The sequence below is a fragment of the Pinus tabuliformis genome, chromosome 7, assembly GCF_031772625.1.
Source record: "Pinus tabuliformis cultivar Carrire ecotype Pingquan chromosome 7, CPIR1, whole genome shotgun sequence".
Taxonomy (NCBI): Eukaryota; Viridiplantae; Streptophyta; class Pinopsida; order Pinales; family Pinaceae; genus Pinus; species Pinus tabuliformis.
The window spans coordinates 519,382,876-519,454,964 of record NC_142293.1 but is presented as its reverse complement, the minus strand read 5'-3'; the positions used below and the strand labels follow the sequence as shown (position 1 = coordinate 519,454,964).

The window sequence follows — 72,089 nt, the reverse complement described above, 5'->3', positions numbered from 1 at the left end:
TTCCGGGCTGATTTGTATTTGGTTGTACCCGCTAAACCCATCCAGGAAAGAGAAGAACTTCTTTCCTGCCAGTCCATCCAACACTTGATCTATGAAAGGTAGAGGGAAATGGTCTTTCTTGGTAGCTTTGTTCAGTTCTCGGTAGTCCACACAGATTCTCCATTTCCCATTTTTCTTGGGAACCAACACTAGAGGGGACACCCATTCACTATCTGAGATGGGGTAGATGAATCCGGCATCCAACAGTTTTTGCAACTCTTCCTTGACAATGTCCTTAAGGGCTGGATTCATTCTCCTCTGAGGTTGCCTAACCGGTTTACAATCCTCTTTGATGTATATATGATGGGTACAGACCGAAGGATGGACTCCTTTCATTTCCTTATAGCTCCAACCAAAAGCATCTAGGTGGTTGGCCAACAGACTACACAGCTCCTTTTCCTGGGAAGGAGATAGGGAGGAGCTGATCTTCAATGCTTTCTCAGGGCCGAACTCCACATTCTTGACTCTGGGCGTAACAGGGTTGGTTGTACAAAGATCCACTAGGGTGCTAGCTTGGGCATCCTCCACCAATTTCTCTAAGGGTAGTGCACTGGAAGGTGGATTCTGGATCAAGGTCTTGATCAAGTCATCCTCGGTTGGGGGGTCTCTTCTAGTGGTATCTAAGGTGCACAGAGGTGCTGAGTACACCTCGTCTTCCTCTCCTTCTTCCAACCAGAGTGGTAAGTCATGCTCTAAGGAGGGTTGGGCAGGAGGGTATAGGACTAGCTGCTTGGACATGGGACCATTTTTGATGGTCATGTTTCCTGCACGACAACTTATGTAAGCATCTGCAGTAGCTAACCAAGGCCTTCCCAAAATGAGAGGATATCCAGTAAGCTTGGCCTTTGGTTGCAGAACCAAGAAGTCTGCAGGGTATTCCCAAGAGTCAATGGAGACCAAGACATCCTCCACAATCCCTTCGGGAGTCACGGTGGAGCAATCTGCTAATTGCAGTACTGTCGAGGTCTTCCTCAAGGAACCCTGAAGATTGAGTTTAAGCATGGTATCCCTGGTCATCACATTAATGGCGGCCCCCAGATCAATCAAGGTGTGAGGTATAATGGTGCCATTGATGTGAACATCTACTACAGGACTTCCAGGATCTAGGTACTTTGGGCAGATGACTTGTCCTAGCATAAGGTCAGACAGTTGTCCTATGACATTGATAGTTGAAGCATCTTTCTTCCGTCTGCCTGGATGTTTGAAACACTTCTCCTTAACCAGTTTGTTGTATATTGGCACATCCTTGATGGCTTGGAGAAGTGGTATTTTTACACACAACTGCTTGAGCTCACCCAGAAGCTCATCTTCCTCTGGGTTAGGTTGTGTGGTGGCTGTTAGTCTCTCAGGAAAGGGTGGAATAGCCTTTGGTTCACTTTCCTGTTTATCTTCCTCATCCTCTGGGGGAGGAGGTTGGTGATCTGGTAGAGTCTTTCCAGATCGAAGATTGATCTCCTGGATCTCCACAGCATAGGTAGGGCATGAGGTTTCCCCAGTTTATACCTGCTGGGCCTGTCTATTGTTGGGGTTCGGGTTCAGTTGAGCAGGCATTTGAGGTTGCCTTGGAGGAGCAGGAGGTAATGGTTGAGGTTGAACTGGTGGTGGAGGCAAAATGGCAGGAGGAGTGTTGTATTGGGGCCTCCACCCCGGCTGAGGTGCATTCCATTGAGGCTGTGGCTGGGCATGTGAGTGATATGAATGAGAAGTAGGTTGAGTGGGGTACTGAGGTGGATAAGACCATGGAGGAGGCATGGACCATGAAGGATGAGCAGGGGGGCCCCAGGAAGGCATAGAAGTCGATTGGTTGGGGCTGTAATAGGCTTGAGATGCCCCTTGCATCCCCTGCTGATAAGGTCTAGATCCATGTGGCCTCCTTTGGTTGAGGTAATAGAGAGGCTCTGTGGGAGCTTCTGTCCCTTGGTACATGGCTTTAAACCCAAGTAAGGTTGGACACTGATTTGTGGGATGGTCCTCCTCACAAACAAAACACACTTCAACAGAATGCAATGGACATTCGTTCTTAGGGTGTCTCCTTGTGCACCTAGGGCAGAAGACCGTCAAGGCTCTCTCAGCTTCTTCTTTCTTTTGCTGAATCCTGAATGTGTCAAGCTGAATGGCAATGGTCTGTCTCACCTCACTCTTAAGATCTTCTAATTGATTTGCAAGCTCATGTTTGGAGAAAGGGACACTAGTTGAGAGGTGGTTTCCTCTACCTCGTTTCCGAGCTGCCCTGGAGTGGTTTCTAAACACAGTCTTGATGTCCTCATAAGGCAGTTGGCAAATGTCCCCCCCAGCTAACATGTGAAGGGTATCTAAGAGGTCTTCAGGGACTCCTCGGAGTAGGACCAACTTGAGGGATTCAGGGTCAAGTGTGCACCTGGCCCGCTTATAGCTTAGTTGGAACCTCTCTTCATAATCCTCTAAGGACTCATCATTTCCCATGGACATCCGAAAGATTTCCCCCTTTGTTTCCTTGGACCTACAGTAATCCCGGTACTTGGTGTTGAAAGCTTGCTGCATCTGAGCCCAAGTGGTGATACTATTCCCAGGTAAGCCCATGAACCAGCGTAGTGCTGCATCCTTAAGGGTGGAAGGGAAAAGTTTCAACTTTTGCTCATCTTCAGTATAGTCATAGGTTCTACAAAGGACAGCAAACTCAAACAGGAAGGTATCTGGATCTTCAGTGGTCAGCCCATGGAAGTGAGGTAAAGCGGAGGGGCTAATGTTCTTCATTTTCATCTCTCCATTGGTCTCTCGGATGGGGAAGGCACCTTCTATTCTTTCATCTTCTCTTCTATTATCAGCCATAGCTTCAAATGGAGTGGTCTCTAACTCTTCTTCTACTATAGGATCTTTGGATATCTCAGGATGTTCACCTATAGGTTCTTCTGGTTCACTATCACCAAAGAAGAGAGAAGGGCGACTCAGTGATGTGGTGGGGGTGTTTGGTAGGAATTTGTCTGATCTATCTCGGTTCCTACGAGGCATGAAATGGAAAAGACCTTCTTTTTCTTTTGATTGTTTTTGCTTTTTTTCTTTTGGTACCTGCAAAACTGAGACAGATTGATCTACAACTAACTATGAAAGATGCAAAATTAAACTGAAAGCAGGAAAGAACTAATCTACTTTGCTCAACTGAAATTGCAAGAATGGAAATGCTAGTCTACGCTTGCAGAAAGGAAATGCTATTCTATGAAAGCAGGAAATGCTAATCTATGAAAGCAGGAAATGCTAATCTATGCTACTTTTGCAGAATGGAAATGAAATAAATTACTTAGCAGAAGGTAAGAGTAAGAAAGTAGAAGAAAAGCAACAATTACTAATACTCTGACGCTTCCCCGGCAACGGCGCCAAAAAGATGGTGGGCTCCAGTATTGTAGCAATAATGCTACAACTCCTGGAGCTCCCTATCTCTAATTTTATCAACCCGGTAGTTCGTACAAACTTGGAAGCGACGGTGCTGTATGCACAAGTACTAGCTCTTGTCGCAACTGTCACTTGGTCAGCTGGCACAAGTCCGCTAGGGCTCAAGCCAACTTCTATAGGCTCTCAGAAGAAACTTTATGAGTGATGGACGAAAGCTATCTTGAAGGAAGCTAACCTACTTTGCAAAAAGGAAATGGAAAGCCAACAAAGCATAGAAACCCTAATAAACCCTAATTTAACTAGCTTGACCCTTACAATGCAAAAACGTGGATGAAACTTCTACCAATGATGCTATTACATGCAGTGAGTTGAAATACATGAATCTAAGCTACTTGCATCTGAAAAGACATGTTTTTGTATTTTTTCATTAAGTGGTTGGATTTATTGTGATGATGCTTTTGATTAGGGTTTGATTGTGTAGGAGCGGTTCAAGTGGAAGGAAAGTATGGGCAAGGTCAGGATGGATAGGGGAGGTCCCAGAGGGTCTCTAGCATCGATCCCCAGAAGTCTACCACGTTCGGATGCTCAGCAACCGAGTTTGCAGACTTCTACAGGAAGTCTGCAGGGGATCCTACAGGAAACTCAGAGGTTTCTACAGGAAGTCTGTGCAATTCTACAGGATGGTTGGCCGTGGAAGTTTTGGGAGGTGGTGAAGTGTTGGAGTGGTGTGGGAGGATAGGTGAGATGGAGATGGAGCTAGTGATGGCTCAGGAGCAGAAGAATCAGAGGGAGGAAGAGTGCATGCAGTGGGTTGATGGTTGGAAGGATGGGATCAACGAAAGTTTAAGTAGATGGAGCTAAGTGAATAATGGATGAGTTGGAGGGTAAATGAGCTTGACAGAGGTCGAATGGGTGACTTGAGGAGAGATCAAGAAGAAGAAGAAGAAAGTGGAATGATATGGAGCAGCGTAAATGAAACAAATACACCAAAACGAGGACTCATTAACCTATGATAACTGTGCCATGAAACCTATGAACAGCAATGGAAAACCAAGAAATGAAACTCGTGCGTGGAAGTGAAATGTAGAAGTATGGTTCTATGTCAAAAGTGCATGGATGGATCTTCAAACGAAAGTGTCTATGTTGCAGCTTGCATGGAAGTGAGAAGAACTGCGTTTCTTTTTGGTGGTTCGTTATGGACTACACCCCAATCCCTAACAGAGATGGCAGTGAGCCTTAACAACCTTTTTCAGGAGCTCCAATAGATTATATCTATCCTCTTCTAACCTAAGCAACTGGAAACAAATTCACCATAAACTAATCCTATCTAAGCTCATGAAAAAGACTAAATTAACACACTGTAAATTCGAATTGCATGGTAAAGTAAAAAAACTCAAAGTGCTGCAACGAAATGCAACAACATCACAACACCAAAGAGATCTATTGCTCTCAGGTTGGGCCCTAGCCTGAGAGCTATAGCTCCCTTAGAAAACTCAGAATGAGATCAAAATCTGCCTTCTTTATTCATAATCTGATGTCATGCCAAAACTGGCTTACAAAAGGAACAAACACCGCGCTGTAGCTCGTACTTCCAAATTACAAGAGCAATGCAAAAGTTCAAAAAGCTCCTCTCCAAGGCTACGGCCTCAGTATTTATGCAAAATGATCATCCAACAGGTGTCCTTGATTTGAGGAGCTCGGCTGTCCAACTGAAGTTTAAACTGCTGATCCTGTAGGACAGTCATAACTGTTGTTCCTGTAGAACAGTTATAACTGTTGTTCCTGTAGAACAGTTGGCTGCCTCTAAGCTCGGTGGGGAGATGGATTGGAGCTCGGAGCTATGGTGGGAATCACGAGGAAGGTCCCCAAGACTGTGGACATCCTCTCCTAAAAACCAGCAGTGCCACCTCACTGTCTCCTTGTCTCCTTTCACGTGGTCTTTTCTCCCTTTTAATGCCAAAAACCTGAAAGCATCATGCATTAGTCACGTAGATAAAATGTCTACCCTTCTTCCTACAAACAACACGAATAAACTAAGAAATGCATGCATAAGCAATAAAAATTGAATGGTTTGAGCGAAGCAAGTAGGCCAAATGAGCCCAAATTATACCAAAAATTGGGGCTCATCACCAATCCCTGCTAAGAATTAAGCCATAGAATTCAGGGATATTAGCTACTAGAATGTCAATAACCTGACATACCTTCGGGTTAGACGACAATCTTATGGTCACTTGATTAAGTTCACCAATCACTTCGACTTGAGATCGATCAAGCTGAACTATGCGCACTGCGGATTTTTGCGGTTGAACATTCAACTTGGCACATATTGATCTGGGTAAAATTTTTGATGAAGCACCATAATCTACCAAACAATTGTGCACGTTTTTGTTGAAAATTTCATAAGTGAGAAGAAAAGGGGGAGTGTGAGACCTTGATCTTCCTCCAATCAAGGCGATGTCATTTGGGTCAACCTTATTGATCGTGTTGGTTGGAGGTCTTCCCGTGTTGTGGGAAGCTACAGCTGTAGGCAAAGATGTAGTAGGCACGGCATGTAATTCTTTCATCATTATTTTCTGTTGATGTTTCAATTTGCTCAACTCATAAAGAGTGATATTAGCCCTAGTCTTTTTCATGTCATCAATAATGTTGTACTCCATTTCATCCGACACAATCAGTGTTCTTGATGGAGGTGTTTGATCTGATTGGACTGGGCTAGATTGAGTCGCTTTAGTGGTTGTTTTCTTTGTTGCGACTTTATCTTTTGCTGCAGGGCTTGCGCCCTTCTGCTTAGGGGTAGTTTGGGGAGGATCAAGTTGATTTTTGCTTCGTGTGCTAACCGGAAACGCTTCTTGATCTTCTTCTTGCGGGAGGATGAAATCCCACATTCCTTGTAGTTCCACAACTTCTTCGTCATCAATCTTCCCTTCAGTGGTATTCTCTTCTTCTTCTTCTTCTTCGGATTCGACGTTTGAGATAGCGTTGGGCGGTTTCACCTCCATTGAAGGATTTCTTTTAAAAGCTCTGTAGGGCTTTCTCGAAGAAGTTTCTGCTACTTGTTTTTTTATGTCAATCATCTCATTGGACATGGTTTTTAACACTTTTTGTAATCCTTCCAAATCGAAAGGATCTTTCGATTATTTCTTCTTGGGGTCTTCCTTGTAGGAGACTTTCTTAGATTTGCGTTCCTCTATCGCAGATCTTTTTTCCAGGGCTACTACGCGTTTCTCTACTGCTATCGCCTCTGTCAAGTTTTCAACTAAGGTTGTCTTATTTGCCCTATCCACGAAGATTTCCAAGTTTGATGGTAAGGCCATAATATACCATTCACATCTCACTTCTTCGCTGGGCTGGGAAGCAGCAAGAATTTTGTTGAGGATTTTATTGAACCGTAAATTAAAATCTTTGATGGGTTCTCTAGCCTCGGCTTTAAGATTGGATAGGTCATTGATTAACGTCGCCGTTGATCTGTCATCACCAAATTTGGTAAGGAATTGACTTTGAAAAATGTCCCAACTTGTGATAGACCCGGAAGGTAATGAAAAGTACCATGACCTAGCTGTCCCTTGCATTGTGTAGGGAAAAAGCCGGACGACAGCATCCTCGTTGGTAACTCTGTTGAGATTAACAGAAAGCATGAAATTATTAATATGCTCTTCAGCTAGCATGCCTGCTTCTAGATTGAATTTGGGTAGCCATTTCTCAGGATGGGCCGGTATTGGGCTCAGGGGTGGAGGCATTAAAACTGCCCCAGGATTGTTCCATGGAGACTGGGCCATCGTTGAGCTGCTAGTAAATGAAAGTGCAGAGGATGATCCCTGATGCTAGGAAGATGAAGATATTATGATCTTTGATGATTGAAGAGGAGGGGTTGTGGAAGATGGATGAGTGGTTTGGAATGAAGATGTGGGTGGCTGACTTCGCGGTGAGGGAGTTGAAATGGACGATGTAGAGGAAAGAGTCTCACTGTCAGACTCTGGTGGTGTTTTCCTTTCTCTTTTCCTGGTGGGGAGAGGGAATTCAGTTGGCTGGATGCCAAATTTTTCACTCTTTAATCTGGTCAGGGGATGAGCAGGATTGTACTGCGAAGTCACGCTACTTTGAGATTTATCAGACCTCTGAGTAAAAATAGAAAATCCCTGGAGTTTGCGAATCAAAGTTTGAACTTCAGGGGGTTCAATGATAAATTGGTCTAAAATATTAGGGTATGTAGCAGCGGTTGATACTCGAGCGACTTCTAACTCTGGATTTAAACATACTGGGGAAGTCGGGGGAGTTGATGAGGGCGATTTACTCTCAGAATGGTATTTAGATTTTGATTTAGGTGCCATTCATAGTTCGAGCCCTCCTTCTAGCGCCAAATATGTTGAAGCCCCGAAAATTGGGTCGACAACAAGGGGGATACCCACCCGGTCCAGACCTTGGTTGGCAGCTCCTTACCCGTTTGGTATAGCGGGTCCGACTGGGGATAATGGGACCCGTTTCCCAATCTAAGGGTGTGTGTGTGTGTAGAGTTGGATGATGTTGATCTAGGAGTATTTTAATCTAATTTAATTCAAACTTCTAAACTAACTCTATGCTATTGTAATCTAATAAAAAACAACACATCTAATCTACGCTAACCCGGGGTGTATTTCTTCTATTATGCGATCTAAAGAGATTTCGAACAATAACTGGTAATAAAGATCATTCAGCTATCATAAGAATAGAAATCAATTAAGATAAACCATTCTGCATAAAAAGTTAAGCAAAACAATTGTGAACAACATATCGCATAATAAGTTATTCATATATCAAGCACAAATAAATGACTCCACCGTACAAAAGTGCCAAATGGTAACCCACACATTCATGCATTAACATATAAACAACTGAAAACTGCATATCACTTTAAGAATATAAGCAGAAACTGGTCAAGAGATAAAAGTACCATTTATGACTGGTTCCACTCATAAGCTTCAAGCAATAACGATTTATCTCTATTTGTTCTAACATCTACTAAGAGTAAAAAAGTGCAACATCAGTAGCAGACATTAAATGCAAACATTGATAAATCTCGATCCATCCATTCACCAAAAACCCCCTCCGAGGGTGCAAAAGTGCATGTTCTGAGGACAAGTTTTTTGACAAATTTCCGGACCCTTCTCCAAATGCCTGAGAAGGGTTTAAATACTGCTAAGTAATTAATCTTAATTACATAAATTTAGGACACGGTTTCAAATGACCGCCCTTCTACTAAAGCAAATTTATTTCTAAAAATTGAATCTAATTTCTAACCGTTTCTGTATTTGCTCCTTAGTGCCATAAGCAATGCAACATTTGCCTAGGAAGAGTCGGCTGGTTGTCTTCTCCTTTCGTTTGAGTTACGAAAATAGAAATAACAAGAGCTGGCACCGCTTTCTGACAAACTGGAAGATATTTTCCTCTGGCTTGGTGTATTCACTGTGTGTATACTTGGTAATAACCCAAATTTCTCTCAAATTGATTGTGTTGTTGCTATTTCGGTTTCCAGCCTTGCGAATGACTGAATAAGTTAGGGACTTTGCTCTCTGAACAATTTTCTGTATTGAAAACTGCTTCCGTTCTTTGTTCCAGGCTTTTCTGGTGCGTTTTCCCTCTTTAGTGTTTTTCTTTTTTCTTTACCCAGTCTAAGCTTCAGGATCTTTTGTAAACATGCTGCTTTTGTGCGCCTTTGACTCTGAGTTTTGGATGGCCTATTGACATCAGTATCTGTTGAGTGATACTCTGGAATCCGCGGTCCTGCTGCATGCGGCATTCGTTTGCGAAGGCATCTCCTCTCTGTTCTCCGAGTATTGACGCTTTCCCCTTTTCCTTAGATGTTTCCTGCACATTGCTTTATGTTAGTTGCTGTCTTACAGTTTACGCAAAGGAAAAGAGTAATGACGAAAAGATTGATATGAAAGCTTTAAGCTCTAATGAATGCATAATCATGACACTCATAATGAACTGACTCTTCGAAAAACACAACACAATCCTTCTTGGATACTTTGGCGTACAATCATTAATTTCTTTTAAGGCGCGCACCCAATTTTGGTCTACAGACAGCTTTCCTTGAACACTGTGTCGAGGAAATTTTGCGATGAGTGATTTCTGCGACTCACATCGCAGTGTCGAGGATTGCGTCATCAAGATGTGTCATCGCAGGAATTGATGATCGCAAATCGCAGATCGCAATATCGCAGATCGCACTTATCGCAGATTGCACTTTAATCATCCAATCATTGTGTGCTGCTTACGCGATGTTACGATATGCGACGTTTCATATCGGCCGTCGGCGATTCCTTAAGTTTTTCATTTAAGAGCGCTTCACAATATAAGAGATGCGATGAATTTCGCGTCGCTTCTTCGCAGATTATTATGCGCATAAGAAAACGTCTTACTCTCTTCTCGCGATGCGGTACAGCTTTAGGGAGTTAAAACACAAAATTTTTGATAAAATGTTTTTTTTTTTTTGGATTTTTTGTTAAGGGTCCCCATTTGCTTGATGTTATTGCTAATACCAATCAAAGAGGGGGGTTGTTGGTGACCACAACACTCCCACATCTACCCAAGTAATTGGACAACTAGGGTACACATGTGACGTGAGGCTACTATGATCTGATTCAACCTCCTAGGTCACCTTAAGGAAGTGGAACCAATAAAACACAATAAAACTGACCATCCACATATCCTACAGAACCCCCAAGAGCCGCCCCACCTTTCTAGGTGACCAACCCGTGAGGAAACTCAATAGTTTAAGGACCTAGAGCCCCATTGTCTCCCTTGCCAAGCCCTCCAAGCAAACGAGGGTCCCAGTCAATCACATAAGCATGACTAAGTGCGACTGTAGCCTTTTTTTTCCAATGCTATGCGAACAACTGCCAGATTTAAGGCTAAATTCCAGGGCTAGGACCCAGTCACTGCCCATAACTTCATAGAATTCACAAAAATGAAAAGAAACATAGAGACAATGATGCCAATGCAAATTATTAAACAAGGTCTTGATTGGACCCCTACTAGCCATGACAAGCATTTCGTCAAACACGTCACAATTGTGCATTCTATAGGTTTAAACAACATATATGAGCATAGGGGTCTTATAGTTATCTAAGAATCGATAAGAATCATTGGTGCCTTATCACATTAGCTACATTATCATCTATTAGGTCATATACTCATTTCTCATTCATTTAAAAATCAAAACATGATTTCAACCATACATTGACAATGTCATAAAACATATTCATAACCAGCATATAAACAATAGAAATAATGAGGATACAACATCCATATATGCCACAAATGAACCAATACATTTACACACAAAATACCAAGGAAAGGAACTCTTATTGATGAATGAAAAAGCCAACCTGGTATGAGACTACCATCCACCTAACCGTAGATTGGTTAAGCCAAGTCTCTCTTCAGCCAATCACCCTCGTGTCATATTCCAAGCATGAATGTGGGACTCAAACCAAAAGAACCAACCATGGGTTCTCAAGGATAAACTGCCTCACCCTCATCAATAGAATCAGGCTTTACCATAATCCTCACTGGATCATCAGGCCATAAACAAGCATGGATGCCACCAGATTTCTCCACCTACATCGTGAAGAATTTTCGTATATCCTAGACTCTAGGCTTTACCACAACCCATAATCCGATCCAGGGGTCACCATGCCATAATAGAGACACCACCCTCCAAGCTTTACCATATATCCTCACATTCACCAGTAATAATTCCTAGGCCTGATCAAAGGCAACCAACTCTAGGCTTTACCGTATATCCTTCCATTCACTGGTCAAGGATTCCTATGCCCACCGAGGCACACAATACTTGAATTTACCACAACCCACAGTCAAGTTCAAGGGTCACTAAGCTAATGGATTTATGACAATCCATAGTATGGTTCAGGGATCACTAAGCCATGTGTTCTTTTATTCATATCCTCCTCACTCAGCTTCGAATCCATGCGACAAGCTAGCTCAACCAAGACATGAGAACCCCCTCTTGCCATGGTTATTTGGAAATGGCAAGATAAGGTTGAACAACACTATCACACCTGGCAAAACCCATGCCCATGAAAAAAGGAGAACTAAGAACACACATGCATAACCATGCATTCCAAATCTAGCAAGGAAATCACACATGCAAATTGATACCTACAATTAAACCTATTGTAGCTGCTTGATCTTTCTCTTCCTTGCTTGTTCTTTGCTTCCTCTTTGCCTTCTTTGTATTTCTTGATCCAATGCTAAAGAGCTCCAAGAAAGTTCTAACTATCCAAAAGTGCGTGAGACAAATAATAGAGAGAGCTCGAAAACTGCACTGAAAAAAAAGGTTACACTGACGAAAGGTACCAACTGATCCTTGTAAGCCTTTTTATTAATGTGGCCTCAATTTTCTTCATTTTCCATTATTTTCCTTCATTTTCCTCCTCACATGCAACCTGTGACCTTTCACCTTCCTGTTGTAGCGACTACAACCACCCTCCAAAATTTTGCCTTAGCTTGTTTTGGAGCCTCCCAACCAACCTTCACAGCAGCTTGCCTTGCTTCGTCAAGTCCTCAAGCTTCAGTATCTTTCTTTCTCAAAGGCAGCCTGTCGATCATAGTTTGATCTTTCCCTTTCACAGGATGCTCATCTAGACTTGGACCAGCTGCAGGCTGAGTAGCTTCCTAGTGAAATTTACGCATTTTTGGAGGGAAACCAACAGTTCCCTCTAAGAATTGAGAAATTCCTTCTGACAGTCTATTATTGGGCTCTAGGATTGTGCAATTCTATCCGCCCTCCCAGAAGGCATTGCGCAAATTTTCCCATCAACAGGCAATTCAGCACAAGATTTGTGCAAATCTGGCCAACAGTCAATTGCTGGGCCCAGAAATTGCACAATCCCCTTTGGGCAGTCAGCACAACTGACAGTCAGAAATGCGCATTTTTCTTCAGCAGTCAAGCAGTCACATGCATGTGTAGCTGAGTTGACCGATTCCCTCCGGCATCGAGAAAAACAGACTTGCATGCATAGGCTGCTTCTCCCAAGTCAGCATGCAAAGGCATCCCTTGTTTCAGGGATCTATGTTTAGCAGTTGGAGGTTACATGCAAGGATCAATTCAGAAACCCCCCCTCCAAGTGTCGCTTCCCCTAGATTTCTGGCATGCGTGTCATAACCTCGATGTTATCAAAACTCATCAATTAGATGTTGCAGAGCTCATTCCTCACATCAACCTTGTAGCTCTGACATCCCACATCACATCTAGGAGTAGTTGACACATTCAGCTTAGCTGTTTTGGGGTTAGCCCGCTTCCCATGCCTTGTGCTACATTTCTGTCGCTTTTTGTGTTTTCGCTTGTGGGAGTGTTGTTTTCTTGATTTCTTCGAATGCCTGTTGTCATTTACATATATTTTAGCTTGTTCTAGTGCTATTTCATTTTTCATTGCTATCTCACTGTCGTCGCATGCATGAAAATATTTTGCACGGACATTTGCCCAACCGTCGAACGACCTCACCCACATGCATGTTGATCTGTTTTCTCAATCCTCCATTCATGTTTTGCATGCACTATTTATCACTTCTTCTATCACTTAGTGTCGCCATGCATTTCATCGACTTAACTTGCTTTCAGTTGCCCATTGGCGAGTCGCGCCAACCTTGGCCTGGTCTTTTCCTTCACCAAGGTTGCATTGCGCAATCTGGAGAAGGAAGTCTCACCTTCCTCTCCATATTTGCACATTTTGGCCCAACAATGACCTCTTGGACTAAATTGCGCATTTCTGGAGGTCAATGGCTGCTTGGCCCAAAATTTGTGCAAATTTGTCCCTGGGCCAACAGTCTTTCCCAACTGGAATCGCACATTTCTCAACCCCAGTAGCTCGGACTGTGCCTTGTGCAGTTCTGGTAGTCGGTCTCCCGACCTCCCGGCCGAAATTGCGCAACCTTCACGATCATTCACCCAGGGTTGTTGCAGGTCAGTTCTCACTTTCATTTTGGTTTTCAACTGACAAATTTCTTGCTATGAGTGTTTCCATGTCTCCAGGTATCACAGGTGTTCATCTGCCTCTCAACAGTACAGGTACAATGGTTTCCAAGAGAGTAGAGATGAAGACACCATTCAGAGCACACTTGGGGATGCAGTTGATCAAGTGTCCATGGGCTTACCTACTCACGAAGACATCAAGTTGTTCATGGACAAGGACATCAAGAAACAAAATCACAATGAGCAACATCATGAACAATAGCTGAGGGAAACATACCAAATGCAACGAACACAACGGATGCAAGAGGAAGGTTGTTGACAACATAAAGGAGGAGCAAAGTTGCAAGATCAAGTAGATCCATTGATAATGAAAGCAACTTTGGAGACTCAGACTATGAAGTGATGGTGCAACATGAAGATTGCACCATCATGTTTTTTGCAAACCATGTTTTTTGGTATTCTTCTCTAATGGTCAAATTACATTAAAAAAATAAAAATAAAAATAAAAATTAATAATTTTAATAAAATTGAGATAAAATAGTAAATTTATGGATGGAGATTTTTGGGCTCCAAATTTTCGCAACCAATGGTTTTTCCCATGATATTCTTCTCTAATGGTCAAATTACATTATTTTTTTTAATTACAAAAAAATTAAAATAATTATAATTAAAATAAAAGTCAAATTACATTAAAAATAAAAATAAAAAAATTACAAAACAAAATAAAATTAATAATTAAAATTAAAATAAAATTGAGATAAAATAGTAAATTTATGGATGAAGGTTTTTGGGCTCTAGGTTTTCACAACCCATGGTTTTGCCCATGGTATTTTTCTCTAATGTAGCATATTTAAAGATATTATTTGCTAATGTGAGACATTCATTGCAATAAAAGTTTTTAGCTAGATTAAATAAATCCTAATTTCAACAACAAATAACATAATGCTAAGCAATTTTCATATCTGATTTCGCAAAGAAAACCACTCAATAAATACACACTACACGAAGACTTTATAGCTTTGCGAATGCATGTCTTCCAGGTAAAATTTGTGGAAAACAACCTTGCTCACTTTGTTACATAACCTTCAAAGATAATATTTTTCCAGGTTGTTTCATATGCCATTCATTTTATTTTAATGTTTGAAATTTTACTCTTCAATGTGTACAAAAATGCGGGCACAAAATAAAAATAAAAATTAGTGCATGCATTGTTTTTTTTTACAAGAACGGTTATAGGATTTCATTAACTGTTGGCTAAATGCCACACATTCGGTTACAAAACGAGGAGCAATTTTCAACATGCCTTTCTACCAAGAGGGAAATGGCGCCTGCTCTTATCAGCTTCCTCTTTTTACAATTGTTAAAATGCACTTTTGCTGCTAATTGTCCAAGCTGAAAGATACAAACGAACTGATGTAGAAGAAAGCATAAAACATGACACTTTAAGGGATTAGTGCCCACAGAATTTTCTTATCTTTGAGAATAGTTCCAGCCTCTAATTGTACTGCCTTGTTTGCCTCAATGTCTGTTGCTTTATTATTTGTTCTCAATACATGAAAATAATTTAGATGTAGGGACTTTGACATGCTTTTGATCCTTGTAATTAACCTTGCTAGCTGCAGATCCGCTGGGTTGGATTTGGTCGCGACTGCTCTTATGATTACTTGGGAGTCTCCAAAGACATTTTCCTCCCAGATTCCCAGCTCTTTGAGGAAGTTTACCCCTTGAAAGAGGGCCAATGCCTCGGCTTGTATGCTAGAGGAATGGACTAATCCCCAAGCGAAATTGTGCGGAGGTGTGTTGTCTGGCTTGATGATCTGTCCTCCAGCTCCAGCCTTTCCAAGATTCTCTTTTGCTACCCCATCAAAGAAGAGGGAGGGAAGTGGTTGATTGGACAGCCATTCCTGAAAATCTTCTTCATTTTTCCTAATTTGCCAGTCTTCGAGAATTGGAGGAGAACTTCTTGGTTTTTGAAAATTAAACTTGAGGACAGCTCCCAAATCTCTGTCTTGCTGGCTTAGATTTGAGTCGTCTCCTTTGTCTTCCAGCCACTCGGTTAGCTGGCTTTTCACTGAGTTGGCAACTATTCTGTGGTCCTGATTCTTGCTCCGGAATATCCTCCTGTTTCTTTCCAACCAAACTTGCCAACTGATGAATTTTGGCAGTGCACTCCACGCTGTCCTAATTGTTTTGTTTTTTGGGTGTGTGCCTAGATATCTGGCCATCCAACCCGCGAACAAATCTTGAACAGAAGTAGGAAAGATGAACTTATAATTCCAAGAATCCAGCAGCTCCTGCCAAATAGAGATTGTGAATTTTCACTCAATCATGAGGTGGATGGTAGTTTCTGAGTTTTCCTTGCAAAGCATGCATCTAGAAGGCCCATTGATTCCTCTTTTCTGAAGTCTGCCATTAGTGAGGATTTTTTGATGATAGAGAAGCCAATAGAAATAGTCTACTTTAGGAATTGAGGGGAATTTCCATATACCTACCCAAGGGGCATGATTGGGAAGCACGTGGGGACATTCAAGGAACTTAGAGTATCCCTGAGAGACTGTGTATCCTGCCCAGTTTTTTCCCCAGCCTCTCACGTCCTACCTGCGCGCATGGATGGGGCCAGCCCATGCAAGAAATTTCTGAGCGATGCCAACTCAGGCTGCAAGGTGATGGGCACAGGGAGCTGTTTCCAACCTACCTAGTCATTCTCCTTCCACGTCAAGAGGTTCCACAGGGTGTGGACATTTTCTTCGGACATCCAGTTCTTTAATTCAGTAAAGTCTCTCAATTCTTCCAGCGGAGGTCGATCCAGAATTCTGTCACTCCACAACTAAATTCGTTTGCCATTTCCAAGAATCCAGTAAGAGTAATTTTTTATCATCGGACCAATTCTGTTAATGAACATGCTGAAAGGAGTTCTAAGTTGTTTTTTGGGCTGATCCAAACATCTGAGTCTTGTTCCTCTGAAGTATTTCCTCCACAAAGTGACCTGTGCCCAATTTGGATTAGGTGCAATGATTTTCCAAATTAATTTAGCTCCCATGGCTAGATTTTGAGCTCTGAGATCTTTGAAGTTCAATCCCCCCTCAAAAAATGGTTGGGTGACTATTTCCCAATTGACTAGGGAGAATATCTTATCGTTTTGTTTGCCTCCTTTCCAGAAGAATTGCTTTATTAATTCCTCCATCTTTTTGATGATTCCCATAGGTGCCAGGAGGACATAGAATTTGAAAATCGGAAGACTGCTGAGGACTGCCTTGATGAGCACTACTTTGCCGGCAATGTTGAGCCAGGAGGATCCCCAGGCACGCATTTTTGCTTTGAATTTGTCTAGTTGAGTTGACCAGTCTTTGCTTAATTCCCTCTTGTTGAAGATTGGTAGACCAAGATATCTGAATGAGGACCAAGTAGTGGAGGCTGCAAATCCGAGGCATCTGGCTATGGAGTTTGCAGTTGAAGCAGGGATGTTCCAACAGTATATTTGACATTTGCCCTTGTTTAACACGCTGCCTGAGACCTTACAGTAGTCGTCCAGAACTGCTTTAAATTTCATAGCAGAATGCGGGGAAGCAGCTCCCAACAGTAATGTATCATCGGCAAAGAGGGCATGATTGATGCATTTAACCCCTCTTGCAATGCACAGGCCAACAATGTCTTGTTCTTGCTGCTTTTTATTCAGATAGAAACTGAGGACAGAAGCCTGAATGACAAATAAGAGGGGTGAAAGGGGACACCCCTGCCTCAGTCCTCTAGAGGCTTTGAAGAATTCAGCGGCCCTTCCATTCACCAGAGGGGCAATCCAAGGCTCCGAAATGCAAGCTTTTATCCACTTTATGAGGTTTTGCCCAAACCCCAATTTATGCATTACATAAAAAAAAACCTATGTCTTGTTATGCTCCCATACCAATAGGTGTCATATTTCATGATTGACTGGTTAAAATCCCTAATATGTTCATCCTTTCCCTGTTGTACAGGTTTCCATATTGTGAAAGATCAAAAAATTTAAAAAAAATGTAAAGAGGGTATGCCATAAAAGAAAGATCAAAGGGTAAAAATAATGATGGCCAGGAAAAAGAGAAGAAATGAACCCCAAATAAAAGGATCAGGAAAGTCTGCAAGTCCAAATGCCACTCCTATTTTATGTTCTGTAAATAAAGTTTCATGAGCAGTTTGTTGAACTTCTTGCTGCAGTTGATGAATGGCCAAACAACTTAATCTTGGCCAATTCATGTTTGAATTTCCTGTTTTAGAGATAGAGAATAAAATCTGTCCAAACTGTTCAATCTTGGCAGATAAATAGATAGGTAGAGAAGCAAAGGAGCTCAACTATTAAACCTGAACCCTTGGATGTGATAAGGGTAGATCTAGATAGGATTGCAGTGAAAAGAAAAGAAGAAAATGAGGGTTTGCCAGTCCAAGTGCACCCAAAGAAAAAAGGAGAAAAATGTTAGGTACAGTAGGCTGGGTAGGCAGTTTTGATGTTGCCGAAAGAAACTTGTGATAAGTTTGGTCTTTCAAAATGATTAAATCTTACTTCTATCATAGGTACTATGACAGAAGCATAACTAACTCCCCTCCATCTTTCTCCTAAAAATCACTTACTAATTTCCCCCAAGAGGTATTGAGATCTGCTCAATTTCCCAACTTACTCCATCTCATTTCATAAAAGGCCTAAGTAAAACCTTCTTACTTAGGAAATTGTACAAAATCACTTACAAACCTCTGTTTTCTCCTAAGCCTAAGTTGTTGAACTTTATAACTTAGCGCCTTTTTTTCATAAATTCATATTGACCGTTAACATTATTATATGAATCCCTTATATTCATTCCCCTTCCCGTATTATATATAATAAAAACCCCAAATTTTATTATTCCCGCCCCGGCTAGCTATAGCCATATGTCATTGTTTAATGGAATTATAGGTTTATTCAAAACCTTATAATAACCATCCCCCGCGCATTGTTTTGGAATCAATTAACCCCACGTTAATTGATTAACAAATCACCCCGCCACCAATCATATCAAGCCTGAAAAACATTAAAACGATGATTTAATTACATGGGCCCCCGCGCCGTAACCCTCCGCCAACTCCATTGACCGCCAGCCGTTAGATCTGGGCCCGCTCATCTAATGGCCCACGATCATATCACGAGGCCCTCCGCGATTGAAGTTTACCGCCCGAGGAGCCAACGGTATTGCCGCCGTACCAGGGACATGCGTCGCATCCCCACCGTGCTCGCTGACTCTCCGCCCAAAACCATTTCAGCTCATAAGCGGTGCCGGCCAAAACCGCTTACCGCCCTCCCGCTGGCCCTCGATTGACGTCACGACCACGTCACCATTCTGTACCCTCTGCTATGCGACAAACCATCCCATCCCACTGACATCATCCTTGCAATTAAGCGAAAATCACCTGCCAAACCCAAATTTTGTTAAAATGTCGGGAAAATGTCGTTTTCATTCACTTTCTCTGCGAACTGTTTTCATGCAAGCTACGTCCAGACAACTGCACAAACGTCCAGTTCGCCACCTGGCCAAGAAATTACAGTGTCATGCTCTGCAACTCGTCGATCAACCTCTGAACCGCATTGTTTTCCGCCTAAATACAGGTATTTACCCCGTTTTCCCTTCCCGAACCTGTAATTTCATTTTTCCTCTGTAGATTTTACCTAAAAGAGCCAAATTCAAGCTGCAAACAGTTCACAATGGTGATATAAGGACACCAGAACCACTGTTGTTTTGCCCATTTTCCTACAGAAGCTCGACCTCCAGTTTAAAAATACAAAAACCAAAAATGGAAGCTCCTGTAGCCCTCAATGTGGCTCCCCTCAATGCACCTCATAAAGACTAGGATTGGTTACCCTTGGCTGACAGAGATTTTCAAATTAAAGAGTTATCTGGTGATATGAACCATCTCCATGAATTTTGCCGAATTAGGAATAGTCATTTGAGCAACTCTGATATCCTTGGAATATGGGAATATAATCTCCCCGGGTATTACCTTCCCTCAGTCAATGTGTTCCCAGATATAATTCACCATTGTTGTGCAAACTATGACCCTATCAGTAAAGCAGTTATGACCCCATCACAAACTATTCTCTTCTACATAACTATTGAATCTATCAATGAGATGTTACACTTCCATCCCACTCAGCCCTTTGCTCCCCTTTCCATGGGATTTTTGCTTGAGCAAGGCTCTCAATTGCCTAATTCAGAAATAACCCAGATTGCTCGATTATTCATAAAACCAGATTTCCAGCCCCAAAGCCCACCTCCCTATGTGCATTCCTGGTTTACTGAAACTGGCAGGCTTATTCTTGACATGATATCCTTTATCTTGGGATTCAAAACCAATGAGTTTGGTTATGAGACCATCCTAGTTATGTTGTCAATGTTCACTCCAGGACAACCCCCAGCTGTCAAATATGATTATGCCTCTTTCATTACCAATAAAATCAATGAGCAATTCATAAACCTGGATAGAGAAGGAGTCTTCAAGTACACCTCATTCATATATCACCTTTTGCTATATTATCAGCCAGATAGTTTTTCATTTCCCATCAGGAAATTGGATTCCAAAGGAGAGAGGAGGTCTGTGATCTTTTGGACCTCAGTCATCCATAATGTTTGTGAATCCCCTTACACCTACTGTGAATTCATTGAATTGTTTGTACATCCAACCTCCACTCTATTGATAAGAGCTCCTTGTTGGAGAGGTAAATCCCCTCTACGGATAAAGGCGATCCCTACTAGCCCAGAACGGGTCTAGCAACAATCAGTCAATGCTACTATGCAAGTTCCTAATTGCAATTAAAAGGTAGGCAATGGACACCTACTTGGATTCCAACGCTATAATTTGATGAAGAGATGCCACTCTCGCTCCTTCGCTCTGGCCGGTCACGATCCTCCACGATCTCCGCGGGTAGATACCTGCACACAGGAAGAGAAAGACAAACACAAGCGTGAAATCTAATAAAGGCAATTATACATCAGTCAGAAAGGATGTAATTCACATTAACCATTACAGAGACAAATGAGAATGGAACCATAACAGCAGTCATCTATTATTAATCAATAACAGAGAAAGGTACAACCAAAGTTCTGACGCTGAGTCCTTCTCTAGAGGGTCCAGCCGGCAAGTCTCTTAAGCATTCACCCTTGGAGGTAGATTCTCCCAAGACAAAACTCTCTCTCTCAGACAAGCAACACTCCACAACCTTCCTTAGGCTAACTAGCAATTCCACACTTATCACACCAACTACCTATAGTAGCAGCAATCTGAGCACTATAAACTCCACACAATCCAAACTAAAAACTAGCTGCTCATGGCAATGGTCGAGGCTTAAATAGGAGAAGGAGTCTCCACAAATGGTGGGAGGATAAGCTTATCTCCAAGGAAGGTGGCTCAAATGACGAAACAAACATGCCAGAGAAGGGAGGGCGACATTTACAAGACCAACAACCAGGTCTGGAGTCATCTGGAAGGCCAGCTGTTAGAACAAACTCGCCCAAACTGGATCAGCGCGGGTCCATAACTGCACTGGAGCGCTGACATCGCAGCTGAATAACAAAGAAGGTCATGTCAGCGCGATCAGATATGAATAACAAATGCACTGGATCATGAAATTCGATCAGCGCGGGAAACACGTGTGCTTCCGCGCTGGCAGCGCATTCGATCTGTTATGGAGCGCCCATCAGCGCGGTTATTTTGACAAAAGTCGCGCTGATAGAAAAACTTTGGCAAAGTGGGTCATTTGGCCAGATTAGAGAGCATGATCATGATTAATTTGGTTTCATGACACAGTAGGGAGACTGACAGAGAGACAGTGACAAATTACTGTGTAACAGGCAGGCTTATTCTTTTCATGATATCCTTTATCTTGGGATTCAAAACCAATGAGTTTGGTTATGAGACCATCCTAGTTATGTTGTCAATGTTTACTCCAGGACAACCCCCAGCTGTCAAATATGATTATGCCTCTTTCATTACCAATAAAATCAATGAGCAATTCATAAACCTGGATAGAGAAGGAGTCTTCAAGTACACCTCATTCATATATCACCTTTTGCTATATTATCAGCCAGATAGTTTTTCATTTCCCATCAGGAAATTGGATTCCAAAGGAGAGAGGAGGTATGTGATCTTTTGGACCTCAGTCATCCATAATGTTTGTGAATCCCCTTACACCTACTGTGAATTCATTGAATTTTTTGTACATCCAACCTCCACTCTATTGATAAGAGCTCCTCCTCCTAGGCTCTCTGGTGATATAAAGAAGATTTTACAGCTTTCCAAAAACTACAGAATAGGTGACTGGTACCTCTACCAGAATCACACCGAAATCAGAATATATGGCTGTGAACTGTGCCCTTACAAGCTGCCCAAATATGTGCCCATGAGACTGTTTGCACTGGAGTATTTCAGGCAACTTATTAATGAAGATTTAACCCACTTTTTCAATGTAAAGAAAAAAGCTCAGCTGAGAATAAGAAACCAGTTAGGCCCTTTTATCATCAATAATAGGGACGCGTGGGAAGATGCTGATAAGATGTTAGGGGAAGACCTTAAACTGAAGAAAAGTTTCTGGTGGATGCCATATGACGCAAATAGCTTTATAAGTGACAAAAAAGTGAGAAACATGCTATCAGCTTACATACATCATAGGATCCATAAAATAGAACAATTTGCTAATCAGGATGAGTGGGTAGAGAGTACATTAATAGAAGAAATTACTAAACAAGAAAAAATGGAAAAAGCTATGAAAGATCTTGAAAATACCCTTGACCTGGACTCTTTTGGACAGGTATCTTTCAAGCTGCCTTAGCAAACCGGAGTGGGTACATCCTTTGTTGGAACTTCACAGCAGCCTGTACAAGAAACCAGTGCACCAGTTACAGGGTCTTCTAAGGGCAAGGAAGTGGCAGGCACAGAGCAGCAAGCAATGACTGATCAGCAAGGGCAAATTCCTCTGATCCAAACCAAAGCAACAGAGATTCCTGCATTACAGACTCCTCTAAATGAGGAAAAAGGCAAGAAAAGAGGCAGGGAAGAAGCCACACCTATCAGTGGGCCTGCAGAACAACCAGGGGAAAAAAGGCAAAGGCTCAATCCTCTGTCTGAAGAGGAAATCATTGAAAAAACAATAGAAAGTCTAAGAGGAGAGAGGGTAACTAGCCAACAGACTTCTCCAGTGATAGAAACATCAACTAGCTCACATAGGCAGGAGCTAGAAAGGCAGCATAGTGTGGAAGTTTCATCCACTAGGCCACCAAATAAGCAGACCTCTGACATCAAAAGAACATTCACAGAGATAAAGGCTAGGAATGATCCACTAAGGCTACATATTTATAACCAGTATCTTAAGATGGCCCCAACAAAGCAGCAAAGATTGATGTCTGCATATGACATTAAGGAGGGAAAAATGATCATGAGTTATTTCAAGCCCAAGGTGCAGCAACCACAATCAACAGCGAATTACATCAAGACAAATCTGGAGGTCTTGGCCAAGGACATTCATCCAATAGACCAGATTGAGCTACACAAACAAACTGGAGATATGGTATACTCCACGCTAGTTGATAAAGCTATGTTGGCTCATAAATTGCAAAACTCCTTGAATAATACCTCTGCTCAGTTAGATTTGGAGAAAGCTTCTTCTCTAGCAAAGGAAAACAGGATCAAATCCTCGGAAGATATTATCATTGAATTGGACATGATCCCAAAGATGCCAAAGGCATAAAGGCACTGATGAAAAAGAAAGAAGAGGACATTGTTGCCCTGAGAAAACAGCTCAAAATGCCTCCTTCCATGCATCCACAGACTGTAGATGTTGTACAACAAAAATCTAAAGAGGACATGATGGACCTGCTCATGAGACTGAATGAGAGATTGAGTGAGACAGAGCAGGCATTGGAAAAAGATATACAAGAAAAGCAGGGAGAGTCGGCCTCCCAGCCACCTGAAGTAGCTCCAACAGTCACTACTGCCGCCTCCACACTTATAACAGCATTGCCTCCCACTGTCCAGGCAGCAACAGCAGAGGTCATCACAAGAGCAACATCAGCAGAAGCAGCACCAGGCAGCAGTACAGGTATGAGCACAGAGCAATTAATAAAAGCCATGGAGGAATTGAAACTCCAAGTGTCAGAGCTGAAGCAAGTAAAAGAAAAATTGGCAAAAGTTTAGCAGAATTATGATAAATCCAAGATGAATGTGGCAAAGAAAACAAGGGAGATCAAAACATTGGAGAACAAGGTGAGAGCATTAGAAAAGGATCTCTCTCTGAATAAACCTCTAGCAGAAATCAGAGGAATTTTGTGGACCAACATCACTCAATCCCTTAGTGATGTGTGGAGGTCTATCCAAACCATTTATGAGCAGATTGACTTGATAAGAGTGGCCCAAGTGGAAATTCAAAAAACAAGAGCTTTATTGGGACAGATGCCTGAGCAAGCTAACCGGCTAATACATTTTTTGAACACCAAGACCAGTGAAGAACTGGAAGCACTGGAAATTGGAGACAGAACAGGCACCATTATAGACATCAAGAGAGTTCTAACCATGAGAAATCTAATGCAAAATTTGGACAGGAGATGCCAAGACATGCAGGTAGAGATTAATTCTTTCACAGAGAAATTTACAGTCTTGCATCAAAAAGGTTTTCCAAGTCCTCTGGGAAGCAATGATCGTCTGATGAAACACAAGGACTATGTTCATAAATTGAATACATATGTTGTTGATCAAGTTAATACATCATCAAGACCTTCGGGAGAGAAGGCACTTCCATCTAGCCAGGCCCTCTACGACAGCCTGAAAAGTTTGTTCTACATTGAGCACGAGGTGAAGCATCTGTTCACCATCCCACCTAATTTCTTCAGATACACAGAGACTGACGAAACTTTAAGGAAGCTTCAAAGACATAAATTACCAGGACCGGAGTGGTGGCAAAGTATGTTAGAGATCCTATAAACTTATCTTTGGTCAATTCAAAATTTTGGACCATCTACTATAATGCGGAGAACAGAAATGAATTAGAGTCATGCGGGTGAAAGTGCATCACATCAAGGTCAAAGAAAGTCTGGCCAAGGCAGAACAACCAACACAGACTATCAGTAGAAGACGGTCGTGAACCGACTTGCAGCACCTACCTCCAGTACATCTCATAAAGACAGAACAGCCAGCACAACATCAATTTATTGCATCAATTTATTGTTCCCCTGTTTTCGAGACTGTTTGTCTCTATCTCTGTAAAACGTGTTATGCTCTTAACCTGCAAAAAGATACCCAAATACAGAATATGCAAAGAAAGATACCCAGAACATAAAATAGTGAGAGACAACAACAAATATTTTATTATTCAGAAAGCAATGTTCACTGGCCTCTTCGAGGGGGCAACCTCCAATAGAGCAGAGCTCGATACAAAAATAAGACACGATGCTCTTCGTAGGGAGTCTCTATCCTTTATATATGACTCATACATGCAATACCATGGATCAATACCATGGGTTTTATTAATACCATCTATCTAATACCATGGCCCATTTGCAACTAACTATGGTCTCGTCATTAATTGCGGGTTAACCACTTACAATTATTAATATGGGCTTTATTGACTCTTTACTATGACTCGATCCCACTACATAAATAAGGGGGTTAGGGTGGGACCCTAACATGCCCTCCCCCTTAGGAATAGCCTTGTCCTCAAGGCTGAAGCTGTGGAAACTGCTGAATAATAGTGACTGGTTCCCAAGTTGCATCTTCCGGAGAGGTGTCTTTCCACTTGACGAGAACTTCCCTAATCATATGGCCACGTAGGTGCCTTTCTCGTGTGTCTAGGACCTGTTCAGGTTGGAGCCAGATTGACCATTCCTCGTCCAATTCAGGTAGACTGGTTTGAATTCTACAATTTTTCCCAATCAATTTCTTGAGGCATGAGACATGGAAAACTGGATGGATTTTTGCAATAGGCGGCAAAGCCAGCTTGTAGGCTACTTCTCCAATGTGCTGAAGTACTTGATATGGTCCGTAGAATTTTGGAGATATTTTCTGACAACCCTTGTCTTTGAGTGATGTTTGCTTATATGGTTGCAGCCTCAAAAAGACCTGATCCCCTTCTTGAAATTGGCGCTCTGAGCGATGCTGGTCTACCTGATGCTTCATGCAGTTTTGAGCTTGATGAAGATTCTCTCTAAGATGGGCGAGCATGGTTGCGTGGTTTTGTAGGAGTTGATCCACTGCTTGTACCTTTGAGCACCCCTTGATATAAGAAGTAGGAGAAGGAGGGAGTTGACCATATACTGCTTCATAAGGAGTCATTTTGGTGGTGGCATGATAGTTGGTGTTATACCACCATTCAGCCAAAGGTAACCACTGTACCCAAAGATGTTGCTTTTCTGAAGTGAAACACCTAAGGTAGGTTTCCAGACATTTGTTGACGGCTTCAGTTTGACCATCTGTTTATGGATGATAAGGAGTACTGAGTTTTAGTTGGGTGCCTTGTAACCTAAAGAGTTCCTGCCAAAAATTACAGGTGAAGATCGGGTTGCGATCAGACACAATAGAAGTGGGCATGCCATGCAATTTGAAGATCTGATCCATGAAAGATTGAGTGACCAAAGTCGGTGTAAATGGGTGGGGTAGGGCACAAAAATGAGCATACTTCGAAAGTCTGTCCACAACCACCATGATGAGTGACTTGTTTCCTAACTTTGGAAGACCTGTAATGAAATCCATAGAAACCTCCGTCCATATTGCTGTCGGGATAGGAAACGGTTGTAATGTGCCTGGCACTTTGACGGTATCACCTTTGTGGCGTTGACAGACATCGCATTCCGCGACAAAAGTAAGGATGTCCTTTTTCATGCCTCTCCAAAAAAATGATCTTCTGGTGCGAGCATACGTCTTTTGAAACCCTGAATGTCCTGCAATGGGGGATGAGTGCAATTCTGCAGAATGCGACTTTTGAGGGTGGATGTTGGTGATATTACGACTCTGTCCCTGTAGCGAAGAATCTCATCCTGCCACGAGTAGCCCTTGGTGGAATTTGGATGTGCCTGCAATTGAGAAATGAGCTGGGAGAGCCCGGGATGTGAAAACCATTCCCTGCAAGCCTCTTCAACCCATTCTGGAATGGGAAGGGAAATTGCTAACAGGGTACTTCCCTCCTCAAATTGGCGAGATAATGCATTTGCTACATTATTTTCTTGTCCTTTCTTGTAAATGATCTCATAATGATATCCCAGCATTTTGGCGAGCCATTTATTTTGTTGTGGGGAGGATAGGCGTTGCTCCAAAAAATATTTAAGACTGTGATGGTCTATGCGGATTTGGAAACGTCGCCCCAATAAATAAGGTCGCTAGGTCTCTACTGCATTTAAAATGGCCATCATTTCCTTCTCATAGGTAGATTGGCCCAAATTCTTCCCACATAGTTGTTGGCTTGTGAAGGCCAAAGGTCGCCCTTCCTGCATTAAGACCGCCCCAATACCCGTACCCGGAGCATCACATTCAATGACAAAAGATTTGGTGAAGTCAGGGAGTGCTAAGACTGGAGTGGAACACATGGCATTTTTGAGAGCTATAAATGCCTGTTGTGTGTCTTCATTCCAGAAGAATGAATTTTTCTTCAGGAGTTAAGTGAGGGGCTTCGCTATGCGACCATAATTGCGGACAAATTTGCGATAATAGCCTGTGAGACCCAAAAATCCTCTCAGGATCTTCAAGGTCTTAGGTTGAGGCCAATCCTGCATTGCCTGGATCTTTTTGGGGTCCACCTTGACACCTTCACGCCCCACAATGTGGCCCAAATACTCAACTTCTTCCATGCCAAACGAACACTTGGACATCTTAACAAATAATTTATGCTTGCAGAGCAGTTGCAAGAGTAGATCTACATGCTGAAGATGTGCGGCCCAAGTGCAACTATAGATGAGGATGTCATCGAAGAAGACAAGGACAAATTTCTTGAGATATGGTTTGAGAAGGTGGTTCATAAGGCTCTGAAAGGTAGATGGGGCATTACAAAGACCGAATGGCATGACCAGGAACTCATAATGGCCTTCATGAGTTCGGAAAGTACTCTTTGGAATGTCGACTTCCTTCATGCGAATTTGGTGGTAGCTTGAGCGAAGATCCAGCTTAGTGAAGAATTGAGCCCCATTGAGTTCATCCAACAAATCATCAACTACCAGGATGGGAAATTTATCTTTGACTGTCAACTTATTGAGGGCCATGAAGTCTGGACATATCCGCCACTCCCCATCTTTCTTGAGCACCATGACCACCGGTGATGAATAAGGACTAATGTTGGGACGAATGATACCTGCTTCCAAAAGTTCCTTGATTATTTTTTCTATTTCATTCTTTTGGGTGAATGGATATCTGTATGGGCGCACATTTGGGGGTTGGGCCCCTGGAACCAAGGTGATGCTATGATCATGTTCCCCTCTCGAGGATAGAAGCTCATGAGGCTTGTCAAAGAACGGCAGATGGTTATTTAAAATCTGTTGCATCTCAGGATGAATCGGCAGAGACTTGGTTTCGACTGCCTAGATGGCATTAAATTGAGCTATAACTCCATGATGGCCCATTTTTAGCAATTTTTCCATCCTATGCGAGCTGATGATAGAGGGAGCTCCCACCTGGAGTCCACGGAGGGTATGTGTGGAGTTGTTCTACTTAAAACTCATATATAACTCCTGGAAATCCATTGTGATTGGCCCAAGGGTGCGAAGCCATTCAACATCGAGGACAATGTCGCACCCTCCCATGTGTATGGCAAACATGTGGGTCTTCAACTGATAATCCCCCATTTGAAGTTTGACATTTTCACAGCGGCCTTCACATTTCATTGTGCCCCCATCCGCAATTTGAACTTGGAAGTTAGAAACTGCTTGTACAAAACAATGCACTGCTTCCGCGACTTTTTGATGGATGAAATTATGTGTACTTCCACTATCAATCAAGACTACTACTAGGCAATGTTTAATAAAACCTCTGATTTTGAGAGTTTGAGGTGAAGAAATCCCGGCCAAGGCATGCAGCGAAATAATGGGTTTGTCAGGGACATTGTCCTTTTGGTTGTCCTCTTCTACTGTCTCATGTTCCTCCAGTGGTGGATCTTCCTCCGATGAGCTGTGATCAGTGGCATCAATTTGAAAAAATTTGGGCTCCTTTCATTTATGACCTGGGGAGTATTTTTCATCACAGTAGTAACATAACCCTTGCTTTCTTCTTTCGGCCATTTTTGCAGGTGACACCTTTTGAACCTTAAGTGTTTGAGTCGTGCTGTGAGCCTGTGGGGGGCGACCCTTAGCTGTGAAATTTGGGCGACTGTACTGGGCTGCTAACGCACGTTCCATGTTACGAGCTACCATGCAAGCCTCCGTCCATGTGGGAGGGTGGTGCAGTAGGACGTGGGCTTTGATGGCTTCTTTAAGACCACTAATAAAACATTCCGTGTAGAAAACATCTGAGAGACCCCTAGTGCGGAAGGCTAAGGCTTCAAAGGCTGTAACATATTCATCCACTGTGCCAGTCTGTCGAAGCTTAGTAAGACGACCCAGAAAAGAATATTCCTGGTAAAAGCGGTCTGTAAGAGATTTTTGAAGGTGGTCCAAGTCACAAAAGATCCATTGCAACGTTGATGCCATTCCCACCATTGCCACCTTTCAGTGTCCAAGTACATGCTCCCCACCATAAGCTGAGTCTCATTATCTAAGATGTTATTCAAATTGAAATACTGCTCCATTTGTGCTATCCATGCTGCCGGGTGAGAACCATCAAATTTATGCATATCCAACTTGGGAGGTCGCGGACGGGATTGTTGGTGGGGGCCCCAGAGGTGAAGAGAGTGGATAGACTCACCCTCACTGTGTCCATTGCCAATATACGCCTCCTCGTGGGCTTCCTCCTTGCCCTTGGGGATTATGCTAGTTAGTCTGTCAAGCTGAAGTTGGAGGGATTGCAAGGTTTGTTCTAGTTTGTCCATCCTCTCATCGGCCATAGCTTGAGCTCTAGTTTCTACCATGCACCGACCTGATGTTCTTGAAATTTGGGACTGCCCAAAAAAAAATTTCACTAAGAATTGAATGGTACCACCATGCTCAGCTCGTCGTCCTGATTCTGATGGGTTAGATCACCAATAAGCACCCCAGAAGATCTCAGACTTAACTCCTAACGGAGTTTTACTCCTTCCTTACGAATACTACAGTAACTGAATCCTCAAAATGTCAATGCTGCCAAAAGTCCTGTGAAAATCATGCCCCGGTATAGGAACCCCACACAACTACTCAGATTTGGTGGATCTGAGAGATCTGAATGGCGGATCGGATAGCTTTGAGCAGCGGAACAGATTGCTGCTACGGATCTGATGGATCTAATAGATCGGAATGGCTAGTTGGAACTGCGGGATCCCAAGATAGAAAAGGGAACTATGGTCTCGAGGAGTGTCAGGTGCTACAGATCGCAATATACATAAGGGTCTGACAGTAGTACTTGGCCCAATGTTTCAGGGCTCTAACTAAGGAGGATCATCCGTACCCTTAGCCGTACAACCCGACTACCCTATCGTACGGGTGAGTAATCTCTCCGAGTGCTGTTCTCGGTGTACTGTAGCAGCATGACGACCGACGGTTTATCTATGGCGAGGTTGCAGAGGAGCTAAGGGGCTTCCAATATACCTAGAAGGTACTTGGAAGACAGTCCGTACACGGTTCTGTCTAATGCGCTACTACTCGAAGGGGTACCCACAGGGGTTACAAGGGAGTCCAACAAGCGTGACCACCTCTTGTATTTCCTGCGTGCATGCCTCCCCAAATCCGCAGGTTTATGCGCTCAACAACAGATCCTATGGTTTAAAGACGTCGGAACACGTCTCTAGCCAAAAAAAAATTTGCTAAGAAATGGAGATCCCACCGGCCCTGGAAAGTGCTCTGATACCACTTGTTATGCTCTTAACCTGCAAAAAGATACCCAAATACAGAATATGCGAAGAAAGATACCCAGAACATAGAATAATGAGAGACAACAATGAATATTTTATTATTCAGAAAGCAATGTTCATTGGCCTCTTCGAGGGAGCAACCTCCAATAGAGCAGAGCTCGATACAAAAATAAGACACGATGCTCCTTGCAGGGAGTCTCTATCCTTTATATATGACTCATACATGAAATTCCATGGATCAATACCATGGTTTTATTAATACCATCTATCTAATACCATGACCCATTTGCAACTAACTGTGGTCCCGTCATTAATTGCGGGTTAAACACTTACAATTATTAATATGGGCTTTATTGACTCTTTACTATGACTCGATCCCACTACATAAATAAGGGGGTTAGGGTGGGACCCTAACAAATGCATTAATCATCATCAGATATTATCTTCTTCAGATATTTTGTAAAATATTTGATATTTTTGTACAAATAGCCCCCCAGACGAAGTATTTGGGGTTGGTTGTTGGTTGGTGGATGTTCATACTTTCTGACTGTAACACTGAAGTTTTCTGGAACAAAAGGTTGTTGGAACCATTTTTGTCTGGCTTACTGAATGAGGGATTGATGCTGAGGACCATGTTACAGAATTCTTGAATCATCTTATGGATCAATAAGTCCCTTCTAACTTGTGTTTTGCAGTTTCTATGTTTATTATATCATCTATGTTTCATGATCTCAATAACAAAGAGAAAGAATAATTTAGAATTTGCTTAAATGCACTCTGTCTTCAATCTTTGTTATTTTCTATGTTTTCCTCAGAATTAGAATAAACATTGAATTTTAATTGCTTCTGTTTCCCCTGATTCTCCATCTTGACCATTTGCTAAGGAATTCTTAATTGCTCCTTAACAGTAGTCAACCATTTTCCCTCTGTCAACATGATGAAAGATTCTTAATTTCCCTTCACCCCATGACTCCATTCCATCTAAATTTAGCCTATGAATTGTTCCATATTTGAGTACCTTGCTCTGTGATACCTCCTCTGATAAGAAACCTAATTCAGGAAGCTATCCTTCTTTGACTCCATCATGCCCAATGGACTGAAACTCTTCAATTTTACCTCACTGTTCTATTGAATCTCCATCCCTCCAACTAAACACAAAACAAAATCCTTGTACTTCATAACTAGCCTAACACATATAAAAAACAAAGCTAAAACATAAAGAGAGAGCCCCCTCTGGATGCAGATTGGCTAGAATCTGTATCTAAAAGATTGGTCTGTGGTTACCTCGGTCGTATTCCCTTTCTTACAACTTTGGGGAACAACCTGAGTGATAACATGTCTAACACGGTCAAAGGCATTTGCTAGATCTAATTTAATAACCATACCTTTTTCCTTTCGGTGTTGGCTGGAATGGATCGCCTCTTGCACCAGCACGAAGTTGTCCACCAGTTGCCTGCCCTAAATGAACCCACCTTGATTTTCAGGAATGATTTTAGGGAGGATTCTTTTCAACCTGTTTGCTATCACTTTGGTGATCACTTTGTACCCAATATTACATAAGGAAATTGAGCGAAATCTGTTGAAAGAATTTACACCTTTTTCCTTGGGGATGAGGGTGAGAAATGCCGAATTTGTGCAGCCCCCAATCTTTTGACAGTCCTGGGATTTCTGAATCATTTTGAGGAACTCCTTCTCAACTATCTGCCAACAGGTTTGTAAAAATCTAGGCGTGAAACCGTCAGGTCCCGGAGCTTTATCGGGATCCATTGCGAAAAGGGCCTCCTTGGCTTCCTTATGCGTGATTTTGCATTCAAGAGCCTGGTTCATCTTGGAGGTGATGAGGCTAGGGACAACGTCCAACAGGCTATCGTTTTGCTCAGCTCCTATTTCTTCCCTGTACAGCTTCTCAAAATGATCTGAAGCTGCCTTTTTTATGCTTGCAAAGTCCTTCAGAACGCAGTTTTCTTCTTTTATTTCGGTGATGGAGTTACGTCCTTTCCTAGCTTGAGCTTGTTTATGAAAGAAAGAGGAGTTTCTGTCGCCCGATTTGAGCCAAAGACTTCTAGACTTGAGCCTCCAGTACTCCTCTTCTGCCAGGCATGCCTTATGGAAATTTTGCTGAAGCTTGGCCTCCTTTTCCAATTCTTCTTTAGTGATTTCAGCTGTTTCAAGATGGAGATGCTGGCTTTCTAGACCGATTTGAATTTTTTTCCTTTCCGCAGCAGGGTTGGGTAGGGTCTTAGCCCAATTTTTTAGCATGACTTTAACTCTTTTGAGTTTTTCCTCCCACACAAAGAAGGCAGATCCCTTGACTGGGTCTTTCCAGCAGTCTCTGACCTTGTCCATAAAGTCTGCCTCTTTGATCCAGAGAGAGCTGAACCTGAATGGAATAGGCCCTAGTTCCTTGGGAGACAGAAATTCCAAGTTAATAGGTTTGTGATCTGATATGCTGCTGTGAAGGATGCACGATCTAGCTTCTAATCCAAGAAGTAGGAAGGAACTTTGCACCAAAAATCTGTCCAGTTTTGCAGCTATGTGACCTGGGCCAACCCTCTTGTTTGACCATGTGTACTTGCCAATAGTCAGCTTAATGTCTATCAAATCCCAATCTTGCATGAGATCTTCCACTGATTCTCTTGCCGAATCTCTGACAACACCGCCTCCTCTTTTTTCTGACGAGAGGAGGGTGAGGTTGAGGTCTCCGGCTATGATTATGTTCTCCAAATTTTCTAGATCTGCCAAATTTTTTATGGAGTCCCAACATAGTTTTTTTTCACCTGCATTGTTAGGAGCATATACATTGACCAAACTAATAATTTCCTTAGATTCTAAGTGTTGCAATTTTAACAAAATCCAATGAGTGTTTAGGGACTCAGAGATTAGAGAGAACTTATTTGGATTCCAGAGTGACCCAAGTCCTCCCGATGCTCCATGGGCAGAGGTTGCATGCGCTCCGTCTTTCTTCCAAAATTTTCTGCTTGCTTGGAGGAAGGTTGAATCCTCTAGTTTAGTCTCCTGGATGAGAAGAATGTCTGGGGCTTCCAGTCTTATTAGACTATTCATTGCTTCTTCCTTGGCTTTGGAGCCCATTCCCCTACAATTCCAAGAGACTATCTTCATCATTTACTTTTGTTGTGATGAGCTCCTTTGGAGCTCTAGGTTTGGATCCTCTTCATCTTTGGGGTTTTTGCTAGGAGTTTCTCTAGCGTTGGCTGGCTGCCCTAAAGCTTGTCTTTGTATGTTTCTTGATCTCTTTTTTCCTTTGTTGACATTCGTCCTCTTGTAGATCTTCTGGGGGTAGGCTGAGAATCCCCTATTTCCCCTTCTTCCTCCAATTCCTCGGACTCTTGAGTTTCCTCCTCTTCTTTTGACATCTTCCCTTTGGATCTCTTTGGTACGCTTTTGGATTTAGGTGGAGAGACTTCTTTCGGAATTTCTGTCTCCTGCGTATTCATGATTTCAGATCCAAGGATCTCAAATTTGTTCCCTTGGCTTTCCATGGGTGGTTGCTGAGCAGGGCCCGTTTGGGGGGCTCTAGCATTAACATTTGCATTCTTCTTGGATGAAGTTTTGGGTCTTTTTGCCTGATTCCATCCTTCTTCCTTCCCTTTTTCCTCTACCCCTTTGGACGGGCAATCTCTGGTGAAATGTCCGTAGACTTGACACTTCCAGCATTTAAATGGCAGTTGTTCATAGTCCAACTTCTAAACATGCGTCCAAGGACCTACCCTTATTTTGATGGCTTCTAGTAATCCAACCTCCAGATCTACCTCCACACAAATTCTGGCGCAGTCGTACTGATCTTTGCTGTTGGCCTTGTCTATGAATTTCCCAAGAGTGTTTCCGATATGTTTCAAAGAGTCCCAGTTCCAACAGTGAACCGGGAGATTGGGGAGCCTTACCCACACTGGGACCGCAGAAGGCACATCCACCGTCGGATCGAAGTCTGGTGTCCATTTATTTAAATACAGCCCTTGAGGGCCCATGAAGTAGGGGCCATTTCTGAAAATGAGATCCTTGTCCTCTTTTTCTGAGAATTCAAATAAGAAGTATCCTCTTCCGAGGAAGTAAGATGTTACCTTGTTCTTGATCAGCGGAGCCCAGTTCCTAGCAACCCAGTTCTCTGTTGATTTCGGGGAGGGCCAGAGACCTGTAAACTGACCAACCAGAGCACGATCCGCCAGAGATAATGCTACTTGAATTGGACCTTCAGGAGGAAGGGCGATCTCGGGGATATCTTCTAGCCTTTTCACGAACTTGGCAGCTTCCACAACTTTCTTCTTGGGCAGAGAGGCCAGCAAGGATCTGAAGGCCTCAGCGGCGGAAGGCGGAGGAGGGGAGGAAGACCCCTGGGGGGGAGTCGGCTCCTCCATGGAGAGCCAGCAGATCAAACCCTAGCCGACCGCAGCCAGAAGCAAGAGCCCTCAGCGGATCGCCCGCAGGGATAGGAGTATGCAGAAGGCGGTCTTCAAAGTCCGCGGGTTGCGGATCTCACAAATTGCAGAGCCGAGCGAGCACGTGCAACAAAAAAATTATTCATTAGCGCATGCATTGTTACATTTTGTTTGTATTAAAATTTATTGAAGTTGCTCAATTTAGACTATGTCAACGGTTGGTTTTAGCCTCCACATGAAAATTCACTGCAATATGTTTCTCAAATGTTCATAACAGGCAAAGGAATATATTCTTACTGGGTTTATGGTATAACAAAGGATCTTATTAGGTTTATAGTCTAACAACAAAATGCAAACATTTCCTCAAATTTTACACTAAAAAAAAAAGAAGTAGAAAAAAGTTTACACCACTAAAAGATTTGATCCCTCTCGATACTTAATAAATCCAAAGTTAAAATAAATCTAAATAAAACATTTTACATTTTTAATGGATGTTCTTCGTCATCAAAATATATATATAATATTTATTTATTTATTTTTATAATAATTTTTTTAATAAATTAATAATTTAAAAAATATATATATTTTCTGATATAATTTTAAATTCTACAGATTTTTTTAAATTTAAATAAAAAATAATATTATCTATTTATATAATAACAACATATATAAATTTAATTAATTCTAAATATAAATGTTCATTAATATTATATTTTTAATAAATACATTTAAAAAATAATTATTTTTTATTATAATTTTAATTAAAAATAATAATATAATATAATATATTTTATTTTATTTTAATATAATAACTGAAAATTTCATCATTATTATGTTATTTAAATATTATAACTTTAAAATCCAACAGAAATGAGGTCTAACTGCCTTCCATTTCCTAATAAATAGTTGCAACATACATTTTCCAGTTCCTTAAAAATACTTGCATCTTCACTTGATTTTAATTAAGTGGTGATTTGTGTGGCAGACAAAACAAATAAATATTATTAAAGGTTATATTTTATTACCTATTGAAACTCTTTCACTTTGGTATTTTTACATTATTTAATTGTATGTTTTAATGAGATTTTTTTTTAATGATTTAATGACATATTTTGATTAGTCTTTTTTTTTCAATAATAACTATATTGGGTGGTTTTAAATACTTCAACCATATAAATGTAGATGTGACTTTACCTGAATAATTTTTCCTCAGGTTTAATCAAATTCATATATTCAAAAGATATAGAACATATTAAATTAGGATTAACACTAAAATCAAACATTGAAAAAATTATAATAATATTATTTAAATATCATGGTTAACATAATATTTAACCCACGATTGTCAATTGAAATCTTCTATGGGTAATATTATTTAAAAATATTAATATAAAATGTTATAAATATATATTTTTTTTTTAATTTTAATTATTTTTGTCAAAATTTTGGAAACAAACTATGTACTGGATTAATCTCGTTGGAAACTCCACCCATTCTAAGGGACCAGAAAGAAAGAGATTATTTTGCAAAATAAAGGTGATTTTAAAAATATTATTACATTAAAATTTAAGGGAAAATTATGAAATAATATTGAGTTAAAGGGGAAAATGAAACTAAAATATTATAAGGAGGTGATCAACCCCAATTTAGAGAATCAAATTGCTAAAACGAAAACAAATTATCATAGGCTTCATAGTGAAAGTGGATGTTAGCAATTTCCAAAACATCATGGGATGGAAAACTTTGTCACTTTTACAACACTAAGGGAGTTGAAAATGAAAAGCACTCTCTCTTAAATTGTCCAACTTATATTCACATTCTATCTAAAAAAACAATTGTCACATAAAACTATGATGATCTTAGAACTCTTCCCTTCAAATAAAAAATTCCAAATAATCTCTTACCTTTAAAAGTGAGATAAACCATTTCAATTTTAATAAACATTAATTATCATCATTAACAATTATCTTATAAAAAATATATCTAAATATAAATCAAGAGATTAAATATATTGTATTTTTGTTTTTATTAAAAAAATTATATTATTAAAAATATATTAAAATATAATCATCATAATCTTTCATTTACATGGAATTTTTTCACATAATTTTAAAAGGCCTAGTCTAACTTATACATGAAATAGATTTTTTCACCAGAATTTGGTAAAACAATTTCAAGAAAAAATGTGATTTTTTATTTTTTAAAATACATTTTTGAATACATAAATAGATTCAACATTCCTCAAAATCTTTGAGGCACTCCAATTTTGTAAATTAAACAACTTAAACTCAAAAAATCTCTACTAAATTTTAATTAAAATTAATAAAAAAACACTTCGTGGAAAAAATCATTTCTAAATATTTTAAAATACAAACCAAAATACAATTCTAAAAGAAACATATATGCATAAAGGGAGTGGCATTTAGCTCTTTATTAAATATCATCATTAATGAAAAGTAATGGTCTTAACACATGGCATTGGCGCTGTTAAGCTTACACAATCTAAAATGTTACAAAATAATCATATAAATATTAGTTTTGTGTATAAAAAAGCACAATGATATTTCAAGGTTGAAAAATGGATTTGTCCAAAATCCTTAACTAATCAAGATCCAACACTCATAGATTCAACAAGGCAATAAATGAAGCCAGATGCAGGAATATTCTAACTTTGTTGAAAAAATATAAATGTCTGATCATAACTGTGTTCCATGCATAATACCATGCGATGGCTGTAGTGAAGCCCAGCATTATGCCCACCATAACTTGCAATTGGGTATGCACTCCTTCCAGGCTACGTGACCAGGCCTAAAATATACAGATCAATATAATACAATTCCAATATAAAAATACATAAACATTAATATATTTATATGTTAATTTTTTTTAATTTAAAATTAAAAAAAAATTATAATTAAAAAATTATAAATTAATATAAAATAAGGGTTACATAATAGTTAGTACATGTAGTTTAGTTTAAATATAATTTAATTAAATAAAAAAATAATAAAGATAAAAATTTTATCACAAAAATAAAACAACTAATAAAATAGTGTATTATTGAATGCCATCACCAAAAATTAAAAAATATGATTAATTAATATTTTTATATTAACATTCATATATTTTTGTGTATGCTTCATTTTTATTAATATATATAATTGTTTATAATTAAATTTATTAAAATATATTTTTAATATAATAATAATCATTTGAAATTGAAAATATGGTGAAAATTTTATAATTTAAGAAAAAAATAATAATTATTTTTGTTGAAGTGAGGGTTGTGTGATCCATATCAAGTTTATGAAAGATTTTTTGGCGTAAATTATATGATATTTTATTTATCGACACGTTTCAAACCAACTAGTGTGGTTCATCGTCAAGACAAGTTGAAGAATCAGAGCAAGTTTTGCATGTTAAATAGTCAGAGCAGAACCTCCAACGACTATAATTCTCGACCAGGCAACGACTATATTGACCAATGGCTAAATTTGACTTAGTTCATCGTCATGACAAGTTGAAGAATCAGATCAAGCTTTGCATGTTAAATAGTCAGACCAGAACCTCCAACGACTATAATTCCAGAACCTCCAACGACTATAATTCCCGACCAGGGAACGACTATATTGACCAATGGCTAAATTTGACCCTCCAACGACTATAATTCCAGAACCTCCAACGACTATAATTCTCGACCAGGGAACGACTATATTGACCAATGGCTAAATTTGACTGGGGATCAGTTAGTTGGACCAAGAGCATAAAAATAAGTTAATTTAATATATTAAATTGGAAGTTAGTTATATTAAGTCAGAGGGACATATAACTTCACCTTTTATATATATATATATATATATATATATATATAAATGATTATTAAGTTAATCGCTAGTTATAAAAGTATTAACTATTTAATAAATATATATAAATATAAATATTAGAATAAGTCAAGAGTTAGAAAGAATAAGATTATAATATTTTAAATATGAATATACCTAAAGGTTTTAATTACTTTATAAAATTATATATATATATAAAATAAAATAAATTAATAGTTAGTTATAAAAGGTATTAATAGTTTAAAAATAATAATATTAGAATAAGTCAAGGATTGGAAAAAATAAAAATATTTTAAATATTTAGATATAATTAATCGTATATCTAATTGTTAAATTAACTTCTTATTATACAAGTAGTTATATTTTCTATCAGTTAATTTTTTTAGCATAAGCCAAAAAACGAAGGACGGGGGAAAGGGAAGAAAGCGACTAGGAAGAGAGTGTTGGGACCCAGCAACTACTGATCTTCCAGCCATTCTCTCTATTGAGATTGCTCGGCCTCTTTTCAATCTCAAGAGCTTTCCTAAATTTCCGATGATAGAATTGCGAAACTCTAGCAATAACACTAGCCTCCTCAATACAAACATGATGTTTGGTTTTTTCTGCATGCTATGCTAAAGCAGAAGACTTGGTTCTCCTATGCTTAAGGTCTGCTGCATGCTCACTAATCCTTTGATTAATGGAGTGACCAGTCTCACCAATACAGGGGGTCCCACAGGAACAAGGGATAATATATACCCCTTTCATATCCTTAAGGTCGATAAGGTCCTTCACTGATCTGAGGGACTTACGAATAGTGTTAAGGGGCCTAAAGGTCACGGGGACATTATGTATCTTAAGAATCCTTGCAATCTTATCAGTGGCCCCCTAAATAAATGGAAGATGGACACCTGGAATCCGCTCCTTCGATTTCTCTTTTAGTTAGAGAATTCTTTGCAGCTTTGAGGAAAGCTTTATGACCTATGTATCTATTATAACCATTCTCAACAAAGACATCAAGGAGATGGGATTTTTCCTTCTCAAAAATCTTTTTATCCGAGATCCTTAGGGCACGAGGGATGATCGACAGAGGAGATCATCCCCGCCCGGATCAACAGTGGGGGATGAATTTGGGACCCCCCTCCTCCACAGTTTCGGAGTTTAACGAGGGTAGGGGGTCCGAAAAGCATATTCATGTTTACCGCCCACTCATACGTGATGCTTCTTGGATGAGTTCAAGACTCCCCCATCTCCTAAACCACTAACCACCTACCCCCCTCCGAAAACCATTATCCTTCCCGCTCCGCTCTCGCGCCCACTCACACCTTGCCACCTATCACTCTCTTATTTGCTCTCACCATGTAGCTTTTTAAACATTTAATTCCTCCTGCCAAACGTTCATATAATCGTTTTATCATTAATCCTTCGTGCCAATGTCTAAATAATTAATTCGACGAGCCAAAAAAATGGTTATAACCTCTTTATTCATTTGAATCCCTTCATTTAAAAACCACACATTACTTTGCGTATTCCCTTTCACCATTTCAACTCCCAGCATCATCACTGCAATTCTGAATTCCACAATCGTGCAATAATCTTCATACACCAGTGATCGTCGTTTGTCTAGTAATTCATCACTCTTGTATGTAATTCCTGTTCACGATGTCTTCATCTAAAGGCAAGTCGAAACCAGTTGTAGAAAGCCCTATGCTACCCTCTGTAGTTAACCTAGACGAGTTCCCTCTAGTAGATACGCAATATAAGATCTCATAAACCTAGTGCGAGTTCGATGTTTATGAACTCCACAACTGGGCAAACTAGAAATTTCTAGATGTTAGTGATGAATTGAGCATTTTGGAGTGTTTCCTTCCTCGAGGAAATTTTTTTGGGACCCTATATTAGGTGGGATGAACCTATCTATGGTTTTGTGCATGGTTTTAGCACATGGTTTTGGGCGCGATGGTTTTTCGGTCCATGGTATTGGATGCTTTGACATGTATATATATGTATTGTAACATTGAAAGGAACATAATGAAAAAATCAAGCTGGTAGTCCCGGTTTTGGGATTCGGGGGAAAATATCTATGTATATGTGTTTTATGTGTTATGCTCTCGCATTGTTTATTTTTTGTTCTTAGAATTCATATGCCGGTAATTTCTATACGGAGTTAAAACCTGCATTTGGTATCAGAGATTTTTTGGCTTCAAGAGGACACCTTTGTTGCTGAAGGGTTTTGCTCGGGCCTGTGGTAGACCCTGTTCAGTGGGAGATCTGCGGGATCGATTCTAGTGGTGAAAGAAGATGGCAAGAAGTGGAAAGATAGGGATCAAGAAATTTAATGGTCAGAGTTTTGAGTTGTGGAAACTCAAGATGGAGGATCTATTGGTGGATAAAGATCAGTTGATCGCGGTAGATCCGGGTACTAAACCAACGGGAGTGTCCGATGAAGAATGGAAGAAGTTGGATCGGAAGGCAAAAAGCACAATAAGATTGTGTGTCTCAGATTCAGTATTGTTGAATGTATCAGGGGAGGCTACAGCAAAGGCTTTGTGGGACAAGTTAGGGACTTTGAACCAATCAAAGTCTCTGGTGAATAAAATGTTCCTACAAAAAAAGCTGTATAACCGGAGGATGAAAGACAGAGACTCGGTGACAGAGCTTCTGAACGCATTTAATACTATGGTAAGTTAGTTATTATCTGTGATATTAAAATTTCAGATGGAGATAAGTGCATCAGTTTGTTGTGTTCTCTACCAGATTCATGGGATACTATGGTTATTGCAATAGGTAGCAATGCAACTGCCTTGCAGTTTGATGAAATAGTCTCATCCTTGCTGACGGAGGAGATGAGATGGAAAAATGTGGAGAGCTAGAATGGTGATGCCTTGTTTGTATGAGGACAGTCCCAGAACAGAAACAAAAATAAGTCATCAAGTAGGAGATCTAAATCTAGAGGGAGATCTAAATCTCCAGGAAAACCTGTAAAGGTGGTCTGCTGGAAATGCGGAAAAGAAGGGCACTACAAAAGGGACTGTAAATCTAAAACTCTTGACAAAGGAAAGGGATCTGATGATGCTCCTTCTGCAGAGGTGAAAACCACCTCAGATGAAGGTGAGGATGTGTACTTGGCTTCTTCAAGTACACATGTAGATCATGAGACATGGTTGATTAACTTAGGTGCATCATTTCACTTCACTCCCCATAAAGAGTGGTTTTGCGAGGATGAGAAATACGATGGTGGTGATGTCTTCTTAGGGGATGATAGGAAACTAGAATCGTTGGTCGCGGAAAAGTAAAGTTGAAGTTGCAAGGTGGAAGGGTTAGAACACTTTCGGGCGTTCTACACATTCCTTCGTTGCCCAGAAATCTTATTTCCGCAAGCAAGATGGATGATGCATGTGTAAAAACAGTGTTCGAGAAGGATACCTGCAAGATGGTTCGGGGAGCACTGGTATTGATGCGAGGAGCTCAGATTGGAACTCTGTACAAGCTGCAAGGTAGCACTGTTGTTGATGAGTGCAACAGTTCGGTGGTTCCTGAAAGTGGAGCAGAAAATCTAGTGGTCTCTGGAGAAAAGACCATGCTATGGCATCAAAAGCTTTGATATATTGGAGAGAAGGGCCTTCGAATACTTCATGGTAAAGGTATGGTAGAAAGTATGACTAATAGCTCTTTGGATTTTGATTTCTGTGAAAATTGTGTATATGGGAAGCAGAATCAAGTGAGTTTCCCCTCTGGTGGTAAGAGGGTGAAACAGATATTAGAGTTTGTGCACAGGGATGTGTTTGGACCTGTGAAGGTTCCATCACTTGGTAAGTCTGTGTACTATGTATCATTTATAGATGATTTCTCAAGGAATACATGGATATATTTCCTCAAGAAGAAATCTGAAGTCTTTGACAGATTTAAAGAATTTAAGGCTCTAGTGGAAAACCAGACACAGAAGAAGATAAAAGTGTTGAGGACAGATAACAGTGGAGAGTTTTGCAGTAAGGAATTTGAAAAATTCTATAAGAAGTGTGGTATAGCACGACAAAAGACTACTCCATACACACCTGAGCAAATTGGAGTTGCAGAAAGAATGAACAAGACGTTGATGGAAAGGGCAAGAAGCATGCTCAATGGTGCCGGGTTAGGATAGGAATTATGGGAAGAGGCGGTGGAGACAGCATGTTACTCGGTCAACAGATCACCTTCATCAGCGTTGGAGGATAAAAATCCACAAGAGGTATGGACTGGTAAGAAACTCTCTCTTTCACATATGAGGGTATTTGGATGTGATGCATATCTACATGTTCCAAAGGAGAAAAGAACAAAGTTGGATAGTAAATTTGAAAAGTGCATCTTTATTGGGTATAAGGATGGTTTAAAGGGTTATAAGCTTTGGAGCCCAGTAACAAGGAAGGTTGTGTAAAACCAAGATGTGGTGTTTAGAGAGGTGAAAAATGTTATTAAACATGAAGTCCCATCAAAGGAACCTGAGAAGATAGAATTTGAGCTAAAGGAGGAAGAATCAGACTCTACACAGAAGAGGAATCAGAAGGTGAAGAGCCATAAACTATGGTTGTAAGAAGATCAGTTCGAGAAAGAAGGCAGTGAGAAAGGTATAGTCCATCTGCTTTCTGTTCAAATTTTGCTTTAACTATTACTGATGATGTTACCAGAACTGTGAAAGAAGCAATAGATTCAGAGGATGAAAAACTTTGGAAAGAGGACATAGTTGATGAAATGGCATATTTGCACAAAAATGAGGCTTGGGATCTGGTGGAGTTGCCGGCTGGAAGGAAACCCATTGGTAGCAAATGGGTGTTCAAGAAGAAGACAAATGCAGAAGGAAATGTGGAGAAATAAAAAAAGCTCGATTCGTAGCAAAAGGTTATTCCCAGGTGCGGGGAATTGATTTTGGTGATATTTTTTTCTCCTGTTGCCAAGGTAGCTTCTATTAGATTACTTTAATCTGTTGCTGCTACTTATGGTTTTGAGGTAGAACAGATAGATGTGAAGACAACATTTCTTCACGGGGATCTGGAAGAAGAGATCTACATGAAGAAACCTGAAGGTTTTGCAGTGAAGGGTAAGAAAGAATTGGTATGCAAGTTAAAGAAGTCCCTGTATAGGTTAAAACAGTCATCAAGGATGTGGTATTAGAAATTTGATACATTTAAACGGGGACTTGACTTCACCAGAAGCAAAGCAGATCATTGTATATATTTTAAATTAATTGGTGATCGTGTTATTTATTTGGTCTTATATGTGGATGATATGTTGCTTGTTGAAAATGACAAAGAAATTATCCAGGATTTGAAGACCCAATTGTCCTCCAAATTCGACATGAAACATCTTGGTGCTGCAAACTATATTTTGGTCATGGAAATTAAAAGAGATCAGGGAAAGAGGAAGCTCTGGTTAAACCAGAGGAAGTATGTCGAGACAATACTGCAGAGGTTTAATATGCAGGATAGTAAACCGGTGAAGTTTCCTATTCCTGTAGGTGTAAAATTATCTGTTGAATAGTGTCCCAAGACACAAGAAGAGGAAGAGGACCTATCCCGTGTTCCACATGCAAGCGCAGTCGGTAGCCTGATGTATGCGATGGTCTGTACTAGACAAGACATTGCACATGCAGTTGGAGTATTGAGCAGGTTTATGTCAAAACTAGGGAAGGAGCATTGGACAGCAGTGAAGCGGGTTTTCAGGTATTTGCGTGGCATTAGTGATTATGGTTTGTGCTACCAAGGAAGACTAGGATTGGACAAAGTTTTGGATATTCATGGCTTTGTTAATGCAGACTAGGCTAGAGATCTGGATTAGAGAAGATCTACAAGTGGGTATGTGTTTAACCTATTTTGAGGTGCAGTCAGTTGGATGAATAAGAAACAATTTGTAGTGACACTATCAACTACAGAGGCAGAATACATGGCAGCCACTCATAAAAGCAAGGAAGCACTTTGGTTGCAAAGATTGTGTTCGAGTATGGGGTTAGTACAGGGAGCTATAAGGATAGATTGTGACAGCCAAAGTGCAATTTTCTTGGCAAAGAACCCTGCTTACCATTCAAAGACAAAGCACATTGGTGTTTAATATCACTTTGTGAGGGATATGATAGAAGAAAAGGTGTCGTTGGTAAAGGTGGACACTTTGAAGAATATTGCAGATGCGTTGACAAAATTTGTGAGCTCTGAGAAGTTCTCTTGTTGTAGAGAAACAATGGGCATTGCAGGGCTAGATAAATGACTAAGCTCTCATGTGGAAAGAAAACAACAAGTGGGAGAATGTTGGGTTGTGTTATATTCTTTTCACGACTAGCCTCCCTAATTAATCGGAGGATTAGAGGGTGGGCGGAACCCCCCCTTTGTTGCACCAATTGCGCAATGGGGGGGGCGCACAAGGGGTTTGAGGGGGGCGGGTAGCCCCCCTCTACGGGGTTCGGGGTAGCACCCCAGGGAAATTTTTTTGGGACCCTATATTAGGTGGGACAAACCTATCTATGGTTTTGGGCGCGATGGTTTTTCGGTCCATGGTATTGGATGCTTCAGCATGTATATATGTATTGTAACATTGAAAGGAACATAATGAAAAAATCAAGCTGGTAGTCTCGGTTTTGGGATCCAGGGGAAATCTCTATGTATATGTGTTTTATGTGTTATGCTTTCGCATTGTTTATTTTCTGTTCTTAGAATTTGTATGCAAGTAATTTCTGTACGGGGTTAAAACCTACAAGAGGATTCTAATTGCCCAAAATAATGAAGTTTTATTTGCCATTACTCTTGAGTTCATATGCCAAGCACTCCAAATCAATCCTTTTGCGCCTATGCACCCTTTTTCCACTGATTCCCTCATGGATATTTACCAAAACCTCACATTTCCTCAGCGAGCCCAAATCTTTGGGTCATTCTTACCTGAGAATTTTGAGTTGCCTAGGACTAATCCGCCATATTCCACTTCAATATTTCCATAAATGTCTATTTAAGTCATTTATATGGTTGCATGTCTGTTAGGCTACCATACCGATTAATGGGTTGATGGAGTAATATTGGGGTTTTTATCAATATTCTCTATGGGTAATAAGCCCTCGTTGATTTTCAGCTACAATCAGTTTTTGGCAGACAGTATTCATGATTAGTTTTTAAAGTTTTCTACTAAAGGAGCTTTTAAACATCAGTCAGTTCTTGTGTATTTACTTTTATTTCATTAAGCAGATAGGTTTAAGTTCCCATTGCAGAAGTATGATGCACAACGAATGCCTCATTCAGTCATTCATTGGACTTCCTTAGTAAGGAAGAACAAATAAGTATATTCCTTCAGTGATTATGTAAACCAACTTTTGCATATGTCTTTATGTCTTCTCAACAGTGATGTTATACCAAGAATTTCATCTGAAATAAGAAGAATTATGCAACTTACTGAGCAAGCTAAAATTGGACACTGGTACCTCTATCAGAATTATACATAGATTAGAATATATGGATGTGAACTTCCTCCTTACAGGTTACCAGTATTTGTGCCAATCAAGATCTTTGCCTTGGAATACATCAGGCAAATGATGAACATGGATGATTTGCATTTTGTATCTAGGAAGCAAAAAGCTCGATTCAAGTTGAAGGCACAGATTGGCCCTTTCATTGTCAATACCAAAGCAACAACGAAGGAGGCAAATAATTTATTAAAGCAGATGAAATTCAAGTTGATTTTTACCTAGTCCTACGATCCCTTGGGGATTATTTCAAGGTTGAGAGTTGAGAAGAAAACAACTCCATATGCACATACAGTCAAGCCAGAGATAAAACAGTATGAAAATCAAGAAAAGTGGCAGGAGAATACATTACAGGAAGTTGAAGAACAAATTGTTAGTCAGGCATATTTAGAGACTCTAGCACCTCATGAAAAAGAAACCAAAACACCAAGAGAAATTATGTCTCCTACAGACTCAAAAACTTAAGCTACAGGCTTCACAATTTTTAAAAGGAGAAAGAAGACAAATACTCATAAGGAGTCCTCAAAGAACAAGAGTTCACAAGAGTAAGCCACAGTGGTGTTGTCAGGTTTTCCCACCACTTCTATTTTACATATTGAAGAAATTACAGATTCTCCTATCTCTTATGTTTCTCATGATACAACGTAGCGAAATATTTTTGCTAGATACAGAGAAATTAAAAGGAAAAATGAAGCATTAAAGGCCACCACTTATTCAGAATTTTGGAAGCAGTCTTCTACTACACAACACGAACTTTTGTTTGCACTTGATACTGAGAAGGGACAATTTCAATTATCTTTCTTGGAACCTAAAGTTCTAGTCCCTAAAAGTGTAGAAGATTACAAAACATTGATTTTTGCTTTTGACACCAAGCAAATTCATGCCATTGATCAAATTGACCTGCATAAGCAGGCTGGTGAAATGATATATTCCACATTAACAAGTTCAACTATGGCAGCCTCTAAACTGCAAGCTTCCCTGACAGTTGAATATGGAGAGAATGTCATCTCTGGCTAAAGATACTAAAATCAAAGCTCTTGAAGATTTGGTGATCAAATTAGGATATGATCCTAGTAATATCAAAGTAGCAGAAGAGACAATTAAAAATAAGAATGTTGACATTCAAGCATTGAACTAGCTTAAACTTCCTACTACTAAACATCCACAAGCTAAGGAAGTTGGTGAACTTGAAAAGGAAAAAGAAAATATGTTCAAATTGATAGTTGAACAGAATGTTCAAATTCAGAAAATGGAAGTTGGCATGGAATCACTCCTAAAAGAAAAAGAGCAGCAACTCAGTATTTCAACTGCCATTCCTATAACTACTACTTCTACAGTAGGTACTTCAGTAGCAAGGACATCTACAACAACAACCATTATAGTAGAAGCACAATCTACTGACTCAGCCGAACAACTGTCAAAGGCCATGGGAGACATCTCTCTAAAGGATCAAGAAATCGAGAAACTCAAAATGCAACTCCAAAAAATTCAAGAACAAAATATTAAGTCTGATAATGCATATTTCGCTGAGATTCAAAAGAATTATAAATTAACTTAGCAATTAGAAATTTATGAAAATGAATCTTTAATTGCACAAACTATTGTTCATGCCAAAGAAAATATTTGGATAGACATTAATGTATCAGTGACTGAGTTATGGCCTTCAATTGAAATTATTTTTTAGCATGAAGATTTATTGCATAGGTCACAAGCAATAGTAGCAGAAATAAAGGACCCGGATCACAGACCCAGAGATGCTACAAGGATAATCAAAGTCGTAAACTCCAAGACAAAAGATGAGCTTAAAGAATTCAACATTGAAGACAAAATTGAAGTTGTCTTGGAGGTCAGAAAGATTCTAACCAAGAGAAATTTGATGCTACAACTCAAGAACAAGTGCCAGAATTTGGAGGTTCAAATCAAGAAATTTCACAGAAAACTTAATGCTTTACATCAGAGAGGACTTCAAACTTTGCAGGATATAAGTGGCAAATTGATCCCACTTGAAGAGTATCAACAAAGGTTACATGATATAGCAATGGATAAGACAAAATTTTCCAAACTCAGAGGAATTATTACTGTGAAAGCTTTCATTGAAGGTTTAAGTTATGATTTGTTAACTCAGCATGAAATTAAGCATTTGTCTCTAACTAGGCCCACTTTTGAAAAATATATTGAAGTTGATGAGTCATATAGAAAATTTTTAATTTTTTCTATCCCTAATTAAAAGAGATGGGATAAACTACGTGAGCTCATCGAATAAGAACAAAATGCTAAATTTCAGGAGTATACAACAAAATTTTAGCAGTAAACAACATAATTTCAGGGGCAGTGAACAGAAAAGAAAATTTCTAGCTACAGTCATCAACAACAGCCCTCAAAATCAATTCAGATCCACTATTTTTAGTTCTATTTTTGTAATATCCCAAATATTTTGGATGATATTATATTTTTTAATAAATTTTGATTCCAGTTTAGATATGTTTGAAAGTCAAACTCTGTAAATATTTTGTAATTCAAATAAGAAAGGGTTGAACCCTTGTGATGAACCAGTGAACATGCTTGTTACTTTCTAAGCTATTTCTAAAGTTAATAGAAGGATTATGGATTCATTTTGAGCAGTTTGTGTATCTTCGTGAGTTCTTCTGATTATTCAATTATGTATTCATTTTATTTTTCTATGCACATCTCCAAGGTAACATAGAAGTCTGGGTAAGAATAGATTGAATATCAATCTCTTTGAAAACTCCCGCAAAGTTATCATTATTTAAAGAGATTAATTAACTAAAACTATTTGTCTTAGTTAATTCCTTTAAATTTTTAAATTGTTGCCTTTTGTCATCTCTTGCACATCTATTGTTTCGCCTTAGAAAATTTCTATATGCATATGCTATATATAATAAATTAGATGTTCAATCTGAATATATAAGGAATTATATATCTTCTTTACTTCTGCTTTCCATATCATTTTTAAAGCTTAATTTTGTTAAGAGTGAAGAATTAGCCCTTCTATTTTCTCAAAAATAATTAGGATTTACATCTATTTAAAAGTTTAAGCATTGCTCATCCATTTAAAATTAAAAAAATCTTTGGATGCTTTGGCACAGTCCCTTAGCCTAGGAGTGTCTACAAAGGACAACATTAGATTGGTGTCGTTGTCGAGGAACGAATATTGAAGTTTGTTTCCCTCGAATATACTTGTCTCTTAATGGTGAATAAGAGGCTAGTAGGCAAAAATCCTTCACCTGGCGACTCTACATATTAAATCTGGCTTCACACAGGCATACTAGATCACAGTTAGATCCAGATTTTTTTTCTCTTTTATCAGATCCAGAGAGATTAGTTAGAATTGCATCAATTAGACATAGGTTAGAAGTCTTTCTTACTACTTCTGCCTCTATTCTATCAGAAGCACATTCACAATCTGGCCCTTCACAGTCAACTTCAATACATGTTGAATTATCAGATCTTCCTCCAAAAGTTTTAGAACTCCTTTCTAGAGGAATAGATCTTCAAACTGCATTTTTAGTCCATAAGCTTAAGGCTTTTAAAATTCCTTATTCGCATTTGGAACCTACTGACAGTGAAGAAGATCCTAAAATTTCTCTTACTAAGTATAAACCATTTGATTTTAAATCTTCTTTTGTACATACCTATCCATCCACTTCTACTAAATTTGAAGAAGAACTTAGTATTTGTGCTAATCCTCTAGCTTTTGAGGATCTTGAAAAGGTTCTTCCCAAATTTATTAGTCATCAATTCTTCTAGAAACCTAAACCTTCATCACCTTCTTCTTCTAGTAAAGTTGTTTCTCCTAAAAAGACAACTCCATCTCATCAAATGGATGGTTCAACCAATTGTGGCAGCACGTTATGCATCCTTAGTTCTTCCACCTGCAGCCCAACTTCATGTTTTTCCTGATTGATATTTAAAACACTTACCTAGATTTAATGTGGACACTGGGCCATCTGTTGAAGATCACTTAGTTGCATTCTTAGACTTTGCTAATAACATGAATATTGAGCATGAGGATGTCTACACTAGACTTTTTGTTCAATCACTTGAAGGAAATGTTAGGATATGGTTCAGACAACTTCAAGCTAATTCAATTAATTCATCGGTTGAAATAGTTAATATTTTCAAAACTCAATGGGGAATTAAAAAGGACGTTATTTACTACTTAACAGAATTTGAAGACTTAAAAAGAAACCATGGTGAACCTGTAGTTGATTTCATTAAGAGATTCAATAAACTCTATAACAAAATGCCTCCTGATTGCAAACCTCTAGTAACTGCTGCTAAGGTTAGGTTTTCCAAAGCATTTGAAGATGACTTTGTTGTAATGCTTAGGGAGATAAAATTAAAAACTTTAGCAGACATGCAAACTAATGCAATTGAAGTTGAAGCCAATAGATCAACATCTTCTAAACTAAAAGCTAAGGCAGAAAAGGTTGAAAAGAGGATGAAATCTAGAGAAGAAGGTACCTCATCAAAAACTAAAGATGAAGATCATAAAATTTGTGAAATAACTTCTCTACTTACAAATATTTCTAACAAAATCCTCTAAAATGGAAACTCAACCTAGAGTAACCCAACAAGTTGGGAATAGACCACAAGTGAAAAACAAAAGATCTTTTCAACCTCAAATTCTGCAAAGACCAAACTTTGATCAACAAATTCAACCTCCCCTAATGATTGATGATCAAGATCCTGAAGAAATTGTTCCTATCAATACAAATGATATCAATTATTTTGAATATCCATCATCACAAGATTCTATTGTTCCAATCACTCAAGATCAGTCTTTAATTCAAAATCAAGAAAATTCTCAAATTTCCAAGTATAAAGCTTTTTTTGAATTTCTCATTGCTGAATGAAATGTAAGGTATGACCTTAGACCAAGACCAGAACCTGGTAGACAAGTTAAAAAGGCTACCTTCGATAAATCTCAAGTAAAATCAACTGAAACACAAACACCATTAATTCAACCACAAAATTGGTCACAAAAACAAAATATTGCTGACAAATCTGTTACAATTGTTTTTAATTTTGAAAAAGAATTGGAGAGAGTTAAAATTCCAATCCCATTATTTGAACTCTCCAAAAATCCATGTTATAATAATCAAGTCTCTAAATGGATTCAATCTTCAAGTGTTGATGCAGAGGGCGATGTAATTAGTTTATAGGATGAAAAACCTCAAGTTGTTTTTGGTCTTAGTTCAAATATGATTGATGAAAGTGTACCTCCCTTTTATGTCATTTTGAAAATTCATGATTACCTTTTATATAATTGCATGTTAGATTTTGGTGTTTTCCATAATCTAATGCCTAAAGTAATCATGGATCAACTTCAATTACAAATCACTAGACCATATCATGATATGTATACTTTTGATTCTAAGAAAGTACCTTGCCTCAGATTAATTAAGGATTTAGTGGTAACACTTGCTCAGATCCCTGTCAAGAGTATAGTCTTGGACATTGTTGTTACAGATATTCCCCCAAAATTTGGAATGTTATTATCCAAATCTTGATGTGCCAAGTTAGGGGGGAAGTCTGCAAATGGATATGTCTTATGCTACGATCTCAGTTTATGGAGGTGAACATTTAAGATTATACAGGGAAGTAAGATTCATTAATACAGTTTGTAAAGCAAATAAAGCAATTAATCATCCCATTTATGTAATCGATCAAGATTTTGGATGCTTTACTTTAGCTGCTAATGATCTTCCAAATCCTCAAATCAACATTCAAGAAACTGTCAATACCCCTCAAATTATAAACACTGACATTTGGAAAATGTATTTTGATGGGGCATTTTCCAAAGACAGGCCACGGGCTAGAATTGTACTCATCTCTCCTGATAAGAAAAATATAACCCAATCTTTTAAATTAGATTTTGAGGTCACAAACAATGTCGCAGAATATGAAACCCTAATTTTAGGATTGGAGTTAGCTAAGAGTCTGAAAGTTGAAAACTTAGTTGTATTTGGTGATTCAGAATTTATTTTAAAACAAATTAGAAACCTTTGTCAAACTAAGCATCCTAGGTTTAGAGCTTATAAAAATGAAGTTTGGGACTATGTAGATAATTATTTTCAAGCCTTCATTATCACATCAATCCCAAGAGAAGAAAATATTCATGCTAATGCTTTGGAAATTTATGTCAGTTCTTTTAAAATTCCCAATTCTTTGCAATTGAATTATCATATTAAGGTAAAATACAAACCTTCCATCTAATAATCTCAAACACTGGCAAGTTTTTGAACATGGTGAATAGTTAAAAAACTTTTTACAAACAATAGATGAATTTTCTACTTTACATGTGGAAGAAGAACACATTGATGAAATTAAATCAAATGATCAAAATTCACATTTAGAACATAAAATTGGATCACGATATCATTCAGTTATCAAATAATTATATTCCAAAAGGATTAGTTCCCCTTGAAAAACTTTTTGATCATAATGATGTGTCAAAAACTTCATTGTTAAATTCACAGCAAGAAAATGTTCAAGACTGTAATATTGGTACATCTGAAGAAATCAGAAATGTTAAAATCTTAGCATCATTGCCTCAAGAAATCAAAGACAAATATATCAATATTTTCAAACATTATAGAGATGTATTTGCATGTTAATATGAAGAATTGAAAACCTATGACACAACCATTATTGAACATAAAATTCCTCTCAAACCTGAAGCTAAACCATTTCAACAAAAATTAAGAAGAATAAACCCAGTATTGCTTCCAATCATTGAAAAAAAATTAAAAAGCTATTGGATGCAAAAATAATTGTTCCCTTAAGATATTCTGAATGGATAGACAACCTAATACCTGTTAGGAAGAAAAATGATGAAATAAGGCGGTGTGTTGACTTTAGGAATCTGAACAAATTGTCTTTCAAAGATAATTATCCATTACCGAAAATGGATCAATTACTTCAAAGGGTTTCAAGTTCAAATAGGATTTCAATGTTAGATGGATTTTTTGGATATAACCAGATTGTGGTTAGTCCAGAAGACAAAGAAAACACTACATTTACAACTTCGTGGGGTACATTTATGTATGCCAAGATGCCTTTTGGTTTAAACAACGTTGGGGAAGCATTTCAAAGAGCAATGGATCTCACATTCACTGGTAAGATAAATAAATTAATTGTCATTTATCTTGATGATTTAACTGTATTTTCCAATTCTGATGAGAAACACTTGAAATGTTTGAGAATTTTTTTTGACAGATGCAGGAAATATGGGATTTCTCTTAATCCCAAAAAGTCACTTTTTTCCATGAAAGAAGGAAAGTTATTGGGACATATAATTTCAAAGGAAAGAGTTGTAATCGATCCAAAAAGAGTCTCAACAATTCAGGTAATCAGTTTACCTAGAAACAAAAAGAAAATTCAAGCATTTTTAGGAAAAATAAACTTCTTAAGAAGATTTATACCTAATTATGTTGAGATTGTGAAAGATATTACCGATATGCTTAAAAAGGATCATGAAGTCAAATGGACATTACATACTAGATATTCTTTTTCACAAATCAAGAAAGCTATTTCAAAAGCCCAGTACTAGCTAGTCCACATTACTCAAAACTCTTTAGTATCTTCTCCTTTTCCTCTAACACTACCATAGTAGTTGTTTTACTAGAAAGAAATGATGACGGATATGAGCATCCAATTGCCTTTTTCAATAAAGTGATGAGAGATGTTGAACTAAGATATGCCATCATAGAGAAGCAAGCCTATGCCCTTGTCCAACCTCTAAAAGCATTCATGATTTATGTGTTACATTCCCCTGTTATTTCTTATGTCCCCAACAATGCAGTGAAAACATTTTAACATAACCTGATACATATGAAAAGAGAGGAAGATGGATTGCCAAGATACTTGAGTTTGATGTGGATATCAGACCCACCAAACTAGTGAAAGGACAGGGTTTAGCTAAAATTTTGGCTGAATCAAATTGTAGGATTCTTGGTATGAACACCATTTTACATATTTCAGCAGAGAAGAATCCATAAGAACCTTCTCAGATTTCAGCATAGAAGAATCCACAAGAACTTTCTCAGATCTCAAATGAGGAGAATCCACAAGAACCTTCTTAAATGTCAATCAAGAAGAATCCATGAGAACTTTCTTCTAGTTCAGATCCCTTTCCTTTGCCTCTACACATTGATGACAAATTTTTACTTTCAAATTGGTATAAAGACAGTGAATTTTCTTCGAGATTTAAAGTATCCTCCTGAATTTACAAAGAATCAATCTAGATCTCTTAGACTCAAAGCTATGAAATATTGTATCATAAATGCCAATTTGTATTGGAAGGATCCTTTGAATATTCTTTTATTATGCTTGATTGAAAGTGAAACCAAAGGAGTCATTGAACAGTTTCATGAAAGCATTTGTGGAGCACGTTATGCTTGGAAGGAAACTACATACAAAATTCTAAGAGCAGGTTTCTATTGGCCCAAATTTTTTGCACAGGCTGGAGCAAAGGTAATGTTAGGGTCCCACCCTAACCCCCTTATTTATGTAATAGGATCGAATCATAGTTATAGTTAAGTAAAGAGTCAATAAAGCCCATATTAATAATTGTAAGTGGTTAATCTACATTTAATGACGGGACCACAGTTAGTTGCAAATGGGCCATGGTATTAAATAGATGGTATTAATAAGAACCATGGCATTGCCCCATGGTATTGCATGTATGAATCCTATATAAAGGATAGAGACTCCCTGTGAGGATCATCGTGTCTTATTTTGTAATCGAGCTCAGCGCTATTGGAGGTTGCCCCCTTGAAAAGGCAATTGAACTTTTCTTTTTGAATAATAAAATACTTGTTGTTATTGCTCTTGTTCTATGTCCTGGGTATATTTTCTTCGCATATTTGGTATTCTGGTATCGTCTTGCAAGTTAAGAGCATAACAAGTGGTACCAGCGCACTTTCCAAGGCCGATGGGATCTCCATTTTTTAGCAAATTTTTTTTGGCTAGAAACCTGTTCCGACGTCTTTAAACCATGGGATCTGTTGTTGAGCGCATAATCCTGCGGATTTGGGGAGGCATGCACGCAGGAAATACAAGAGGTGGTCACACTTGTTGGACTCCTTTGTAACCCTTGTGGGTACCCCTTCGAGTAGTAGCGCATTAGACAAAACCGCGCACAGACTGTCTTCCAAGTACCTTCTAGGTATATCGGAAGCCCCCTAACTCCCTTGAAACCTCGCCATAGATAAACCGTTAGTCGTCTTACTGCTACAGTACACCGAGAACAGCACTCGGAGAGATTACTCTCCCGTATGATAGGGTAGTTGGGTTCTACGGCTAAGGGTACGGTTGATCCTCCTTGGTTAGTGCCCTGAAAAATTGGGTCGAGTACTACTGTCAGACCCTTATGTATATTGCAATCTGTAGCACTTGACACTCCTGAAGACCATAGTTCCCTTCCCTATCTCGGGATCACGCATAATCTCTGCCAGATCAGAACTCGCAAGTGGGGTTTTGCAGCAACAACAACAATCAATTCCGTCGTTCAAATTTATCAGAACAGCGATTCAGATCTATTAGATCCATCAGATCTGTAGCAGCAATCAGTTCTGCCATTCAGATCTATCAGATCAGCCATTCAGATTTCTCAAATCCCTCAAATCCGCCATCCAGATCTGAGTAGTTGTGTGGGTTCCTATCCCTGGGTGCGATTTTCGCAGGACTTTTGGCAACATTAACATTTCAAGGATTCGACAACTGCAGTATTCTTAAGCAAGGAGTAAAACTCCGTTAGGAGTTACAAAAAAAAAAAGTCTGAGACCCCCCGGGGCGCTTTGGTGACTTAGCCCATAAGAATTAGGACGACGAGCTGAGCAAGGTGGTACCATTCAATTGTTAGTGCCAAAAAAATTCGGGCAGTCCCAAATTTCAAGTAAATCGGCTTGGTGCATGGTACAAACTAGAAATCAAGCTATGGCGAATGAAAGGATGGACAGCCTTGAAGCATCCTTGAAAGACATCCAAGAGCAGTTGACGAAAATAACTACAGCACTCTCTATGGGCAAGGCGGAAGCCCGCGAGGAGGCCTATATTGGCACTGAACACAGTGAGGGTGAGTCTAGCCAGTCTCTTCACCTCTGGGGCACCCACCAACAATCCCGTCCGCGACCACCCAAGCTGGACATGCATAAATTTGACGGCTCTCACCTGGCAACATGGATAGCACAAATGGAGCAATATTTCAATCTAAATTACATCCTGGATAATGCCACTCAGCTTAGTGTGGGGATCATGTACTTGGACAATGAAAGATGGCAATGGTGGCAATGGCATCAACGTTGCTATGGAAGGCCCTTGACTTGGGACACATTCAAAAAATCTCTTATGGATTGCTTTGACCATGACTCTACTTTTTTGGGTCGTCTTGCTAAGCTTCGACAAACTAGAACAGTGGATGAATATATTACAGCCTTTGAAGCCTTAGCTTTCCGCACTTTAGGTCTACAAGATGAGTTCTACACGGAATGTTTTATCAATGGTCTTAAAGAGGCCATACAAGCCCACATCCGACTACACCACCCTCCCTCATGGCTGGAGGCTTGCAGAATAGCTCGTGCAATAGAACGTGCGTTAGCGGCCCAATCCAATCGCCCAAATTTCACCGCCAAGGGTCACCCCCCACAGGCTCACAACGCTACCCAAACACTCAAGGTTCAAAAGGTGTCCCCTGCAGAAATGGCGGAAAGAAGAAAGCAAGGATTATGTTACTACTGTGATGAAAAATACTCTCCCGGGCATAAATGCAAGGAGCCCAAATTCTTTCAAATTGATGCTACTGAGCACAGCTCATCGGAGGAAGCCCCACCACTTGATGAACCAGAGAAGGAAGAAGAGGACAACCAGAAGGACAATGTACATGAAGAACTAGTTATTTCGTTGCATGCTTTGGCAGGGATTTCTTCGCCTCAAACTCTCAAAATCAGAGGTTTTATTAAGCATCGCCTAGTAGTAGTCTTGATTGATAGTGGAAGTACACATAATTTTATCCATCAAAGAGTCGCGAAAGCAGTGCATTGTTTTGTACGAGCTGTTTCTAACTTCCAAGTCCAAATTGCTGATGGTGGAACAATGAAATGTGAAGGCCTCCGTGAAATGTCAAACTTCAAATGGGGGATTATCAATTAAAGACCCACATGTTTGCCATACACATGGGAGGGTGCGACATTGTCCTAGGTGCTTAATGGCTTCGCACACTTGGCCCAATCACAATGGAATTCCAGGAATTATATATGATCTTTAAGCAGAACAACCACACACATACCCTCCGTGGACTCCAAGCAGGAGCTCCCTCTATCATCAACTCACATCGGATAGAAAAATTGTTAAAAAAGGGCCATCATGGAGTTATAGCTCAATTTAATGCCATCCAAGCCTTCGAACCCAATTCTCTTCCGATTCATCCTGAGATGCAACAGATCTTAAATAACCATCTGCTAATCTTTGACAAGCCTCATGAGCTTCCACCCTCGAGAGGGGAACATGATCATAGCATCACTTTGGTCCCAGGGGCCCAACCACCAAATGTGCGCCCATATAGATATCTGTTCGCCCAAAAGAATGAAATAGAAAAAATAATCAAGGAACTTTTGGAAGCAGGCGTCATTCGTCCCAGCATTAGTCCTTATTCATCACCGGTGGTCATGGTGCTCAAGAAAGATGGGGAATGGCATATGTGTCCAGACTTCAGGGCCCTCAATAAGTTGACAGTCAAAGATAAATTTCCCATCCCGGTTGTTGATGATTTGCTGGATGAACTAAATGGGGCTCAATTCTTCACTAAGCTTGATCTTCGCTCAGGCTACCACCAAATTCGCATGAAAGAAGTCGACATTCCAAAGACTGTTTTCCAAACTCCTGAAGGCCATTATGAATCCCTGGTCATGCCATTCGGTCTTTGTAATGCCCCATCCACTTTTCAGAGCCTTATGAACCACCTGCTCAAACCATATCTCAGAAAATTTGTCCTTGTTTTCTTCGATGACATCCTCATCTACAGTCGCACTTGGGCCGCACATCTTCAACATGTAGATCTGCTCTTGCAATTGCTCCGCAAGCATAAATTATTTGTTAAGATGTCCAAGTGTTCTTTTGGAATGGAAGAAGTTGAGTATTTGGGCCACATTGTGGGGCGTGAAGGTGTTAGGGTGGACCCCAAAAAGATCCAGGCAATGCAGGATTGGCCTCAACCTAAGACCTTGAAGAGCATAAGAGGATTTTTGGGTCTCACGGGCTACTATCGCAAATTTGTCCGCAATTATGGTCGCATTGCGAGGCCCCTCACTCAACTCCTCAAGAAAAATTCATTCCTCTGGAATGATGAAGCACAACAGGCCTTTACAACTCTCAAAAATGCCATGTGTTCCACTCCAGTCTTAGCACTACCCGACTTCACCAAATCTTTTGTCATTGAATGTGATGCTTCGAGTACGGGTATTGGGGCGATCTTAATGCAGGAAGGTCGACCCTTGAAGAATCTGGGACAATCTACCTATGAGAAGGAGACGATGGCCATCTTACATGCAGTAGATACCTGGCGACCTTACTTATTGGGGCGATGCTTCCAAATCCGCACAGACCATCAAAGCCTTAAATATTTTTTGGAGCAATGCCTATCCTTACCACAACAAAATAAATGGCTTGCCAAAATGCTGGGATATGATTATGAGATAATTTACAAGAAAGGGCGCGAAAATATGGTAGCAGATGCATCATCTCGCCAATTTGAGGAGGAAAGTACCATGCTCGCAATTTCCCTTCCCATTCCAGAATGGATTGAAGAGGCTCGCAAGGAATGGTTTTCACATCCCTTGCTCTACCAACTCATTGCTCAATTGCAGGCGGATCCAAATTCCACCGAGGGCTACTCGTGGTAGGATGAGATTCTTCGATACAAGGACAGAGTTGTAATATCACCAACATCCACCCTCAAAAGCCGCATTTTGGCGGAGTTGCACTCATCTCCCACTGCAGGACATTCAGGCTTTCAGAAGACGTATGCTCGCACTCAAAGATCATTTTTTTGGACAGGAATGAAAAAGGACATTCTTACTTTTGTAGCTGAATGCGACATCTGTTAGCGCCACAAAGGAGAGACAGTTAAAGCACCATGCACATTACAACCATTGCCCATCCCGGCATCAATATGGACGGAGGTTTCCATGGATTTCATTACAGGTCTTCCAAAGTCAGGAAACAAGTCAGTCATCATGGTGGTTGTGGACAGACTTTCTAAGTATGCTCATTTTTGCGCCCTACCCCACCCTTTTACACCGACTTTGGTCGCTCAATCTTTCATGGATCGGATCTTCAAATTGCGTGGCATGCCCACTTCCATTGTGTTTGATCGTGACCCGGTCTTCACCAGTAACTTTTGGCAAGAACTCTTCCAGCTACAAGGTACCCAACTACAACTTAGTACTTCCTATCATCCACAAACTGATGGTCAAACTAAAGTAGTCAACAAATGTCTGGAAACCTACCTTAGGTGTTTCACTTCAGAAAAGCAACATCTCTGGGTATAATGGTTACCTCTAGCTGAATGGTGGTATAACACCAACTATCATGCCACCACCAAAATGACTCCATATGAAGTAGTTTATGGTCAACTCCCTCCTTCCCCTACTTCTTATATCAAGGGGTGCTCGAAGGTACAAGCAGTGGATCAACTCCTACAGAACCGCACAACCATGCTGGCCCATCTTAGAGAGAATCTTCATCAAGCTCAAAACCGCATGAAGCAACGGTAGATCAGCATGGCTCAGAACGCCAATTTCAAGAAGGGGATCAGGTATTTTTGAGGCTGCAACTATATAAGCAAACATCACTCAAAGACAAGGGTTGTCAAAAACTATCTCCAAAATTCTACGGACCGTATCAAGTACTTCAACGCATTGTAGAAGTGGCCTACAAGCTAGCTTTGCCACCCACTGCAAAAATCCATCTAGTTTTCCATGTCTCATTCCTCAAGAAAGTGATTGGCAACAATTGCAGAATTCAAACCAGTGTATCTGAAATGGATGAAGAAGGGTCAATCTGGCTCCAACCTGAACAGGTCCTAGACACACGAGAACGGCACCTGCATAGCCGCATGATCAAGGAAGTCCTCGTCAAGTGGAAATACACCTCTCCGAAAGATGCAACCTGGGAACCAGCCTCTATTTTTCAGCAGTTTCTGCAACTTCAGCCTTGAGGACAAGGCTATTCTTATGGGGAAGGGCATGTTAGGGTCCCACTCTAACCCCCTTATTTATGTAATAGGATCGAGTCATAGTTATAGTTACGTAAAGAGTCAATAAAGCCCATATTAATAATTGTAAGTGGTTAACCCGTATTCAATGACGGGACCACAGTTAGTTGCAAATGGGCCATGGTATTAGATAGATGGTATTAATAAGAACCATGGTATTACCCCATGGTATTGCATGTATGAATCCTATATAAAGGATAGAGACTCCTTGCGAGGAGCATCATGTCTTATTTTGTAATCGAGCTCAGCTCTATTGGAGGTTGCCCCCTCGAAGAGGCAAGTGAACTTTGCTTTCTGAATAATAAAATACTTGTTGTTATTGCTCTTGTTCTATGTTCTAGGTATATTTCTTCGCATATTTGGTATTCTAGTATCGTCTTGTAGGTTAAGAGCATAACAGGTAAGAAGTTGTATCCTCAAACACTATATTCATTATTAGATGCTTGCAACCATCTTCATTGTAAATTTCTGGTTTTCTTTAAATTTTAGCATCAAAGTGTGATTTTCACAACAAAGACTCCATAGCCTGAGGAGAAGGCACATGGATATGCAAGTTCTCTGCATCCCACAGAGGGAAGCAGTCCTCAAACGGAGCCGATGTTGTAACTTATTTTTACCCTAGTTCTTTTTTTACTTTTTCATTTTTGTTAAATAAAGAAGGTAGAAAAGAAAGAAAGAAAAATAGGAAAAAAGAAAGGAAAGAAAATGAGAAAAAGAAATAAAGAACAAATATCAAAAGAAAAGAATAAAAGGGGATATATATATATATATATATATATATATCTCAAAATTGTGAACAAGTCAAAATGTCGCATTGTTTTATATTGTCATTACTTAATTCTTTGTATTATGTCTGAAGAGTTATTTTATTTTGCAAATAAAAGAATGATTTGATGTTTTATCGCTTTCCAATAAAGTACAATTGGCAATCATCAGAGGAGATCATCCCCGCCCAGATCAACGGCAGGGGATGATTTCAGGACCCCCCTGGCGCACTTTTAGAGTTTAACTGGGGGTCCGAAAAGCAGATTCATGTTTACTGCCCACGCATACATGGCGCTTCCTAGATGAGTTTGGGACCCCCCTCTCCTAAACCACTAACCGCCCACCCCCCCCGAAAACCACTATCCTTCCTGCTCACACCTTGCCACCTATCCCTCTCCTATTTGCTCCCACCATGTAGTCGTTTAAACAATTAATTTCTCCCGCCAAACATTCATATAATTGTTTTATCATTAATCCTTCGCGCCAACGTCTAAATAATTAATTCAACGCGCCCAAAAAATAGTTATAACCTCTTTATTCATTCGAATCCCCTCTTTTAAAAACCACACATTACTCTGCATATTCCCTTTCGTCATTTCAGCTCCCAGCAACACCAATGCAATGATGAATTCCACAATCGAGCAACAATCTTCATACACCAGTGATCGTCATTTGTCTGGTAATTCGTCACTCTTGTATGTAATTCCTCTTCACAATGTCTTCATCTCAAGGCAAGTTGAAATTAGTTGTAGAAAGCCCTACGTTTCCCTCTATAGGTAACCTAGAAAAGCTCCCTCTAGTAGATACGCAGTACAAGATCTCAGAAACCCAATGCAAGTTCGATCTTTATGAACTCTAAAATTGGCCAAACTAGAAATTTCTAGATGTTAGTGGTGAATTGAACATTTGGGAATCTTTCCTACCCCAATTCATCTTTCCCCATACGCATATTTTCCCTGAATTTGTTACCTGGTATCATTTCAGATATCTTCCTAATCAGAGGGTTGTAATTGCCCAAAATAATGAAGTTCTATTTACCATTACTCCTAAGTCCATATGCTAAGCACTCCAAATCAATCACTCAGCTCCTATGCACCCTTTTTCTACTGATTCCCTCATGGAGATTTGCCAAAAACTCACATTTCCTCAACAAGCCCGAATCTTTGAGTCATTGTTATTTGAGAATTCTGAGTTTCCTAAGACTAATCCACCCTATTCCACTTCAATTTTTCCAGAAATGTCTAAGCAAGTCATTTCTACGGTTGTGTGTCTGTTAGGTTACCCTACCGATCAATGGGTCGATGAAGTAATATTGAGATTTTTATCAGTATTCTCTGTGGGTAATAAGCCCTCATTGATTTTCAACTACAGCCAGTTTTTGGCAGACATTATTCATGATCAGTTTTTAAAGTTTTCTACTAAAGGCGCTTTTAAACATCAGCCAGTGCTTGTGTATTTACTTTTATTTCATCAAGCATATAGGTTTAAGTTCCCATTGCAGAAGTATGATGCACAAGGAAAGTCTCAATCAGTCATTCATTGGAATTCCTTGGTTAGGAAGAACACATAAGAGTATTCCTTCAGTGATTATGTAAACCAATTTTTGCATATGTCTTTATGTCTTATCAACAATGATGTTATACCAAGGATTTCATATGAAATCAGAAGAATTCTGCACCTTACTGAGCAAGCCAAAATTGGAAACTGGTACCTCTATCGAAATGATACAGAGATCAGAATATATGGATGTGAACTTCCTCCTTACATGTTACAAATATTTGTGTCAATCAAGATCTTTGCCTTGGAATACATCAGGCAAATGACAAACATGAATGATTTGCACTTTGTATCCAGGAAGCAGAAAGCCCAATTCAAGTTGAAGGCACATATTGGCCATTTCATTGTCAATACCAAAGCAGCAATGGAGGAGGCATATAATTTATTAAAGTAGATGAAATTCAAGTTGAGTTTTACATAGTCCTATGAACCCTTGGGGATTATTTTGAAGTCGAGAGTTGAGCAGAAAACAACTCCATATGTGCATACAACCAAGTCAGAGATAGAACAGTATGCAAATCAAGAAGAATGGCAAGAGAATACATTACAGGAAGTTGAAGAACATATTATTAGTCAGACATCTTCATAGACTCCAGTGCCTCAAGAAAAAGAAACCAAAAGACTAAGATAAAGTCTGTCTCCTACAAACTCAGAAACTCAAGCTACAAGTTTCACAGCTTTTAAAAGGATAAAGAAGACAAATATTAATCAGGAGTCCTCAGAGGATAAGAGTTCACAAGAGCAAGCCACAGTGGTGCTGTAAGGTTTTCCTACCACTTCTATTTCACAGATTGAAGAAATTACAGATTCTTCTATCTCTTATGTTTCTCATGATACAATGCAACTAAATATTTTTGCTAGATATAGAGAAATTAAAAGGAAAAACGAAGCATTAAAAGCCACCACTTAGTCAGAATTATGGAAGCAGTATTCTACTACACAACACAAACTTTTGTCTGCACTTGATATTGAGAAGGGACAGTTTCAATTAGCTTTCTTGGAACCTAAAGTTCTAGTCCCTAAAAGTGCATAAGATTACAAAACATCCATTTTTCTTTTGACACCAAGAAAATTCATGCCATTGATCAAATTGACCTGCATACGCAAGCCAGTGAAATGATATATTCCACATTAACAAGTTCAACTATGGCAGCCTCTAAAATGCAAGCTTCCCTGAACAATATTCACACACATTTGAAGATGGAGGGAATGTCATCTCTGGCTAAAGATACAAGAATCAAAGCTCTTGAAGATTTGGTGTTCAAACTAGGATATGATCCTAGTAATATCAAAGTAGCATAAGAGATGATTAAAAATAAGAATGTTGACATTCAAGCATTGAGGAAGCAACTTAAACATCCTACTATTGAACATCCACAAGCTAAGGAAGTTGGTCAACTTCAAAAGGAAAAAGAAAATATGTTCAAATTGATAGTTGAACAAAATGTTCAAATTCAGAAAATGGAAGCTGACATGGTACACTCTTGAAAGAAAACGAACAACAACTAAGTATTCAGCTGCCATTCCTATAGCTACTACTTCTAAAGTAGGTACTTCAGCAACAAGGACATCTACAACAATAACCATTACAGTAGAAAAACAATCTACTGACTCAGCAGAACAACTATCAAAGGCCATGGGAGACTTATCTCTTAAGGATCAAGAAATCGAGAACTCAAAATGCAACCCCAAAATATTCAAGAATAGAATATTAAGTCTGATAATGCATATTTGCCTGAGATTCAAAAGGATTATAAATTAACTCAGCAATTAGAAATTTATGAAAATGAATCTTTAATTACACAAATTATTGCTCAGGCCAAAGAAAATATTTGGATAAACAGTAATGTATCAGTGACTGAGTTATGCCCTTCAATTGAAATTATTTTTGAGCAAGAAGATTTATTGCATATGTCACAAACAATAGTAGCAAAAATAAAGAAGGACCTGGATCACAAACCTGGAGATGCTACAAGGATAATCAAAGTCCTAAACTCCAAGACAAAAGATGAGCTTGAAGAATTCAGCATTGAAGACATAACTGGAGTTGTCTTGGAGGTCATAAAGGTTCTAACCAAGAGAAATTTGATGCTATAGCTCGAGAACAAGTGCCAGAATTTGGAGGTTCAAATCAAGAAATTTAATGCTTTACATGAGAAAGGAATTCCAACTTTACAAGATATAAGTGGCAAATTGATCCCACTTGAAGAGTATCAACAAAGGTTACATGATATAGCAGTGGATACGACCAAATTTTCCAAACTCAAAGGAATTATCACTGAGAAAGCCTCCATTGAAAGTTTAAGTTATGATTTGTTAATTCAACATTAAATTAAGCATTTGTTTCTAACTAGGCCCACTTTTGAAAAATATACCGAAGTCAATGAGTCATATAGAAAATTGTTAAAGTTTTTTATCCCTGATGAAAAGAGGTGGGATAAACTATGTGAGGTCATCGAATAGGAACGAAATGCAGAATTCCAAGAGCAGACATCAAAATTTTAGTAGCAAACAACAAGATTTCAGGAGCAGTGAACAAAAAAGCAGATTTCTAGCTACAGTCATCATCAACAGCCCTCGAAATCAGTTTAGATCCACTATTTGTAGTTCTATTTTTGTAATATCCTAAATATTTTGTATGATATTATATTTCGTAATAAAATTTGATTCCAATTTAGATATGTTTGAAAGTCGAACTCTATAAATATTTTGTAATTCAAAAAAGAAAGAGTTGAACCCTTGTGATGAACAAGTGAACATGCTTGTAACTTTCTGAGCTATTTCTAAAGTTAATAAAAGGATTCTGGATTCATTCTGAGAAACTTGTGTATCTTTGTGAGTTTTTCTGGTTATTCAATTATGTATTCATTTTATTTTTCTATGCACATGTTCAAGGTAACATAGAAGTCTGGGTAAGAATAGATTGAATATCAATCTCTTTGAAAGCTACTGCAAAGTTAGCATTATTTAAAGAGATTAATTAACTTAAACTGTTGTCTTAGTTAATTCCTCTAAATTTTTAAATTGTTGCCTTTTGTCATCTCTTGCACATGTATTGTTTCGCTATTAAAAAAAAAAAAGTATACGCATTTGCTATATATAAGAACTTAGATGTTCAATCTAAATATTTAAGGAATTGTATATCTTCTTTACTTCTGCTTTCCATATAGTTTTTAAAGCTTAATTTTGTTAAGAGTGAAGAATCAACCCTTCTATTTTCTCAGAATAAATTAGGATTTACATTTGTTTAAAAGTTTAAGCATTGGTCATCTATTTAAAATTAAAAACATTACTTTAGATGCTTTGGCACCATCCCTTAGCCTAGGACTGTCTACAAAAGACAACAATGTTTTTTTGTTTTGTTAAAAAAAATTGTAAACGTGCATTAGATCATTTTTTTATTTAGATACATGGAAATCGTAAATGATAAACGGTTTAGGTATTTTTAGTATGTTATGTTTCAGTTAGAAACCATAGTGCATTATTGAATTTATAAGTAAGATAAGAAACAATGCCAACGAATTTCAAAGTTGAAATTAAACTTTTAATATTAATAAATTTTATAGATAAATAAAATTTAAATATCTATATATATATATAATTAATTTTACTCAACATTTTTAAAATTATATATTATATCTAGTATGTTGTAGTTTATAAGCGATTATATTTATTAATAATTATCAATTATTAATATATATGGTTTATTCATTCAAAAATATTTAAACATTCTGAATTAAATTTAATGTAAATGGTATCTCTATATTATTTTTATGAATAAAATTAAATATAATGTGAAATAATGAAATTCAAATTCTTCTAACAAAATTATTATCAATAAAAAAAGTATTCAATAAACTACAGTTAATAAATCATTATACTCACCATAAATACTCCAAAGAGTATGATTGTAAGTCCAAATCCGAAAGTAATTGTATTTAAGCCTTTCCAACCAATCACTGTGACATAAACATTTCATATATATTAATGTTTCATTTTATGGCACACAAAATAAAATCATGTCAACAATTATATAACTTATCAAATTCCCTGCTATAATATTAGAACAAGTACATCTTATAACAAAACAATGAATCTTAAATATATCTAAAGGATTATCTAGGATTTGTGATTATATTAATTTATACAAATTTAATAAGATAAATGAGATGATGGATTTTCAATAAATTTGAATTGTTTTGTCAAATTAACAAAAAGAAATAGAAATGAGATAAATGACTTTAGATTAATTTGAATAATCTTGTTAAGTTTTATGCGGGGTCATATTCTATATAGTGATTTAGATTTGAAATTTTGTGGTAGTCAAGAGGAGATATATATGTTAATGTTGGAAGCCTAACCTTGAGAGATTATGGTAAATTATATTATTCACTTGACAAAGAGGAGATATTTATGTTAATGTTGGAAGCTTAACCTTGAGATATTATGGTAAATTATATTATTCACTTGACAAAGAATGTGAAGAGTCTCAAGGGAATATGAAGAGTCACCGAAAGTCAAAGATACCTTGGAAGATGAATCCAAAGTTCACTAAATGATGTATTTATATATATCTTATTCATTAGAAATGTAATTCACACTCATCTCACATTTATGTGTCTTCCAATAGTGGTATCAAAAGCCACGAGTTTTTGATTGAGGTACCATAAGTTTTTCCATAGGAGCTTCAACTTGCTGACCAATATCTTACCATGTTCATTCATAAAGGGGGTTTTTAAATTGTGAAAAATAGAGTCAATATATTGTAGGTATAGGGGCAGAGGGATGTGAGTGTGAGGGGAAATTATAGGTATTAGGGAGTATAAATGGGGTATTTGGTAAAAATAAGTGTTATTTTTATTAGAAAGATGCAGTGAGAGGGGGTTAAACAAAAAGAATTTGGGATGTTTTTAACAATATATAGTGAGATTATGGGTATTCTTTAATATCCCACGAACATGGGTGATGACATAGTGGAGACTACATGGAGCTTCCTTGACTTGGATGCTCCTCCTTATGCATCTCGGGTTCTCTCTATTTTTATGAAAACCCTCTCAAAGCTCTTCTTGTTTGTCTTCATTTGCTCGTAAGTGAGTGAAGTGAAGGTTTTATTCATCTATGTCTCGTGCTTCATGTAGTTTTAGTTTGAGTTCCTTAGTTAGACATTCATGACTGACATCATTTTGGGGATGGCCTGGACACATTTCCTCAAAGATTGCACAAGAAAAATACAGAGGTAATGGACAAGATGTATCCTTTTACATTCATGTTCTACACTATTGGATACCTTATTATTATGCTCGTGGACCTCATCATCACTTGGGTGTATAAAAAACAAGATGGGTTGAAAATCATTGCAATTCCTCTTTAAAGAAAATTTGACATTCACTCTGCAAAAAGTGAGGTACCCACACAAATTGGCAAGACACCACTCAACTTGTAAGATCTCTAAACATGTACACAAACAAATAGAGGAATGAACACGGTGAAGGTGGCATCATTAATAAAGAAGACCTATATTAGATACAATTTACTACACATACTTGCATTATGCTTCCATTCTATCTTTGAAGCGATCACCATTAGTGTTGCAAGCATGGAGGTTAATGCGTGGAGAGCTTTGTGGATGGTGTGTTTACACAAGATATTCATTGCAATAGCAATGGACATAGCCCTCTTATGCATAATTCCCTATAGGTCCTTCCTCTCCTATGCAACATACACCTTCGATTCATGGGAAACTTATTTATGCCATTGCACATGGTAGTATGGCAAACTAGATTTATGCAATCTCAATTGGTATTTCTTATGGTGTTTTTATTTATGTTGCCATCAACAATATTTTGCAACCTATAAAATGAGTGCTCAGAAGGATGTATTGGAGCAATTTGATTTTATGCTCAATAATAAAATGGGCATTGAGCATGTGTTTGTGAGCTACAAGGCCTAAACTACTTATGTTGTCCCTTGGAGCAATATATTCAGGCAATAAATATCCTTTCCTAGTAGCCCAAACTATTATACCTAATTTGTTAAAAATATCCAAATATGGAGTATGTATGTGATGTTCTCATTAGGCCACTTACTCCTTTTTCTCCATATATGGGAGTGCAAGTTACTCTTATTTTCTCCATATCTAGAAGTGTGAGTTGCTCTTTAGATCACATGTTACTCCTTTTTATAGTGACACCCTTTACTAATATACTACTGAAAATGACAATGTCCAAGCTACCATTTACATTGTCCCTATTGGAAACAAGCAATGAGTGGTAATCAAGGTTATTCCTAGAGTTCATAAAAAACCCATCAATATTCCCAAAGCAAAGAATCTCATAACAATCCAAGAATTTTGTGCAAAATAAACTATGTTAGCATGGGATAACACCACCAATAAGCCTATTAAACATCATCAGGATAAGAAAGTGATTAGCACTAGGGAATTTTCCTATATTACAATGATAGTAGAAGGATTGGATTTCAGTATTGAGGGAATTATATTTGAAAACTCAATGCTTTGAGGATTGGAAAAAGTTGTCGCTTTCAAAGTAACAAGAGAGAGATGTGGATTTTACACTTGTAGATTTCTTAGTTGGAAGGAATTAAAGCATCTCCAATACATTTACAATCAAATCTCTAGAATCAAGAATAATTGTAACTTGCAAATAGAATTTTTGTAATTTTTCTTGTACCTTATCAAAATTAAGTTGAATTACATAGTAAACAAGTGCATTTTTAGTAGAAGCAAACACCTAATCGAGTTGACCACATGGAGGATCAATGTTTTTTATCTTCATCCTTGTGATCATTATGGAAATATTTTCACTTTCTCACCTTGTATCTAATAGAGAGGAATAATACCAGTTATTGATAGTCTTCAAGTTTTAAAGTCCTATCAATCGAGCATGAACAAGCGAGCTTGAACTAGAACTAGAGTCAAAACTATAGCTAGAGCTAGAATTAAATCCATGAGTGTGAACCAATTTATGGTATTCCTTAAACCACCATTTAGTAGAAGACTTATGTCTTCTATTAGACATCAATTGTGGTCATGTTTAAACCACCATCTCCACCATTTCATCAAATTATGGTCATCTTTAAACCACCATCTAAGAGCACCTTCATTTCACATAAGACATCAACTTTTCGCTAAATTAAGAAATGTTTCAGGAGTTATTGAGCAATTGAGCAAAGTTCCACAATTTGCAATCATCTTTAAACCACCATTTCCACTAGACAAATTTTCTAGTCATCCTTAAACCACCATTTAGTAAAAAACTTTGGCTTCCACTGGCCATTTGGTTTGTGGTCACCCCAAAACCACTGGATTCAAAGATCACATTCAGTCATTAGTAGTTATCCACTTCCAAATTTAGACTTTATTCCTATACTCCCATACACCCCTTCGAATTAAGGCGGGGAATGTTGGAAACTTAATCATTAGGGATTATGGTAAAATGTATTATTCACTTGAGAAATAATGTAAAGAGTCTCAAAGGAATATGAAGAGTCATTGAGAGTTCAAGAGATCTTGGAAGATAAATCCGAAGGAACTAAATGATGTACTTATATGTATCATATTACTGAGAAATGCAACACAAACTTATCTCACATTCATGTATCTTCCAACAGTTGAGGGTTGGTGTGGGTTAGACTCGGTGCCATGCCTAGGTAATTTTTAGAGCTTAGATGATATGTATTGGATCATTATATTATTTGTCATCCATCTTTATGCTTTCAGAGTGGAAAAAATCGAGGAATCAACTCATAGGACCAATTTTATTGGTGGGCCCCAGTTTGGCAAATTGGGGTTTAAAACCTTATAAAGGCAACTTGAGGTATCTAATGAATTTTTTTGTGGTCGAAAAACTCTTATGTGTGCAAGACCCCTATATCTATTGTACACTCAAATACTTTTCCAATTACACAAGAACAACCTCAAAAGATTATGTATGCAAAAATTATGCCACCTGGAAGTTGACCTTCCCATTTTGTCCACCATAATTCGAGAGTATGCCATGTTAACCCATTACTCATGGAAAAGAAAGGGGCTAGCCATGTGACCATGATTAAGAAGACTCTAGAAGGGTCAATTTGTAACTCATATTGAAGGTTAAATTGGTCAAATTTAATCCCTATTTGGCTATCGAGCTATGTTACAACCGAGCCACTAGGAGGAAAAGTGGTTCAATTCTATTCTGTTGGAAGAAGCAATTACTGAGAGGGGGGTGAATCAATAATCAATGAGAGTTTTAAACTTTTAAACCCAATTCTTACTTTCCTTTTAATTTAGTAATTACTCATGTAAGAACTTGCAGCAAAATACATAAACAACAATGTAAACTATTCACATGAACACACACACCATCAATATAGACATCATACACATATGGACACAGGAATTTAATGTGGAAACCCAAATGGGAAAACCACCAATCTGTTTTTTATTGTTTTTTGTGAGCACCCACTCATAGGAGGCCCCAGCCCCCTTAAAATAGCAAACCACAACTGGCCAAGAGGCACCAACCTCTTATAGATGCAGACCACAACCTGCTTCAGCCAACTATCTTATTTTTCATATAATTCTCAAACTGAGTAACGAAGGCCTACTATTACATAGAAATATAAAGAACTTGATATGCTGTCACACACAACTCCTTCCTCTATGCTTGGAAACCCCTCTCTACACTATACACTTCTCTATTCCATTAGCTCTAGTCTCAACCCTCAATTAGTCCGTACAATTAATAGCTCTCAACCACCCTTCTCCTTATGCGCACACATAACCTCTTGCAACAGTTCACACTCTCACACAGTGCACAATAATGCTCCCCACCACTCGACTCAGTGTTTCCTGAGCTTTTTGTTCAACAACAACACAGTGAATGATGCACTCTGTTAGCTCATTAATCAGCGCATTCAACCTACAGTATGGCACATTGATCTTCAATTAAAAATATGTGTATGGGCTCAATTTACTCAACCAGCAGGTATTTGTATGGTCTCCATTGCAGCTTCGTAAGGCTTTGCAAGTATGATTGCACACTATTAGAGATTTAATTACTTCGCAGTTGTAGCTATAGTAAATTTGAGAGCGAACTCTAGAGGTTTTGTCATGTTTGGAATTAATTCTCAGACCTCCTACACAATCAGAGTGCTCCACCATTATTTTTTTCTTGTATAACCAACCTTGCTCTCCAACGCTCAAGATGTACTTTAGCATGGGACTAAGAGATCTTGATATGATCCTCATTAATAACATAAACTAGTGCATTCACACTATGCACGACACACAATTATTGACCCATCCATTGCATGCACAATCTAATTGTCGAGAGCTCTAGATATGGCATAGGTGTTTGTTATAGTGCATAGGCCAAAATAGTTGTCGACCTGTTCAAATCTTCTCCTCAAATTTGTAGCGGACCCCCAAAATATGGTATAAGTGCCAAGCATGGCATATAGTGC

The 72,089-nt window shown here is 38.8% G+C and overlaps 1 long non-coding RNA gene across 1 annotated transcript; it reads right to left on the bottom strand.

Annotated features, from left to right (window-relative positions):
* Positions 1-37,214: 37,214 nt before the first annotated feature.
* LOC149248347 (uncharacterized) lies at positions 37,215-66,583 on the bottom strand. Its single transcript, XR_016265720.1, has 2 exons — positions 66,510-66,583; positions 37,215-37,519 (listed from the first exon to the last, which is right to left on the bottom strand). It is a non-coding gene; the product is annotated as an uncharacterized LOC149248347 (long non-coding RNA).
* Between the last annotated feature and the right edge of the window lie 5,506 nt (positions 66,584-72,089).